The sequence below is a fragment of the Oryza glaberrima genome, chromosome 4 (assembly GCF_000147395.1).
Source record: "Oryza glaberrima chromosome 4, OglaRS2, whole genome shotgun sequence".
Lineage (NCBI taxonomy): Eukaryota > Viridiplantae > Streptophyta > Magnoliopsida > Poales > Poaceae > Oryza > Oryza glaberrima.
Window position 1 is genome coordinate 15133524 of NC_068329.1, and position 62301 is coordinate 15195824.

The 62301-nt window shown below is 42.2% G+C and overlaps 3 protein-coding genes, 1 long non-coding RNA gene and 1 pseudogene across 8 annotated transcripts; 1 reads left to right on the forward strand and 4 right to left on the reverse strand.

Annotated features, from left to right (window-relative positions):
- Window positions 1-21685: 21685 nt before the first annotated feature.
- LOC127771967 (wall-associated receptor kinase 5-like) lies at window positions 21686-23018 on the reverse strand. Its single transcript, XM_052297930.1, has one exon. The coding sequence runs from the start codon at window positions 23009-23011 to the stop codon at window positions 21794-21796; it is 1218 nt and encodes a 405-aa protein (XP_052153890.1). The 5' UTR covers window positions 23012-23018; the 3' UTR covers window positions 21686-21793.
- An 879-nt stretch (window positions 23019-23897) lies between these two features.
- On the reverse strand, window positions 23898-30742 carry LOC127770804 (wall-associated receptor kinase 2-like; annotated as a pseudogene).
- A 4962-nt stretch (window positions 30743-35704) lies between these two features.
- LOC127771968 (uncharacterized) lies at window positions 35705-39721 on the forward strand. Of its 5 annotated transcripts, XR_008017248.1 has the most exons (8): window positions 35707-36211; window positions 36293-36342; window positions 36472-36547; window positions 36651-36730; window positions 37427-37507; window positions 37604-37743; window positions 38449-38550; window positions 39249-39721. XR_008017248.1 is itself a non-coding variant. In XM_052297931.1 (7 exons), exons 4-7 carry the CDS (start codon window positions 37491-37493, stop codon window positions 39323-39325), a joined length of 336 nt encoding a protein of 111 aa, XP_052153891.1. In that variant the 5' UTR covers window positions 36218-36342; window positions 36472-36547; window positions 36651-36730; window positions 37427-37490; the 3' UTR covers window positions 39326-39721. The 5 variants fall into 5 exon arrangements, 1 of the variants encoding a protein (XP_052153891.1); XR_008017246.1 differs by having other exon boundaries at window positions 35705-36211; window positions 36293-36547; XR_008017247.1 differs by lacking the exon at window positions 36293-36342 and having other exon boundaries at window positions 35709-36211.
- A 3697-nt stretch (window positions 39722-43418) lies between these two features.
- LOC127771970 (uncharacterized) lies at window positions 43419-44303 on the reverse strand. Its single transcript, XR_008017250.1, has 3 exons — window positions 44053-44303; window positions 43598-43755; window positions 43419-43514 (listed from the first exon to the last, which is right to left on the reverse strand). It is a non-coding gene; the product is annotated as an uncharacterized LOC127771970 (long non-coding RNA).
- A 6002-nt stretch (window positions 44304-50305) lies between these two features.
- On the reverse strand, window positions 50306-58720 carry LOC127771966 (wall-associated receptor kinase 2-like). The gene is made up of 3 exons (XM_052297929.1): window positions 57838-58720; window positions 51696-51830; window positions 50306-51519 (listed from the first exon to the last, which is right to left on the reverse strand). Exons 1-3 carry the CDS (start codon window positions 58718-58720, stop codon window positions 50306-50308), a joined length of 2232 nt encoding a protein of 743 aa, XP_052153889.1.
- Window positions 58721-62301: the final 3581 nt, after the last annotated feature.

Below are 62301 nucleotides of genomic sequence, written 5' to 3' on the forward strand. Positions count from 1 at the left end.
ACAAACGCAACCGACATGACGAAGATGACGATGTCGGTGATCCAGTCAATAGCAGTGTAGCAACCAATGATAATGACAAAGACGCTCATCAGCATTTGCATAGTAGGTCAACCGTGAAGGTGAAATAATTAGTCGACGAAAACATAATCATCCATTAGCAACAGCGGAGATGTCAGGGTCGATGAAGCAGAGGTGCTGGTGATGATGTCAGTGACAATAATCTATCAAATTAATGTTATAGCTATTGTAGATGCTTCACTTGTAGGAGAGTTGATGCTGTTGTCCAACTCGCTTAAACCGAAATATTTGAAGTTGTTGAAGTAGAATGTCTGCTCCGAAGCAAAGATGAAGATAATGACTCCTGGAGTTGACTCGTTGGCTGATTAATTGATTGCTTCAGCTTGTCGAATTTTGAGCCATGTATTTGTGTAGCCCCCGACTCTTTGATTAGTTAGGAAACAACTGAACATAGAGTCGAGAACTGTAGCTTCTTGTCGTCGAATAGTCATTGCTTGATTGAAGACATGTGTTGAAGATGTCCAAGTAGAAATCCTGAATATTGGAGAACCACTTGTTGTAGTAAAATAACACGGCATCGCATGCCGAGATGTCGAGGTTCACAAAGACGTCGTGGTTGGTGAAGTAGCAAAACTTGCGAAGTAGCAGCAATAGAGTTTGCCAGTGCCGAAGATAATAAAGATGAAGTCGCTCTACCATGATGACAAAGTTGCATTGCCGTGATGAAGTGAACATGAGTCGGCGGCAACAGAAGCAAACTGGTAGTGAAGACGCGCAGTTGTGAAGATAAAAGCACCAGTCGGCGACGGAAGACGATGATGTCCATCAGTATTGGTAGCTGTATAAACCAGACGTAGAGGCGAGGGCACTTGTCAGCAGCAGACGAGACGACCGTCGATGAAGACGATAAGGCCAATCAACACTGGCAGAATCATGCAGCCATGGAAGTGAATAAACTAGTCGGCAGCAGACGTAGAAAGCTTGCGTTGAAGATGATGACGTCCACTAGCGGTGACGGCGACGTAGCCAGCCGTAAAGAAGATAGCATCAGTTGGTGTCATAACAAGCCAGCCTTGCAGGCGGAAACACCAGCCGACGGTGGACAAGGCGGCCGGTCGGTGAAGACGTAGACGCCCAACAACGGCGGCATAATAGGCCAGCCGTGCAGGCAGAAACACCAGTCGGCGGCGGACGAGGCGGCCAGTCGGTGAAGACGTAGACGCCCAACAACGGCGGCATAATAGGCCAGCCATGCAGGCGGAGACACCAGTCGGTGGCGGCAAAGGCGAGCCGGTCGGTGAAGACGTAGATGCCCAACGACGGCGGCATAATAGGCCAGCCATGCAGGCGGAGACACCAGTCGGCGGTGGTAAAGGCGAGCCGGTCGGTGAAGACGTAGATGCCCAATAACGGCGGCATAATAGGCCAGCCGTGCAGGCAGAGACACCAGTCGGCGGCGGCGAAGGCAAGCCGGTGGTGATGTTCTGACTGATCCATTCCTATGGCGTAAGAGATAAGCTTATAGCCATGAATCCCTTTTATGCATATCTGGATCTGGATCCTGCAGAATAAACATATAGGATGAGTAGTATCTGATATAAATTCAATACTCAAGAAAAATTTAAGTATTTTAAAATATTTATAAATACTTATTTTTCCTTTTGTCAATTTTGATTTCCCCGAGCAGATGACTCCTTAAGTTTAAACACTCTGCCCGACTAGTCATAGCCCCCAAGCACCGGGAATCGGCCTAGGCACTTCCCAAACATGCATACGAGTGACATGAGTTCGTCATTAATGGAACAAAGTTTCACGGATCAGAGTTTACTACTCGGGTACTTTCGCAATTGTTAAGAGCAGAAAATAAATTATATTATCTCTATGCTTTTGATTTCTTCCGATTAATACTTAGCACCTTGCGTTATTCGGTCCATCGAACGAGCCCCCGGGTGCTAGGAATCGGCCCAAAGGCAACTATCCATTGGCAAACCAAACGGAAAGCATAGGAAGATGGAACTCCATAACTCGATAGGCACTTTTGTACTCAGATTATGTCGCGAGCAATAAAGATAAATATTATGAAAATTGTTGAAAAATATGATATAACATCTGTAGCCCCCGACTCACTAGTCAACGGTGAACCAGTTGATGTAGTGAGGCAGAGGAAAAGGAAAAATATCATATAAAGAAAATTAATGATGACTTAGCTTTGTGATATTCCCCTTGGTGATGGCAGAGGTGGTCAATGAGGGAACAAAGTCGTCCATCAGTAACAATAAAGACACCAGTCGGCGGCGACGAAGGCGGTCGACGGTGAAAGCGAAAATGCCCACCAACGGCGACATAATAGGTCAGCCGTGTAGGTAGAGACACCAGTCGACGGCGGCGAAGGCAAGCCGGTCGGTGAAGACGTGGATGCCCATGAACGGTGGTGTTACCAACCATGGAGGCGAAGACCAATCAACGGCAGATGAGGCGGCGTTAAGCTGGTGAGTTGCCCATTAATAGCGCCAGAGTCGGCCAGATCGATCTCGTGCAATGAATCCATCGTATATGCAAAAACAAAGCAAGCATATAGATCTATCTGTTAGTAAACAGGAAAATATATGTGCTTATCACATACAGGAAAACATATATTGCATGGCATATTAAATATTTAATCCATGCGTGTTGGTCGGACCAACACGTTGGGTACGTTTCCTGGGAACAAGAAAGACAACATCGATCTGTGATTAAAAATTAATCTAACAGAGATTAAATTAGACCGATGAACCGGATCGTGCGGCGTGGCTTGGGTCATCAGCGATGGCCGATGTCATACTGTGCACTACTAGAATTTACGTGCGCAGGTGTACAGCCAATAATCCGTCGGCATTTGGCAGGGGTGATTTCCAAAATTAACCACCATGCTAGCCAAATCCGTGATGATGCTTGCCCCGTGGTCACGACTCCGAAATCCCGAGTGCCATAATGTGACACGGTAGCTCCAGCGATACATGCATGCAAACAGATAGAGAATCTGGTTAGGATTAGGAAATTAATCCATTATAGATGCGGGATGCATGCATTGATTAGGTAAACCGTGCATGCTGATTAATTGAATCAACTAATGCATGTGTCTCCTGGTTGCCGGTAGTCCCGAGTGCAATCAACAGCTTAATCTGAACGCAGTCCGGAGGCCTGCACCGCTCCCGTGCCGAGCGTGAGTCGCGCCGGAGTGGGCATTTAGTTATCAGGGAGCATCAGGACGACGACCGTTCGCCTCGATCTCATCCGGCACATAGAAACAAGAAATTAACAGTAGATTAATCTACAATTAAAAATCAATCTAATAAAAGTTAGATTGGAACGACAAACCGGGTCAGAGATTTGAGTCATTGAAATTGATCTCAATGCTTCTCTTTGAAATTGATTCCATCGCACTTGTCGACGAGAAACTCGACGCACCCCTACCTGGCGCGCCAACTGTCGAAACATGAATTCGACAATAATAAAAGGGGTAGCGCACGAGACCTAAAAGTGGATGGATGCGGAGACAAAGGATTTAGACAGGTTCAGGCCCTCTCAATGAGAGGTAATACCCTACTCCTGTTCGGGGATTTGAATCCGCCGGGTGTAGTATAGATCTGACGATCTAGTTGTGTCATGCCCCCTAGAGGGCCTCCTGCCCACCATATATAGGATGGGGGGCAGGATTACAAGATAGAAACCTTAACCAATACGGTATCGGTTTCCTAAATCTAGTTTACAATATTATCAAATCAGAACTTTAGGCCGCTCCATAATATAAAAGGAAACGTAATACCCAAGTCATGATCTGTTACATATTTCATAGATATAAGTTATCCCCTATAACTAGTCGGATAATCATGCTGTGTGGGTATGGAGTACCCATAATCTCCGCACCGCTCACCATCGACAACGACGACCAGTACACGGTGCTGTTCAGCAGCAGCTTCGCCGATGGACTGAAGCAGCTGTGACGAACAGCTTGTCGCCTTTCATGCTTCTTACTGCTACGAATTGTTGCAGAGTTCAGAATATGTTCAGTTTAGGTGCTTCTGTAATGCTAGTGGTTGGATTGCAATCGTTGATCAATTACATAAGCGATTGCGAATTTGCAATTGCCAATCAATGAAATAATCAGATAAGCTGTAAACTTTTCTACAATTCTTTTCAGAGATGGGGCAGAATAAGGCCTGCTTCGATCAGCTTCTGCTATAAAAAGAACACTCAATATTCGGTTGTATACTGCATTTCCTCTTAGTAAATGCACTTTTCTGAAGAATCTTGCTCGCGCCTCTTGCAGAAGGCCGAAGGGGAGAGGGAGAAAGAAAGAGAGAAGGGAGATAGAGGGAGGAAGATGAAAGAGAGAGGATGATAAGTGGGTCTTACATTATTTTTTTTAATGACAAATGTGTCCCATATATATGCCTTTAACTTTAACACCACCTAATTGCCACGTCAACACTACAGACAAGTTAACACTGCCACGTAGACACAACGTCTGCGAAACCAGCCTCCAAATCCACTGATCGAGTCAAATTGCACTGATTTGGGTCGAGATATCCGATATTGCGGTTAAAGGATACGAATCAGATTCGGCCACTAGTTAAGAGAATCAAAGTGAACTTATTCCAAAGAATAGAGAGACCATAGGGCCAGGGCCCAACAGAGGCCCAGGACGTGAGTGTTTTATCGCTCTCCGCCGCCGGAGTCCGTGGAGAGAAGGAAAAGAACTCGCTGTCGCCAACAACGGGCGAGGTGACCGACGTCTCCTCGAGCGCGGCGCTCTCCTCCACCCCCGTGGCATCCATCTTTGTCCACGACCGCCTCCGCCGCGCCCTCCTCTTCTCCCCGGCGACGGCGCCGCTCTTCTTCCGGCTCATCCGCCACCCTCATCTTTAACCTCAATGGCCTGCTAGTTATAATTAATTAAGGGTTCTTTTTTGCTCGGAAATTAGCAATGTTTTCTGATACTAACAAAATGTCCGTGCTTCGCTATGGGTAAAATGAATGGTTGAATGCTACAAAGTACACAGTTAACGTTATGTAATAATGTTTCAAGATAAATAAATTATTCATTGGTTTAATAATAGTTAGGAAGGATAAAAAACTATTGCACATTGGTAGCATGATATAGTTTGCAAAATCGAACACGGACTCACTTGGAGACGGAACGTGTCACAACTCATGCGTCGATGACAGATGGTGCTCGGACATGAAAACATCGATTTTCGAGTTGTCCGTTGTTTTTCGTATATTGTCCACATTATAAACCGCACCTAATATCCATGCACCCACATAGTGGCAGCGGCGTTTATGGGCTGGAAGATGGGTCGATTACATTTGGATTTTTTATTGCTTCATGCTTTTTTAATGGTGTTATCGCTGATGACTGACGAACGGAGATTCGAAGAAATAATTCCAATCCAATCCATAGCACGTGACGGGAAAAAAAAATTTACGCCCACGTGTTGCCACAGGTAAAAAATAAATTAAATTGAAACAAATAAAAACTTTTTCGTAGTATTGTCCATGTAATCGAACAAGAACATAACCATCGATGACATGGACTCTGTGATGAGGTCTTTAACCATTTGCATTTTATTTTATCTTTTAAAATCTTTATAATATTGTGTTATAATTTATGATTTTTATCTTAGTAAATATTGAAGTTAAGAATAGATGGTTTTTTTATCTAAATATTTTAAGTCCACAGCCGTGCCTGACTAGCTCAATCCAAATGCAGCACGAATCTTGAACAGAGATAAACGGTCCAAAAAGTGACAGATTTAGCACCCTGTTTTCTGTGGACGTTAGCAATTCCGTTTAGTAAATTACCACCATCTAACTCAAGAGACAAGCCCATCTACAGCCCACATTCTCTCTTCTCCCTCTTCTCCCGTTTTCCTCCTCTACATCACGCTCTCGGCTCTCCCAGCGCCGCCGTTTCCCAGGCAGCGCCGTCGCTCTCTTGCGCCGGCCGCCATCACTGTTTCAGGCCGCCACTGCGAATCGATTCCGCAGTTTCCCTTCCCATGAGTTTTCTCCTGCTAACCCTAGCCGCCCAACTCCTCAACACCTGCCGTCGCCGGCCTCCTGCCCTTGTCACCCACCCCCTGGCTAATTTGGTCGCCGCGGATAGAGGGCCTGTTGGCAACTTTTTTGACAAGTCGACAAGCACGATCGCAACACCTACACGCCTTGCAGTGATATGGAGTCGCCAACCACCTCGATCTAGCCAAATGGTCAAATCAAGATGGGTTTTGCAAAAAGAAAAGCTAAACCGGCTAGCGGAGCCGATTTAGAGATCAAAATCAGCCTCTAGACCGATTTAGATCGATATGAGGATAACTACCCATCTCGTGGGCAAAACGGAAGGATTTCAGGACAAACCTACAAAGAGGTGTCGCACTCTCGCAGCGGCGGCGGACGGTTTACGGCGCAAACCTATAAAGATGGACTAAAACTAGGGTAAAATAGAAAACATAGTAAAAGAACGATTCAAGTAGATTGTATTCGGGGGTTTTACAATGAACCGGCCTTGTCCCTTAAATAGGGGTTGGTCTTGCCCTCTACAGGCCCTTCTCCACGTCCAACTCGGGATAGAAACCAAAGGAAACACGAAACATGCCTTCGCGAGCAAGGAAACCTGAGATCCGACGAAAACAGACTCGGACTCGGACCCTGACGGTCTGACCGCCCACATACCTGCGGTCAGACCGGCCCTACTAGCCGGTCAGACCGCCCATATACCTGCGGTCTGACCGGCCCTGTGAAGGAAACCCGGCACTTTCCAAACTTTGGCAATTTTCCTCTATTTTGTCCATAGGTGCCAAATTTGGGTGTAAACACATGCCCCCCTGCCTTTTTGATGAACACCGTGAATGTAAAAGCATGGAATATGTTGTCTTAGGCCGATAATCCAATTACCGGCCATAGGACTTCTTAAACATCTTGCCAAATGCTCGGGAAGTATTTCCCATTAATTGCTCTCTGAAAACACCGTCTTGAGGTGTCTTTATCTCCTTCAAAGTCTTCAAACGCTTGTCGTTGACGTCTTCAAAACTGATTCCCATCAAGGTCTTGTAATCTTCAACCGACAAGTCGTCTTCGTACAAGTAATATTGTCCAGCGGCACGGCTTTGGCCCACTTAGTGAAGTAATCCATTGCAACTAGCACGAACCAATGCCCTTTTGATAACGAAGGAATAAATCTGACCAATGAAATCCAAAGCCCTACCTCGGAACGGTCATGGTTTGATGATAGGATTCAACATAGCGACATGCGCCAAATGAACATTGCCGATCCAATGACAAGCTTCACTCCCTCTGTAGCACTTGAAATAATCATCAATTACTTTCGGCCAATAGAATTCCACTCTTCTAAGCAACCAATGCATCTTATGGGCCGATTAATGAATTCCACAAATCCCTTCATGCACATCTCCCCTAGCAACTTTAGATTGATCATTATCTAAACACATCAATAGCACTCCATCTATATTTCGGCGATATAATATTTGAACGCTTGCCGCCGAATCTTCCGATCAACCCCAAGACTAGGATCTTTCAAATATTCTATTCAAAAGGATTCTCCAATCTATTTCTGACTTATGGGCACAAATGTCCGAATTCACAATTAATCCGGTCTTTAAATCAATTGTAACGTGCCCCCCCAGCTCTCTGCCTGGGATCAGTCAGACCGGCTATGCAAAGCTGATCAGACCGCCCTGTCTGCACGGCCAAACCGGCCATGCAAAGCCGGTCAGACCGCAGGCTACCACCGGTCAGACCGGCCGTGCAATGCCGGTCAGACCGCCCCTGGTCTATGACTTTGCCAATTTCGTCCAAACTTTTGAAATCAAGCATCCGCTTTTAGTATATAAATTTTTCTTTACATAATAGCCAGGTGCTTGGTGTATCAAATTATTGAACCAAAACTCCTTCTCTCTAGACATATGAAAAATCATAATATCCAACTAATATGTCTAGATGAATACTAATTCAATTGGCTTTTGAAACGATAATCATCATGGCATCACAACACTTAGCCAATTGAAGTATGATCAATAATGAATCACCAAAGTCATATGTGTCACATGCATAGATTCCAATAAACTACAAATATAAGTAATCGGCTTGAGCATGTATGCAAAATATTAACAATGCCAACGTTCCTAAATAAAAATAACTCTAGAACAAATCATCACATTGACCATTGATATTAGCCGAATTACTAATAAGCAAAACTTTCATGGTGCAATAAATATGAAATCTATATCTTATATGGTGATCCATAAAAACACGTACGATTTGGCTTTAAATAAATATTAAAGACCCATGAGCCAAATCATATTTCAAACAAATTATATGCCAACCTACCAATTCTTCTACCTAGAACTGGCATTTGCAACATGTATGTATAATATGAATTTGATAAGCAAAAACACACATGTGCTAGATAGCAAGCAATGTTCTAACATGGCATAGGCATATAATATAATGATGAACACAATAAACCCATACCTTGCCTTAGCATCCAACAAACGGCGGCTCAAAGATGTGATGTTGTGTCCATCACCGTTCATCTTCTATTAGTTCCCTCATGAGCATATTAATGTCTTGCCCCCCAAGCAAAATTGGCTTTCTAGATTGCGCGATTTCGAAGGCAAGACGGATACCGCACTAACACCCATAGCATCATGTGAAGGAGACTTATCTCTAATGACCGATGACTCTTCTCTCATCAAATTGGATTCATCTCTACTACGGGAAATCACCGGTCTCTTAACCTTTACCACTTTGGTTCTCCGCACTTGCCTAGGTGCTGTTCGAGGCTCCAAATTATTGCATGTCTTGTTCTCCACATCTTCGGCCTCCTTTTCTTTTTGACCTATGGCCCGAAGACGCTGTAGCCTCCTCTTTTGAGAGCGAGATAAGCAAGAAGGTATCCACTTCGGCTGTGGTTGTTTTCCAGGAGCTAAGCAATGATTCTTCATATTTTTGGTCGAAGTGGAAGCTACTATGTTGCTCTCAATTTTCCCACTCTTCTCCAATGCCCCCCGGTCAGACCAGCCTCTAGGCCCGGTCAGACCGGCCACAAGCCGTCGGTCAGACCAGCTAGGAGGGTCGGTGTAACGTCCCGCCTTTCCCCAGGCCGGGCCCACTTACATCTGATAGCTTTCATAGGTCATAGACTGCCCTCACAGACCAACACATGTCTTTTCTGCACACTTTGTCCTCACTCGTGCGCACCCGGGAAGAATTTCCCGGTCGGTCACCCATCCCAAAATGCTCCAGGCCAAGCACGCTTAACCCTGGAGTTCTTTGGAAATCGGCTTCCGGAAAAGAAGTTGCAACTTGTTGATATGAGTATTCTATTAATCCTATTAAACCCTTGGCCGGGATGTCACAGTCGGTCAGACCGGCCGTAGTCTGGCGGTTAGACCGGCCAACTGGCTCGGTCAGACCACCGATGTTGACAGCAACGGCGTCGGCTTCAGTCTTCTCCGCTTGTATAGTTTTCGCCGCATCTCCAGTAGGTACATGAACATCTTGAGACTCCTCTTTGGCATCAACGACCTCCGGAGCTTTGGCTTCTTTCCTCACCCACACCTTCTTAAACTTTTTCACCTTTGATCCACCGGACCGATTCTTTCGTGGGAAACGGTCTTGTCTTAAATTAGATGAATGATTTGGCACTGTCCTAGGTGGTTCCTCCCATCCTTGATGAAACGGTGTAGAGAATTGAAGCATCCATGGCATGTAATACATAAAAGGATAACCATATAGTGACATTGGATATGGATACCATGGCATCACAACCGGAGGTTTATATGGAGTTGGTATGGTTGATAGCTCCAATTGCTTTGATGTTTGACCAAATCTCTTCCTACGAGATGATCTTGGTCCTTTCGAATCACTAGTTTGGTTATCAAATCGTTGACCCGCTAATCCTTTATCGTACTTAGCCATAAGCATCTCAAAAGTGAGCTTCGGCTTTTTGGTCCTTTGGAAACTAGATGACTCATCTTTTACAACTTTATGATCTTCGGCCTTTGCATTATTGATCCTAATTATCTCGGGCCGAGGATCCCCAATAATAACACTTTTCCCTTTCTTTTTGTTTACATCAATAGGACTAACAGGGAGAGGATCACTAACAATTCCGGTCTTAGGCATAGATGCAACCAAAATAGTTTCACAAGTGACCGATGAAGTATCAATCGGTCTTTACTCCATCAAGCTTGCATCTTTGAAATAACCATGAAACTCATGCTCCATTTGTGACCATGTAGAAATTGAATTAGGAACAAGTAAACTATACCATGTAGATGCAAAGTTTGACAAAGAAAGAGGAAACAACTTTAACTTAAACAAATCATTACTACCGACCGTACCACATTGTTCAATAAATTGGCCGATATGCTCCATTGTTGTTCTAGCATCCTCACCTGTGAATTTCGTGAAGTTGGGCACTTCAAATCCTTGCGGGTATGGGACCGAATCTACATGTTCAGGATACGGCCTTTGATATGTATGTATAGCTACTTTGGATTCTATTTCACCACTATCCCGCAAGACATTATCATTATCTTTTCCAACATCCACATGACCGATTTGTGATTCGGTCTTAGGTGATAATGCTATTTCACTTTCACTTGTGATGCAATCCGAACCGTCATCTAGTTCGGCTATATCTTCAATGATGCTATTCTCTAAGCTATCAACACAATCCGAACCACCACTTGGTTCGGCTATTCCATCATTATCTAAACTAGTAACACAATCCGAACCGTCACTTGGTTCGGCTATTCCATCATTGTCAAAACTAGTAACACAATCCGAACCAACACTTGGTTCGGCTATATTGGTTATTGCGTTATCATCCAAACTAGTAAGACAATCCGAATCAACATTTGGTTCGGCTATACTCGTTACGGCATCATTGCACAAATTATTACCACAATCCGAACCATTGCTTGGTTCGGCTATACATGATATTGCATTTTCATCTAAACTAGCTTGCAAGCTATTGTCATCCACTCGGCTTTCCTGAGCCAGAGCTTCATGCAACACATGATCAATATCAAGAAATATCTGGCCATTCAATTTCTCTTTAATAGAATCAAGCAATCCATCATATGCAATGTCGACCAAATCTTTGTCAGTTATTTTCAAATTGAAACATCGGTTTTTAACATCTCTAAACCTTTCAATATAATCAGCAACAGACTCATTGTATTTGTGCCTAACCGATGTTAAATCAGACAACCTAAGCTCAATTTTACAAGTGCAAAAATGATTAGAGGGAAGGAGGAAACAATTGTGACTTTGTGGGCTTGAAAGTAGTGGCGTAGCTTCCTTGATGTCATGATGACAGCGTAGAGCAGTTTTTGAATCTGTTGATATCTTGTCTTTGCGTCGTGGAGAGCTTCGCTGACGTAATAAACTGGTCGCTGTACTTTCTCTCGCTCGACGACAATGACAGTGCTAACGGAGTATGGCGTAGCGGTGATATAAAGAAATAATTCTTCATTATGTTGGGGAGCAACGAGTACAGGGGGGTTTGATAGGTAGCGCTTGAGTGCAATAAATGCCTCTTCGGCTTCTTGTGTCCATACAAATTTGTCTTGTTTCTTCAACAAGGCGAAGAAAGGCTGTCCTCGTTCTCCCATCCTAGCGACGAATCTGCTTAATGCCGCCATGCATCTGGTTAGCTTCTGTACCTCCTTGAGTCTTGTGGGCGACTTCATGTTCTCGATTGCTTTGATCTTCTCGGGATTTGCCTCTATTCCTCTGCTAGAAACAAGGAATCCGAGTAGCTTGCCCGACGGTACTCCGAATGTGCACTTCTCTGGATTGAGCATGAGACGATATCGTCGGAGGTTGTCGAACGTTTCCCGGAGGTCGTCAATCAATAAGTCACTTGTCTTGGTTTTGACAACGATGTCGTCGAACGTACGCCTCGACATTGTTGCCAAGCTGATTGCTAAGTGCGCCCTGGACCGTGCGTTGGAAAGTGTTGCCAGCTGTTATCAATCCGAAGGGCATCTTGACGTAGCAAAATACTCCGAACGGGGTGATGAACGCTGTCTTCTCCTCGTCCTCCTTCGCCATGCTGATTTGGTGGTAGCCAGAGTAAGCGTCAAGGAAGCTTAATAGTTCGCATCCGGCTGTTGAATCCACTAGTTGGTCTATTCGAGGGAGAGGGAAGTGATCCTTGGGGCACGCCTTGTTGAGGTCTGTGAAGTTGACGCACATTCTCCATTTACCATTGGCTTTCCGCACCATAACTGGATTGGCAAGCCACTCTGGATGGAGTACTTCCCCGATGAAGCCAGCTTTGAGAAGTTTGTCGAGCTCTTCTCGTATGGCTTGTTTTCGATCTGGTGCAAATCTCCGCAGTCTTTGCTTGACTGGCTTGGCATCGGGTCGCACCGTTAGTTTGTGCTCAATCACCTCCCTGGTGACCCTCGGCATGTCGGACGGTTGCCAAGCGAACACGTCGGCATTGTCGCGGAGGAAGACGATGAGCGCGAGTTCTTATTTCTCATCTAGTGTAGCCCCATTTTGACAGTCTTGTCGGGGTTAGTACTAGAGAGCGGAACTATCTTGATGGCGCCGTCCGGCTTCGGCGTCTTGTTTGGCTTGCTCACTTTTTTGGGTGGCTCAGACGTGGCGGGTGGAGTGGGCGTTTGCTCGACCATGTCGAGACTTCGCTTGTCGCACTGCACCGCCAGTTTTGCGTTCCCTTGAATGGTGATTGTTCCCTTCAGCCCCGGCATCTTGAGCACTTGATATGCATAGTGGGATGCGGCCATGAACTTCGCAAGTGCAGTTCTCCCGATGATGGCGTTGTAAGCCGTATCGAATTCAGCGACATCGAAGGTGATCTGCTCTGTTCTGAAGTTGTTGGCCTGGCCAAAGGTTATAGGCAACGTAATCTTGCCCAAAGGTCTGGATGATGATTGGGGAGTAATCGCATCTAAAGGTTGATCAGTTGGCGTCAACTCACTTTGTGGGATTTCCATTGCATCCAGAGTGCTGGCAAAAAGGAGGTTGATCGAGCTGCCCCCGTCAATGAGGACTCGTGCTACCTTGATGTTCCGAATAGTGGGTTCGACCACAATCGGATATCGTCCCGGGATAACTGCGGTCTTGGGATGGTCTGCTTCCGAGAACTCCATCTTCTGGTCAGACCACTTCATCCTGGGTGCAGCCCCCTGCCATGTCGAACAAACTTCACGTTCCACTTTCTTGTATTTTCGCTTGGAGGAGTACGTCATGGAACCGCCAAAGATGTGCGAAACGTGGAGGTCAGAGTCTGGGTACGCGGAGTCCGATTCGTGAGGAGGCGATTCCTCGTTCTTCTCGACAACGCGTACTCGCTTACCTTTTTCAAACGCCATGTGCTTCTCGAGCGACTTTTTGAAAAGAAGGCAATCCTCCAGAGAATGTCTATCTGTTTTGTGTATGGGGCACCATGATTTCTTTGTGTCGCTGCCTTGTGGGTCCGGGCGCTTGGGAGGGTTCGCGTATTCTGCTGCGAGGACCTCCGCTTGAGCTTTCCTTTTCCCATTTTTGCGGTTCTTCTTCTTGCTCGACTCAGATGTGTCTGCGGCTGACTTTTTCTCTCCCCCAGTCTTTGGCTTGTTGTTCTTGCGTCTTAGTGCGTCGTCGACATGGGCGCATCTTTCAACGATCTCGAATAACCTTCAAGTAGTTGTGATACGCCTCGTTGCCAACTCCTGGGTAGTTTAGCGATCTCTGACGCCAGACTTGAAGGCGCGAATTACAGAAGCGTCGGTGATCTCGGGGATGGTATTCCTGCACTCGTTAAAGCGCCGAACGTACTCCCTCAAAGATTCACCTGAGTTCTGTGTGAACGCGTGAAGATCGTCTTCGATCACGTGGCGCTTGTATGTTCCTTGGAAATTGGCGACAAACTGCTACCACAGGTCTGCCCACGAAGAAATTGAGTACGGGGAGAGATGCATTAGCCACGAACGTGCAGAACCCTTCAACGCGGTTGGTAAATAGTTTGCCAACGCGTTGTCATCTGCTCCAGCGGCATAAAGCACTGTCGAGTAGACTTGAAGGAATTCTTCTAGGTCGGTGCTCCCATCATACTTTTCAATAGCTCCGGGTCGGAATCTCTCAGGCCATCGGACATCATGTAGGGAACGACCGAAAGTCCTGCACACAGCGCTCGGAGCGGTGGGTTGCCGGTGGTCGCGTGACCTTCGTGGATGTCGTTCTGACGATGAAGAGGACGCGGATGATGATGATGATGATGACGATGGGTCGCTTGGTTCCGGCGTGCGATTACGAGGGTGACGACCTGGATCTCGGGAATCTTGTCTTCGTCTCTCGTTGTTGTCTCAACGCCGATCTCCTCCATCTTCGTCGTTACGGCGACGGCCGTGACTAGTGTTGTCTGGCCCTCGCCGATCACGATCATCGTGGTCTCGGTTCTCGTTTGGGCGACTTCCTCGATCATCGTCGTGAGGAGACATGATGCCGAGAGCGGTTCGCTTCATCCCGTGTGCGTCGTGCTTCTCGGCGCCCATTGATTTGATCTCGAAGGTCACTCGTGCCACGAGGGGGGGTAGCTCGATGAGGTGATTCTCTATGTTCTGGAATTTCACCGTTAGCATCGCCGATGGGTGATCGGTTTTGTTGCGCCGCGGTGGCGGCTTCTTCGAACGCGTTGCTGAGGTTAGCCACCGATGCCCGTAGTCGTTCCGTCCACCGCTCGAGGTCGTTGTTCAGAACAGGATCGTAAGGTGTTTCCCTCAATATGGCTTGGACAGCCCTGATATGTTGGGCTGGGGTGGTCGATTGATCCACCGTCTCCGCGTTTGCTTGTGCTGACGTGCCAACGTCATCGATAGCCAACACCTCCCGCGCCGCGTCTGATGTCGATGACCCATAGTCTTCGAGGAGATATAAAACAGATGGTTCGTGGGGATTGAGATTGATTACCCCAACGAATCGATCTGGGGCCGGAGTCGCTCCTTGTTCCCTGCCGTTATCCCGGACGGGGATGTATGACTTAGAAGCCGGAGTTTTCATGGCGCTGAGTAGGACCTTGCAATTTGAGAGGTCGTGATTCTTTGTCTTATGGATAGGACAATAGACGCTCCGAGTTGGAGAAGTGCGCTGGATTCCACGTTCTCTGCAGGCGCGGATTTCAGCACAAGCGTTAGCGAATGCCCAGCAATCTTGAAGAGTATGTTTCTTCTTTTTATGGATAGGGCACCAAGACTTGATAGTTTCGGAAGTCATCTTTGCTGGCCCGTGGTTTATGTCGGAGGGACGGGGCTTGGTCGCATCAGAATCCTTCACGAACTTGGATGTGGTCAATAATCCGTTCTTCGTTTCAACGGGTGGATTTTTCGACATGGAGGCGTCTTGGTTCGTAGCCACCGCGTTCTCGTGCCCAGCCATTGGGGGACCGGTTGAGATCGGCATTGTGGTGTAAATCAGGTAGACGATTTCGCCGACTTGAGCCCATGCCAGCATTGTTGAGGTATGAAGAACTTGATCGGAGCTGTTGCTGGCGTTGTTGTCGACGAAGCTTGATGGCATAGTAGTAGAACCTTGAATACCAAGTGCCCCTACCTGGCGCGCCACTGTCGACGGGAGATACCCGTAGACCGGATATAGAGGGTATTGGGGTACGCTAGTATAAGAATCTACGTAGTACGACATCGAGCAAACAAAAGACAAGAATTATACTAGTTCAGGCCCCTTGATAGGTAATAGCCCTAATCCAGTTGATTTGGGATTATATGATGCAAAACACAGTTTACACAGGGAAGGACGGAACTCGGGGGATTCGGCGAGATTGTAGTCGAGACGATTCGAGTAGCTCTCGTCGACTTGGCTTCTTGCAGGCTTCGACTTCGCAGGCTGTGTGGGTTGTGTTGGTTCTGAGATTCGATGATCTATGCCCTCCCCGGGGGTCCTTTTTATACCATAGGTTGGGCGTTATCCGAGTAGGACACGAATATACCAGACCTGGTACGATACGTAAGTAACCCAATTCTTGTCCGAGAAGGTCTCTCCTTGTCTGTTGTCTTTACGAAGAGTTTCCTTAGGTGCCAAAAGATTTATCCGTGTACACGTGGATATGCCTTGTCGATATGTGACGTATATCATGGGGTAGAGGGTATGCCTGACCCGTAACCCTGACAAAATTCTAATTGAGCCCAAGTATAAATAGAATTTGCCGGTAAAGAAGTAAACCATGTAAAAGCAGTACCGGACAAAGATAAAGAAAACAAGCGCAATTTAAAAGTATCACTATTAGCCTCACCACATTGTGCTAAAAATTGACCTACATGCTCCCGTGTGGTCCTACTATCCTCAGCACTAAATTTGGTAAATTCGGGAACTCTATAATTACGAGGAAACGGCACATTATCATAATAGTCAGGATACGACTTTTGGTAAATCTTAGCACGATTCCTAGTTTCAATACCGAATTTATCCCTAATAATCCCACTAATTATTTCCTCCATATTATCGGGCCTATGTTGATTTGGTGGTGAATTTGGTAGCCTAATAGGTTGTGTTTGGGGCGCAATATGGTTATATTGCCCTTGTCTAGTATCGGGAGGATATCCCCTATTAATATCATTGTAGGCATTAGGGATATATGGAATAGCATGACTAACAGTATTAACAGGTGATAAATAATAATTAAAATCGGTACTGCTAGTCGTGGTATGAAAACCTGGAGAAATTTCTAAGGAACCGGTCACACCGGCCACAGGAGGCGCGATCTGGCCAGGATAGAGCACGGTCTGACCGGCTATGGTGGGCACGGTCTGACCGGCGTAGTATACGGTCTGACCGGCCATGGTGGGTACGGTCTGACCGGCATAGGATGCGGTTAGACCAGTGCCATGACCAGTCATACCGTTATCTAGGTTTTGCCTATAGCCGATTTCTGTGTAATCGGCCGTATAATCACCTATTGACCCCACCGTAGCATTATAAACATATTGTATAGGAGTAAAACTAGAAGTAGCATATGCATCTACACAATGATTATTAATGTTTTGAATAGCAAAGGACGGGTTGGGCGAATCGAAGGTTACCTTTGGTGAAATTACAACTTGAGGTAGCGGGACGTTTCCTCTCATGACGCCTTGTTCGGTCCTAATGTATTGTGTAGCAACATTGTTGAACCCGTTCCCGCTCGTCATAGTTGATGAAGAAATTCCTTGATTAAATCCGGCTATATAGCTCATAGCCGAAATATTTCACCGAATAAATTAATATACGGTCTTCTCAGAAAGCAGCCGAAACAAATGAATGGGCTTTAATATTTCTTTTTCTTTTTCGGTCACCCTGTACAGCAAGAAGCTGAGACCGAAACTAGGTACTACCGCTTGTCTCTCGGTATGTAAATCGGCTTTGGTAGCCTGATTTTTTTTTTTTAGAACACGTATATTCAGCAAACCGAATTGAATCAAAATCCAAATTTCCTTGCCGTGCTGCACAGCAATACTTATACGACCAGCTGCTCCTGCTCGGCGGCTTGGATTCCGTGGCCTGCTGCTGCTCCTTTCCGTTGCCTGGTATTTTGATGGTAGATTAGATAGCTGCAACCGGACACAGCAACGACAATAGCACGAAACAGTAAACCGGCAGTAGATGTATTCCGATTTGATAACGAATAAATTGATTCGGCGTCTCGGCAAAAGAACTAGCAATGGCAGCGGTGTAGATTAATTTCGGTTGTTTGTCCGAAACAAACTGATTCGACGAGACAACTAGATTAAACGAAATTCGGCCGTGATGTGGCCGATTAGATCGTTCCCCAGCGGAGTCGCCAAAAAATCGTGTTGGCAACTTTTTTGACAAGTCGACAAGCACGATCGCAACACCTAAACGCCTTGCGGTGATATGGAGTCGCCAACCACCTCGATCTAGCCAAAGGGTTAAATCAAGATGGGTTTTGCAAAAAGAAAAGCTAAACCGGCTAGCGGAGCCGATTTAGAGATCAAAATCAGCCTCTAGGCCGATGAGGATAATTACCCGTCTCGTGGGCAAAACGGAAGGATTTCAGGACAAACCTACAAAGAGGTGTCACACTCTCGCAGCGGCGGCGGACGATTTACGGCGCAAACCGACAAAGATGGACTAAAACTAGGGTAAAATAGAAAACATAGTAAAAGAACGATTCAAGTAGATTGTATTCGGGGGTTTTACAATGAACCGGCCTTGTCCCTTAAATAGGGGTTGGTCTTGCCCTCTACAGGCCCTTCTCCACGTCCAACTCGGGATAGAAACCAAAGGAAACACGAAACATGCCTTCCCGAGCAAGGAAACCCGAGATCCGACGAAAACAGACTCGGACTCGGACCCTGACGGTCTGACCGCCCACATACCTGCGGTCAGACCGGCCCTACTAGCCGGTCAGACCGCCCATATACCTGCGGTCTGACCGGCCCTGTGAAGGAAACCCGGCACTTTCCAAACTTTGGCAATTTTTTTCTATTTCGTCCATAGGTGCTAAATTTGGGTGTAAACAGGGCCAGTGCTTGAACCGGCAACTCCAGCGACCACCATACTGATAGGTACAGGTTCCCCTCCATGCCCCTTTGTTCCTTGTTCTAGCTCCACTGCTGTGATGTGCTTTAGTGTTCTCTCTTGTGTGGTGAACTATTGGTACTAAGCTCTAATTCTTGTGATATTTGTGAACTATGGTCCTAATGGTCAACTTGATGGTGTGCTATACTCAGGGTTGTACTTACTGGGTCTAGGGTTCTAGAGAAATTGGCTTGTTAGGATGGATGATGCCTATATGCTCATGAATCATGATGAATAAATGCTGATAAGAATAAGCCTATGAATTGCATTACTAAAAATGAAAGCACACTAGCATGATTTTGTCCTTACATATGGTTGCATGTTGAAGTAACTGAATTTTAGAAATTTGGTGACACGGTACCAGGATTAGCTCCTGGAATAAGTTTTATTGGATGATGCAGACATTTACACGATTCTACACTTTGATAATCATGGTAAGATCTGTACTATAAATAATTAAATTACAACCTATGAAACCTGACATAGAATATAAAGAGATGTAACTGATTTCTAAATAATCGATAACAAGTTCTATGCGTCCTATTCATTTTTCTTAACTATACCCATACTGCTACATAATCCTCCCCCCCCCCCCCCCCCCCCCGGCGATGTTATGCCCTAACTTTTTTGCTTCAGATGATTTTCTATAAAGGTCTATGGTTTCTGCTCCCAGACAATAATTATTTGAAATTAATTTCTTCACTGAAACATGCGACTCATGAACTCCTATATGTTTTACTTGGGTATAGAGATCTGAATTAACTATGTCATTTGAGCTTTAATTTGATAGGTTCTTAAGGGTTAATTTATCGAAACTAGAACTAACTCTAACTATTTCTGAATTAGGATTCATCTTACAGGGTTTTTACTGAACTTGATATTATATAAGAAATGAATGTGCAGCGCACCCAAATGCACTTATATGCTGATTCTGGACAATCTAACATATTTCTTACTGTTTACTAATTGATAGATCATTTATCTAGAATTGAACTAACCTAATTGACATAATTGCTATAGTTCTTATGCTTCATGATAAATTAAATATGTGCTAGGGTTCAGGTACTAATTCCTAAATCCATGGCTAAATCAAAATTTTGATTTTAGCTATATGTCCAGAATGCCAATATTTGTATGGACAAGCATCTGAAATTACTAAATTTGATAAAGACATAAGACTGATAATATCTATCTCTCTCTCTCTCTCTCTCTCTCTATATATATATATATATATATATATATATATATATTCTACTGCCTCTTGATTTATCACCTGATCACTTGTTTATATATAGTAAAATTTTAGTTACACATGTGGATCTATACTATCCAGATTCTTATGATCAAAACTAGGTTCTTGCATCAATAATCCCATGCATGTACAGAACCCAGATTTGTTCTGTTAACTACATGATGACATAATAAATCTCAACCAGAATTAATTTTCTATTTCTCATTTAGATCCAACAATATTCTATTGGTTAGTTGGTTACAGAGGTTGTTCTGCAACATGAATTATTAATATGATTCTTTTTCTTAATCAGAGATGCTCTTGTTTATCTTCTAATGGATGAAATTTTTGACGCATTACTCCTACACATACTATATATGCATCAATCGATAATCATGCCATGATGTGGTTTCATCCTCATTTTAAATTTCTAAATTACCTTTCGAAGATAGCATTGTAGACAGTATCGAACTCTGCTATAGCAAAAGTGATCTGCTCAGTCCGGAAGTTGTCAGCTTTGCAAAAGGTCATAGGCAATGTATAATCTTCCCCAACGGTCTTGATGATGACTCTGGGTAATGCCATGGAAGGGTTGTTCCGAGGAGATGAACTCGCTTCTAGGAATCCCCATTGCGTCAAACGTGCTGGTGAGGAATAGATTTTGATTGAACTACCACCGTCAATGAGAACTCGTGCAACTTTAACGTTTCAAATAGTAGGTTCGACTACTATTGTTTGATTTATCTATTTGGTGATGACGTGAGTAGTTTGTCCATGGATTAGATCAAGTCAAATTTAAAATAGTAGATGGAGTTGAATATAGTCTTCGAGAAGTCTATGATATTATAGCTAGGAAAGACTTCAATTTCGCTTTGCTTGGCAAGACGATTGTGGTGATATGAAAGAAGAAGGATCACTGTTGGAACTGGAGTCAAGAGGAAGAAGTTGTGGTTTAGCAGAGTCTCTTGTTATGGTGAGCCCGGTGAAGGTTCGTCGGGCGGCTCGGCATGAGCGGCGGAAAGGATCAACTCAAGTCGGGTACATATAGGTCCGAGCAAGTAACGACTTCGGATTGGCGTGGCATATTCGTCAAGGTGGAGTTTGTTAGAGTTTGTGTCGTATATGTGTATAAAGTTGGTTACAGTTTAGGACTTAGAGTTGGACTAGGTATAGGAATAGAGTAAGAGTCAGACTCTATCCTTGGAATTCTCTTAAATAGAAGGACGAACCTATTGTAACCGCATATAGCGACTTAGCATAGCGAGAGGTAGCGGCTACCGGCGGCGTCCGACAAGTAGTTGTTGTAACTCTGATACGCTGTAATATGACAGATCGGGGAGGAGTGTCAATAATCAGTGCCCCGGGTACGCAGCTTTCGGCTGAACCTTGTTAACAAATATTGTGCCTTGGTATCGTTATGGTGATTGGATCTTCAATGGCGTTTGGTTACCGCTGATGATTTCGGGACCGGTTTTATAACACAATCGATATACCCCCTCCTCTATGTAACATTGTAAGTTGATTAAGCCCATCTGATAGAGTAAAAAAAAGTGGAAGTGATGCGGCATTGTTTGAGTGAGGCATCCCTAGGAGGACACCACCTGCTCTAGAACATTCAACTTTGGATTCAACTCCAATTTTGCAAGACAACACAACTAAAATTTTCAACTAGCTTGCACAGAAAAGTTAAAACTGAGCAAAACGACACAGCATAATCTAGTTCGATTATCCAACAAATCGCATAAAACTTGCGCATTATTAGAGCAAACAGGTGTACACATAGTATCCTCTTTGTGAGGATATATTTAGATGCACAAAACATGCATGAATATAGACAATATAATACCAAACCCTTATTACACTACTTGGTAAACATAATTCATGTGTTATACTAGATAGCAAAATAACACACTATCACTGCAAGTCATGTCAACTTGAAGAAGTTGCATGCATCAGCTTTGTTGGATGATCAATTGCCAAAGCATGATGTATAGGTACAGGTACTGTAGGAAGAAGAGGTTGTATCTCATCATTGCTTTCTAAAATAGTATTGAATGATCTAAGTCTTTGGTTTCTCAATAATTGTAACGTCATCTCCACTTGCTTCATGGATGGTCTTTCTTCACCTCGAAGCCTTAAGCACTCCTCAGCAAGAGAGGCAACAGTGTTAATCTCATCCTCTGTTGCTTCTTCAAGAACTTGACAGGAAATCATCTCTATGATGGGCATTTCCTTTAACCCCCATAGAAAGTAATTAGACAAGCTTGTTGTTGATCCGGAATCACTTGTAAAAATAGGCTCCTTTCTAAGAAGCAGCTCTATAAGAACAACACCAAAACTATAGACATCACTCTTCTCATTTAATTCCCCAGTATAGTAATATTCAGGATCTAAGTAACCAAACGTTCCTTGCACATTTGTAATGACACGTGTTTGGTCGATAGGAATCAATCTTGATGCACCAAAATCCGAAACTTTTGCAGTGTAGTTCCCGTCCAATAGTATATTAGATGATTTCACATCTCGGTGAAAGACTGATATTGTTGCTGCAGAATGGAGGTAATACAAAGCTCCTGCAGCTTCTGCAGCAATCCGCAAACAATCATCCCAGGATAATGAGAACTTATCATTACTCGGATTAGAATGAATAATACTGAATAGAGAACCATTGGGGACAAAGTCATACACAAGAAGAGGGACTTCAGTTTCAAGGCAACATCCATGGAGTTTGACGATATTGCGATGATTAATCTGACACAGTATTGCAACTTCATTGATGAACTGATTAATCTCTTCTTCCTGAATGATCTTTGGATTTTTTATAGCCACCACACGTTGGTCAGATAAGATTCCTTTATATACTGTACCATGCCCTCCAGTACCTAGTATACGCATAGGATCAAAGTTGTTTGTTGCCTTCTTCAGCTCATCCAATGAGAAAATCTTTGTGCTATCACTAGCATTTTCATCCGAAGACATTAGTTGTTCTAAAAGAAGGCCTTTGTTTTTCCGAAAATATTCCTTCCTTAGTTGCTTTTGGAGATCCCTTCGATGTTTACGGAGAAGGAACACCCCACACAAACTTAGAAGCAAAATTCCAAAGCCAACACCGAGACCAATAGCAATTCCTGCAAACAATGTTCCCATAAGTCCCCTTCTAATTTTCTTTCCTCAATCAGTTTACCGATAGATAATTTTGTTCCAACATTAGCTGAACCACGGGTACAAGATTAAAGTTTTGATGACTTGATGTTTGTTTATGCTGTCTAGTCTACCTCTAAGGCAACAAAATGCTCATACACCACTTTCTAAAGAAGTTTGTATTTTTGATTCCACTACTAAAAAGTCATTTTCGGAAACACTCCCCTTTATTTTTGGATGTGACAAAAAAAGACTGCCTGTAAAAATGCAGAGGCTCCTGGTCACAGACCAAATGTGAATCAATTTTAAGAGGTGGTCACTTAAGTCAACTTCGTCTGACCTCATTTTTACAGCTGGTCGACTTAAGCATCCACCAATGAAAATCCACTTTTATACGTGGGTATTTAAGCCATTGGGTAAGAAAATCAATCTTTTTACAAGTGGGCGCTTAAGCCGTCCACCGGTAAAAATCATTTTAAAAAAAAACACACACACACGCACACAGATAGATATAGATATAGAGACACACACACCTAACTTTCTCATATAAAGTGGAAGACAAAATTTGTACTAAAATTATAGAGACACACATACAGATACAGCAAAAACCAGAACAAAAAAAAATCACCCGATACAAAATTTATATTAAAATTATAACAAGACCTTGACAACCTTTCATCTATAGGCGCAAATATCCGTTACATAAAAATCTTGGCGTTTTCATTTAAAATCATTTACAGGACCAAATAGGGGCATTACAAATTTCGGAGAGGTGAAGTCAAGTGATTAGCATCGATCTTAAATCCAAACAGCAAGTACTTGGTGAAAAATGGTAAAGGTGATGGGTGTGGACAGGAGTCTCGAGTTTGAATCCTATACACCGCTAATGTGATTACCTGCCTGTGGAAATGGCTTATTTTCACAGTTCTTTAGTCACATGTGTTTGGCTTACCCGCCAATCAAAATCAATTTTAGCCACTTGTGAAAATTGCTTTTCATAGTGTTCATTGTTTGAACCTGATTCACTCTATCCGGAGTAAAGTTGTTAGAGCAACCAAAAGAGTGGCGAAAATACCTAACGACAGGAAAGATAATAAAATTTGAACCCAATTAGATCAATGAGGAAGTTCAATTCATGTTCAGATGAATCATTAAGGAATACTTCAAAAGTTTATCGATCTATGTTAGTATAATCATGCATCCATAATTTATTTATTGAAATGTATCTATATATTGATGATGAAAAGATTGAAAAATTTGTGTGTACCGGTGGCGAGCCCTATGTGGCATGGTCCATTGTAGGCATTGCCTCGTGTACCAAACTTGCAATTACAATCGTAGCCTCCACATTTATTTCTGCATTTCCCGTAACAAGGATACTTATTTGGTTCCTCACACTCGTCAATATCTGCAACAAAGTTCCGGTATTTAAAAAAAAATAGGATTCAGTCTGATACTTTGTTAAAAAAAGATTTACAATTTAGTGGATTGCGAGGATTAATTATGGTCTGATAAAATATTTTCAATGGAGAAATTTGGCGTATGACAAAACCGAATCATCTTATATTCTAAAACGGAGGGAGTATATTAATTTGATATTGACTGTTAACCAACATTAAATATAAAAAAAAATGCTACGTTGAGTAGGTATTGTGTGCTCTGACGTTATGGATGTTTTATACCACCTACGAAGATATTCAATCATGTCTAGAGCATGCATAAGCTTATGTTATGTGAGTAGTATTAATATTGTTTTTAATTCATCTCTCATTTACTAGTCATGACGTTATTTGTCATGTTTTTCTTTCTCATCAATTTTCTCAACAGTTAATGCCTAGAAGAATGGGATTGTATGCAACTTCACCTTGCCAGCTATCGGGATCCTCTGGCTTCAGGTAAGGATTTCCATAGAATCCTTTGGAGCAGTTGCAGATATAGCCTACTCCATTGAGCGAGTTGAAGCACTCGCTGTTCCTGCTGATGCACGTGTAATTTGACTTCTTTCGTGCTACATCACAGGTCTCATTTCCGATGGCCCAATCCACAAGCAGCGGCGCTCGCCCACGGTAATGATCATTGAACGCTGAAGAAGTAGAGTAGTTCTTGGAGAAGTTGAAGCTGGATGCCTCCACGAGTGCAGCATAGCTGCAACGGCTTATATTGTGGATCTCGGAGTGTTAAAGCCATTGGCAAACGTGACCCCATAGTACTGTAGCCCCTTGGGGATGGCTGTTTGGCAGCAACCTATCCCGGAGCACACACCATCTGGGAGCCTCAAGAGGTCGTCTGCCTTGCATGTGGCCACACACCCGGTCGTTAACACACCGTCTACTAAGAGATAAGCGAGCGTTCGACACCCGACGGCCGTGAACTTGTGCCGAAGTCGGATAATCTATATGGCGTGCCCGTTAAGTTCAGCGACCAACTCCTACCGTTCATCTCGCCAGAAGTACTATTGTAGCATTAGTTGGCTATGTCCATCCTCATTCGTACCTGACCTTCCGTCAGCGAGATGTTAAGCAGCTCCACGTCTTTGTAATACGGCTTGCCATCTCCTGTGGTGTTGCAGGTGAGCTTGAAGCCGGGCAGGGCGCAGGCAGAATCCAGGCCGAACGGGTAAGGGATCTCTACGTCGCCGCATCTTTTCTCACATGTGGCTACAGAGGCGGCCGAACAATATGCCGCGGTCCCTATGCAGAGCCATATTAGTGAAGGTAGCATGTGGAATGACATGGATGATTTGTGAATCTTGTATTCTTCTACGCTATTGTTCTGGGTTAGTTTCTTCAGAACCTAGCTAGCTAAATATATAGATTCAAGAATTCTAAATAATTCATAAGTCCAATTGGCTAGAGCTAGCTCTTTCATAAAGACATCGGAAACGACAGATCAAGTATACATCAATAGCCATATATGACTTCAAATTTAGTACAACCGTGTGATGCGTTGACTTTGGACCTGTTCTAGCTAGCTAAATACTCCCTCCGTTTCAAAATATTTGACGCCGTTGATTTTTTTAAACATGTTTGACCATTCGTCTTATTAAAAAAATAAGTAATTATTAATTCTTTTTCTATCATTTGATTTATTGTTAAATATACTTTTATGTATACATATAGTTTTACATATTTCACAAAAATTTTTAAATAAGACGAACGGTCAAACATATGCTAAAAAGTCAACGGTGTCTAACATTTAGAAACGGAGGGAGTATATATGAGCCGGGGATTCTAAATAATTCACAAGTCCAATTGCCTAGAGCTAGCTCGATCTTTCATAAAGACGTAGGAAACGACAGATCAAGCTACGTCCATCAATAGCCATATATGACTTTAAATTTAGTACAACCGTGTGCTGCGTTGAATTGGACATGTTCTAGCATGCCTTCACGTAATTCTACAGGTCTATGCATAGAGATCGAAGAGCCAAGTACGTAGGCAACCGCCGCTGAGTGGATGTTGACCTGTTCGGCCTGCTAGACACCGTCCAGACAACATATGACCTCGGGAACACAGATTCCCCCTGCTTTGACATGGTAAATTACTAGCTAATAACTGATCACTAATTCAATGTTTCTGACTTAATTGGCAATTTCCTATTAGCTAATAACTGATTACTAATTCAATGTTTCTGACTTGGCAATTTCTTATTAGCAATTTCAACGGTTGAGATATTGATTTGTTGTGGAGAAACTATAAAAATATTCCTAAGAAAATTCAAGTAAGTCCAAACTATCTAATTCAAACGTTGAGAGAGTGTTCAATCTATCAACAAGACAAATCTAAAACCTTAGAATATTCCCTCTTACGGATGTTAATCGGATCGATCGAGAAAATCAGTAAGATATACACCGTTCGATTGCGATTGGTTCAAAGCTCCATTTGCATATTTAATTTAGATACAAAGTAATGTCTTGTGGAATCAATCAAACTCCATCTGGAACCGGTAAATCAAAAGGACCCTCTCATGAAAAAGGTAAACAAAGAATGCTACATATTTATTTATTTTTAATTTAAACATGGGAGGAGTCGCTTCCTTGGCTGATCTCTGTTAGGCACCCGCTGCTCACCGTGGCAAAGTAATATACGTGACCTGTGACCAGGTCTAATCGTTTTCTAAATTCCTGTGTCACTCTATATAGTATATATGATTCTCAGTGACTAGAGGCACGACTACTATATTTCGTTTCTCTGCCAACCAAATATACATCGCCGTAACTCGAAAATGTTAAACAAGACGCGCGGACGCATGGTTTCTCCCTGCGAGCTGAGCCTGTATTCATCTAGAGTTTGTTGTTGTTGCTTGAAAATTCTTACAAAAATGGCCTTTTGAACATGGCTCATCATTGCCGCTTCTGAAAGAACTGTCAGTGTTTCTTTTTTCTTTTTTTTGGTTGCTACCGGATCATGAGAAAACCCGGAAGTACGTACAACCGGCCGAAGCATGTATCAGACCACCCAAGTTAACGCCAAATGGTATGTGTCCCTGTGCCCTCTAACTCGCAGTATCTCTCACCCTCCCTCGGGGGAAGTATCCGGTGTAATCACCTAATTCGGTGCAATAATGCAACTCTCATCCTACACCGTTGGATCGAGAAATAGACGTCCGAGATTCGTCCATGTCACCATGAGTTAAAATTTAACTCGCAAATTCACTCATGAGTTAAATTTTACTATGAATTAAATTTTAACTCATGGTGACGTGGACGAATCTCGAACGTCATTTCTCGATCCAACGGTGTAGAATGAGAGTTGAATAGTTGCACCGGATACTTCCCCCCATCCCTCGTTCTCACCTGTCAAATGCCGACTCTCCCTCAGCGATTGGCGGACCAGAACAAAGATTATTGAAAATTCTTGATATGCTTATAGTCTAATTTTTAATTAATAAGAAATAAAGCAACTTAAAAATAGATAAGTTACCTGGTGTCCGTAGACACCAAGGAGAAAAACAAGAAGAGAAATCAACAAATAAACGCGGACGTTATAGCATGGAGAATCGAGAGAAAAAGCCGAAAGAGGCTCGCTAGAGACCCTACAGATGGAGACGAACCATTCAGCGAGCAGCTGGACAGCCACGCCGGCTGCGAAGGACAGCGCCGAGGCAGCCGCAGGCCTGCAGCTTGGCGTGTCGGCCTATGCTAGCCCTAGCAGCAGGATTCAATGAAAATCGAGATGAATCGCCGTTCAGCCCCATCGCACGGACAGGCGGTTTGGGATCGATCTGGATCCAGGAGCTTGGACGAGAGAAGACGAAGGGAAGCGAGGGGCTTTCTGCAAATATACAAAGAGGTTGCGGGCAGCTTTCTGCAAAAACGCCACACCTGGGGTTTTAGCCTTTGGATTAGAATCGAATGGCCGACAATGGCCGAGTGCATGAGTACACCAATACAGGTGAGTGCATAGGATACGTTGCCTACATAGAAACGCCACTCCAATAGCTGTTCTGAATGTCCGCGGTGACGCCGGCGATGCCCGCTATTGAGTGACGCTATGTCCCTGGTATCAAATACTCCCTTTGATTTTTTTTTCTAGTTAAACTTAAGAAGTTTGATCAAATTTAATAAAAAATATAATATCATTTTTAACACAAAACATACATATTATGAAAATATATTCAATGTTAGATTTAATGTCAATAATTTCATATTTTAGATGTTATTAAATTTTTCTATAAATTTAATCAAATTTAACAAGATTTAACTAGAAAAATAGTCAAACATCTTTCTGTTTCCAAACGTAATACGAAATGGAACATGCGTACGCACTACCAGAGCAAAGGTTTCTGTTTCCAACCTGATCGAGGTGGTGCATTTTTCACCGGCTCTGGCTCAGTTTGGGCTTGCAAATTCCCTTTTTGGAGCGGAAAAAGTCCACTTAGACTCCCTTAATTGTTCACCGAATCTAATTCGTGACCCTTAACTAGAAAACCGGGTAAGACGACTCCCCGAATTATTAAAACCAGTGTAATTTGACTCCTCCGGCGGTATTGGAGGGTGGTTTTGCTGACGTGGCGCTGATGTGGCGGTGCTAACCCGGTTTTCATGCCATGTGGCGGTGCTAACCCGGTTTGGATTTTTTGATTTCATTTTTTTGGTTTTTTATTTTTGCGTGCGGGCGACATAAGCACCCGCACGCGAAAATCGGATTTTCGCGTGCGGGTGCGCCACCCGCACGCAAAAATAGCGGTTTTTCCAGACCCCCTAGGTGCATGCGAGGAGCCCTTCCGCACGCAAAAAACCCTTTTTTGGCAGCGCGGAAAAATCTATCTTGTAGTAGTGTAGCTACCTTCTCATAGCCAGCTTAACTACAAATAGTTTGTCATACATCATTGATATGACTAGTGTAAGCGTATTATTGGAAAAAAGAGATAGCATGCATATTTATAAAGTATAAGTTGGGAAAAGTACTTTAATGCCCAAACAAATTAATGCACTATCAATCAATTATCACTGCATTATACTCCCTCCATCCTAAATTGTCCTAAATTACAGGGCATTCTCTTTTTCCGGAAAATCAAACTTAAAAACTTTTGACTAATAATCATTATGATCATATCTATACTGTATGTTATACCATTAGTTTTGTATTTTAAAAAACTTTCATATGATGCTAATTTTATATTTGTTGAAAACAAAACATGAAATAAATTAATAGTCAAAGTACATCATTGAAGACATTATAAAAAAATATAGACCTTATAATTTGGGACGGACGGAGTACTAGGTTTCAAGAAATACTGAGGGTAATTGTAATTTTAAAATTGTAGCTATGATGGGATTACAGGGAATTTTACCTTGGCAGCCGTTCTGACGATAAGGATTGCCTTGGTACCCTTTTGTGCAATTGCATATATAGCCAGGTCCATTGGAGGAATTGATGCACTCGTTGTTGTCACTTTTACACGCGTATGATGTGAGATTTTTCTGTGCTTCCTCACAGTTGTTCGCAGTTCGGATAGCCCAATCTAGTACCATTGGCGCCCAGCCACCGTAGGTGTTGTAAAACTCCAACGAAGTCAAGTAGCTAGTTGAGAAGGTGAAGTTGGACGAGTCCATGAGCGCAGCGTAGCTGCACGGGGTGGCACTGTAGATCGGCTCTTACGTGTTCAGGCCTTCGTCGAAGATGACATAGTAGTCTTGGAGATCCTTGGGGATGGCTGTCTGGCAGCAGCCTATCCCGGAGCAGGAGCCATTGGTGGCGCTCATCACGTCACCTTGCCAGCAGGCGGACAAGCACCCGCTCATGTAGTTGCTGCTCAGATCAGTGATGATGTACGCCAGCGTTCGGCACCCGATGACGGTGAACTTGTTGCCGGTGTCGGAATACCTGAACGGAGTGCTCAGGGTCCCGTGCACCCTGAAGCGTTCCATCGCGTCAGATGTGGTGTTGTAGCAGGAAGAAGATATCCAGCTCAGCAGCCGGAGCTGGCTGAGCTGAAGGGAGATGTTCAGGACCTCGTAACTTCCGCTGAACGGCCTAGAGTCGTCTTTGCAGTCTAGCTGGAAGTCATCAGTCATGGCGCAGCCGTCTTGGATGCTGAATGGATAAGGGATGTCCACGACGCCGCACTTGGTGTCCGGGCCGCATTCCGGCGACTTTGCCCCGCCTGCGGAAAGCTCCGAGGCAAACGCTACGGCGAGCCATAGCAATATTATTGCTCGACGACCTCTACTACTATGGCAAAGCATGGTTTCGATATGGTGGTAGTGTACTTTTCTTTTTGGGAGGTGATCGTGTAGAGTGTGTAGTCGTGCAGCTCTTGCGGTTAGACGAGTGTTCGTATATGAAGATGAGCGGAGCCGCTAGCATCCATGCACTCCCTCCATATTTTGATGTATGACACCGTTGACTTTTTGACTAACGTTTTACCCTTCGTTTTATTTAAATTTTTTGTGCAAATATGAAAATATCTATGTCATACTTAAAAGAACATTTGATGATGAATCAAGTCAAAAAATAATAAATGATATTTTTATAAATTTTTTGAATAAGACGAATGGTCAAACGTTAGATAAAAAGTTAATAGCGTCGTACATTAAAATATGGAGGTAGTATATAACCAGAGGACTTGGTACGTTAATAACCACAAAAAATAAATAAACTACAATAAAAGTTAAAGATCCAATGACTTGTACCAAGTCTTCGCATGTACTGTACATCTCCGCAATATCACCATAATACCCGACATCTTTTTGAATTTAATGCCTCTTTTTTTTCTGAAAGCAATTGAATTCCTCTTTGCTCGTGTTGTCCATGGAAATATCTACACTCTGGCTATGCTTAGTTCCACGCTAAAATTAGAAGTTTGAAAAAACTGGAACGATGTGACGGAAAAGTTGAAAATTTATGTGTGTAAGAAAGTTTGATGTGACGGAAAAGTTAAAAGTTTAAAGGAAAAAACTGGAATCTAAACAAAACAAAGGGCCTCTTATAGAAAACACCAATGACGATGGTGTTGGTTCTGTCACCATCACCTATCCGCTGTTTTACGGGACCTATGTGTGGTGACTAGCCTTTTTTTCTTTTTTTACATTTAAAGCGAATGGCCTTAAAGTAAAAATACGAAACAAAGAGAATTTAGTTTGGACTAGCTTATAATCATGTGCAGCAATCAGTCACTTCAATTTGTACATGACGTGAGCTAACCACTAAAATTTTGATTGATGCAAGTATATGGTCTTGTGATTAGACAATGGGGTATACCCTCTCCGTTACTAAATATAAAGGATTTTGGTGGGATGAGAGGCACATACTATAACAATGAATCTAGATAGGCTTGTGTCCAAATTAGTTCTCTTGTGATGTGTCACATCCCACCAAAATTCCTTATATTTAGGGACGGATAGAATATGATTATAGAAAGATGAGGTTCTTTTTAAAAACTCCGTTGCAACCCATGGGCAATTAATTAGCTAGTTTTCCATAATGTTTAGAAATCGGCCGGGCCTGCCTAAATCGCTATGTAGAGCCATAGTAGAGCAGCTGGTAGTATGAGGAATAACAGCGTCATGGAATATGATTCTGCTAGGCGAGTTTTTGCTTGACGTAATGAACCAGGAATCACAGGCACTCTCTCCATGCCAAAAATAAACCACCTTGGTTAATTAGGATGGAACATAGTATAACAAATCTAGATAGGTTATATCTTATTTCAACCTAGGTTAATTTAATTTTAGTAAGGAAGAAGTAATAGACAATTATAGTAGACTAGGTAGCCAGTGCTTCCATAGACTTGGGAAACAATCCAGTCCACCGGCTAGCCAAGATTCTAATTCTATAGATATGATCCTGGCTTGACCTGGACTTGTTCCTAGTCTAGCCAAGATTCTAATTCTATAGATATGATCCTGGCTTGACCTGGACTTGTTCCTAGTCTATATATATGTCTTCTAGTAGACACATCTCTTATCACTCACGAGGAGATTCCATTTTTCTTACTTGTGGTCTAGAAATGAGACGATAATATTGTACAACTAGTATATATATTTTTAATAATAAAATTTGTATCGATCTTTCCTTTGAAGAAATTACTACCAATTATTACATAGTTTACAGGTGAAAAACCACGACTTACAACATCATAACTTAATTAAAAAAAACTATTTAGAACACCAACCTAAAGATAGAACAACTTCTATCTATGATTAGCGAGGAATTACATAACCGTTGTTTCGCAACGGCTTGTAAATTAGTCTTTGTCTTCCTCAAAAGAGAAAATGGCATCTCCGAAACCCCTTTTATATTCGTATATGTCATTGAACAGTGTGATTTTTTCAATTTTATAAATCTCGTTGCAATATAACTGTACCAATATCCTTAAAAAAATATAATTATATACATAAACCCTTTAAATACTTATATTATTTGCAAATCTAAACATTTTCGGTCAAGCTATTCTCTTATTCTTATTGACGTGGTAGGGCAACATTTGCCACGCCGTTTAAACAGCATTTTGCCACAAGTAGGTGACAATCACAGTTACCATGCCATGAATTAGTGGTGGTGCCACAGTATCTTATCATACCAAGACTACACTAAATTCAGGTCGAAATTGATACGCTTTTATTTTGATGTTTGCTGTTACACTTGTCCAACTATTATTTTGATGTTTACGTAGATTTCTAGAGAGTATCAATGAGGTTGACTGTCTTAAAATGGACTTCCGGATTCCGATCCTCCTCATATATATATATATAAGAAAAAAGAAATGGACGAGACGTGTTCTCTGGCAGTCTGGCTGATATCAACTTGGATTCTTTCGACTTGTCACCAAGAACACAGGGAACATATATGCCATTGCTTTGTACTATTGTTTCACACAGAAGTTGCAAACAACTCTTTCGTAATCACGACTACTTATTACTGACTTATCATCGCCGGAATGGTGACGCTCAGCTCGGCATAACCAATACAGGTCCATTAGAATTCAGTCTGCGTCCAGTGGGTGTTAGATTGATCTCTGGCCACCGAGCCAGAAAGGAGAGCGTTGGGCTCAGCCCACCAAAGCCCACGCGATCCCTAACGTTGAGGAGCGAGTCTCACGCATTCTCTCGCACGTCTCTCTCTCTAGCGCTATGATTGGAAGCGCCGTTTTCCTCGAGAAGGAATCGCTCCCGATCCCCTCAATACGCATATAAAAGGGAACCTTGACCCAGATACGAGTGACGACTCACGTACACTAAGCCATTCCCAAAATCCCTCAGACTACCAATCTTAAGGCGTATTGACGGGGAGCGAAGGGCGAATTCCCATCGCCGCCACCGCACGGTGATTTCCATCATCGGCTCCTCACGACGACTACACCAACGCATCTAACCCCATAGTACTATAGCCCCTTAGGGATGGCTGTTTGGCAGCAACCTATCCCGGAGCACACACCGTCTGGGAGCCTCAAGAGGTCGTCTGCCTTGCATGTGGCCACACACCCGGTCGTTAACACACCGTCTACTAAGAGATAAGCGAGCGTTCGACACCCGACGGCCGTGAACTTGTTGCCAAAGTCAGATAATCTATATGGTGTGCCCATTAAGTTCAGCAACCAGCCCGTACCGTTCATCCTGGCAGAAGTACTATTGTAGCAATAGTTGGCTATGTGCATCCTCATTCGTACCTGACCTTCTGTCAGCGAGATGTTAAGCAGCTCCACGTCTTTGTAATACGGCTTGCCATCTCCTGTGGTGTTGCATGTGAGCTTGAAGCCGGGTAGGGCTCAGGCAAAATCCAGGCCGAACGGGTAAGGGATCTCTACCCCGCCGCAGCTTCTCTCGCAGATGGCTGCAGAGGCGGCCGAACAATATGCCGCGATCCCTATGCAGAGCTATAGTAGTGAAGGTAGCATGTGGAATGGCATGGATGATTTGTGAATCTTCTATTCTTCCACGCTGTTGTTCTGGGTAAGTTTCTTCGGAACCTATAGCTAGCTAAATATATATGAGTCGGGGATTCTAAATAATTCATAAGTCCAATTAGCTAGAGCTAGCTCGATCTTTCATAAAGACGTAGGAAACGAGAGATCAAGCTACGTACAACCGTGTGATGCTTTGACTTGGACCTGTTCTACTTCTAGTCTTCTAGGTAGGTCTATGCACGCTGAAAATTCTCTGCGGCAGTGCCGCACGACGCATCCTGTGCAACACCGCCTATACTGTCGACACGTGTCCGATCTCCTGCTGTAGCTCGAGCCTTTTCTATGGAGCCGAGCCGATGTGTTGAAAGCCTAAAACACCAACCAAAGCCACCATCTTCCCGTCGTGCGGCTGCCCACGTCGGTGAGTTCCACCACCGCCTCTCAGTCCTTGAGATCCATCACATCCTCCATGCGCCTAACTCCATCACCCCTCTCCGACTACCCCAAAATCGAATTCATCGCATCACCGGAGAGGCAGAGACCAATATCACTTCCTTCAAGGCTCCAACCGAAGAGAAGATATCAGGTTTCTTGAAGCGATATTGAATATTGATCCTGGCTTCTCTTTACAATGGGGTGCTCGTTGGAATTGGAATTAGTGTGCTCACAAGCCCTCCGCCGTTTGAGAAGGGGAATGCGGTGGATGATGCCGAGGAGGAAGCGACCGTCAAGGATATCACGAACGAGAAGCTGAAGTTGGCGACACGGAACATGCCACGGGTGACGGCGGCGGCAGCGGACGGGTGGGGGCGTGGGGCTCCTTGGCAGGGTGGAACCCGACGCCCCGACGGGTGAGGCGTAGTCGTAGAAGATCGCTGATGATGCGGCGGAACCGAGGAAGGAGGCACAGACCGTGCATGCGCGGCCGACGTCAGCGACGGACGGGAGGCATATCAGGACCTCCACGATGAGGTCGTAGGTGAGAACCAGCTCCTGGGCGTTGAGTCGACTATAGAGATTGGACATCGGCTCGGCTCGAAAGAACTCGGGCTACAGTAGAAACTTAGACACGCGTCGCTAGACTACGCGGTGTTGTACATGAAGCGTCATGCGGCACCACCGCAGAGAATTTTCTTCCGTCTACGCATGCCCTCGCGTAATCATAATAAACCTATTGTTTTTGCCGTCGCTACGTGGATGCTTTCTCCTTGCTACAGTGCAACAGTGATCCCTCCGTTCGTAGCCACACGATCTGACGTGTTTCTTCGATCTAGACCATCCATCGCCAAACCTTATCCACTGCACCACCGCAGCCTGGACTAGACCAACGCATCGTCGAGGTCGCCTCTTTCTCTTCACCGACCGCACGCACCGCCATCGCCCTCCGTCCCCATCGCTTTCGCATCGCATGCCCTCGCCGTCCGCATGGCCTACGCGCCCACCCCTCGCGCCCGCCTCCCCTCGTCTCCCCTTCCATCCTCGCCACCGGCACCGCCACGCGGCGGGACGACGAGCCGGCGCCGCGGCGAGTGGCGGCGTCTTCATCGGAGAAGGGTCCCGACACGAATACGACGACGCTTGTGCACGTGGTGTTCGGCATCGCCTCCTCCCGCCGCACGCTGCCGCTCCGCCTCCCGCTGCTCCGCCCGCCCGCGCGCGCGTCCCCCTTCCTCGACGGCCCAGCGCCGGCCGCCGCCGCCGCGGCGCCCCCTCCTCTGCCGCCCAACCTACGCCGACGCGCTGCCGGCCGCCTGCCCTACACGCCATCGTCGCCCTCCGCCTGCTCTACCTCCGCCTACCCTACAGGGCGCCGTCGCCTTCCATGGGACAGTGAGCTCAACCAGGAAAAGGCTATAGGTATGGTGCTGCTTCTCTTATCTCTCCCCATCATTTTCTCTATGAATCAGGCATACTTGATTTGGATTGGATGCATGCTAGCCCGTCCAGCCACCCTGTGGTGCTTCACATGCAGTTGTGCTGCAGAATAGGTAGCAGCTTCTAACATCGTGTGATTTATCGTCAGCTGCCTGAGCCAAATCTTTATATGCTAAATTTCATATGCTACATATTTCAAGTTATCCCTGGATTCTTATCTCATTTGTCTGCTTTGGAACAAGTACTGGGTTAATACGTTATCTTCATCACCTCTCCTGGGCAACTTGGGTTATGTTGCTGGCCAGATCTTTGATTTAGGTAACAAATTCCTTTTACGAGTATTTACCCAAAAAGAAGTACACGTCTATTTTTGTTTTACCATGAGACCAGATAAAGTTATAAACCAATTTGTGCTATGCAGCTGATAAACTAGAGCAAGCTGAGGGTCAACTGGTACACAGACGATATGGCATGCTTATACCATCACAACGAAAGAAAGAGGTCATATTCTTTACCATCTGCTGTTCTTTGTCATTTTCAATATTTATGGTGGTATTTGTATGCTTGCAACTTGCAACCTATGAGATAAATGCCAACTAGATTTGAAACATTGAACATAAAGACATTTAGTTATGTAAATAATGAATTAGTGACATCGTGCATGGTGACGTTTGTTATGTGCTAGGGCTTTGTCTCCCTGAGAAATTTGGGAGGATGTTATATATAGTTGTCATACTTCCATTAGGATCATTACTTCTGTCATATCTGAAGTACTGCAATTTTGTTGCTGTGTATTTGGGTTGATAGGATATTTCAAGCTGAGTTCACAGATTGACGATAATAAAGTAAAATGCAAGATATTAATATGAAAGCCATCTGAGTTGGGAAAGTATGATTCCGATTATGTTTTGTTCAGAGTTGCGACTTGCAACGAATGGGTTAAATCTATATCCAGGTATAATAGACTAAGATTGAATTAGTCAAACAATTCTCTTTCTTGCAAATATATAAGTCTATTTGTTCTTTGTCATTGTATAAATTTGTATTATGTGTCCTCAACATTGTGATGTTTGACCCATATGTCTATAACAAACATGTTTTTGGATTTCTTAAGAACCTCAACATTGTGATGTTTGACCCATATGTCTATAGCTAAATGAAGCTTTCTCTTTTTATTCCTTTATATGATTTATTTAGCAAGAGGAGTCTCCACTGCCTAAGGTAACACGGGATAGCTCGAAAATTACTGCCGAACAGGTCCATGGTCTCATGTCACAGGTAAGCCATAAGCTTATGCCTTCACTGTTGATGAGGTTTGATTCTCCTGGTATATTTGCTTGCATTATGATAACTTTTGCAACATGATGTTTCAAGGTCATTAAGGATATCCTCTTCAGCTCTGTGCACCCGTCAAACAAGACAAGCACAAGCGCACCAGATTTATCTGGGCCCGAGCTTATGGTTGAAGCATGAGTTCTACAAAATTCCTTCATTTGTTCTACAAAATTCTATGGGTAAGTAATTACATTCAAGGCACATAAATAAAGCTAATCACCTTTAACATGTTATTCTTAAACAAATTTGTCGTGGTTCTTTTGGTATTAAATGTATTTACCTGTTTGTTATTGAGTGATAACAAAAATATACATGTATGGAGTATCTTTAAAATATGCATATCTGTGATTCCAGATTTCTTTAAAAAAAAGCATGCTCTGCAGAATTGGAGGCAGTTGTGCATGTATGTGATCTGTCCATTTAGTTGTATACATGTATGGAGTATCCTTAGAATGTTATGCATATATGTGGTTCCAGATTTCTTTTAAGAGGTGTGCTCTGCAGATTTGGAGGTGGTTGTACATATGTGTATATGTGTGATTCCGTATTGTTGTGATCTATCTAATTTCCTATAAATATTGCCCAAGCTACATGGCATGTATGAAACTATAACGTAACCTTCCTTTATATTTTACTTATATTGCTCTTTGCTGAACTAAAATGTTAATATATTATTATGATTCTGTGATATCCTTATGAGGATAAACAATGCCCCTCTAGATTAAATCTACCTCAATGTCTTGGTTATCCTCTTTTCATATACACTTATGTTGGAGCTGATTGAAATTTTTTATGTGCACGTAACGTTGTGGCTGTGAACATGCTCTGAAGCAATCAACAGTCCTGCATTGATCTGAATAATTGCTTGATCGTTTTATTATCAGGCAATGGAGAGCTGGTGTTGGATAGTGAAAACCCTATGGTGAGCCTATGGTTGAAGCATGAGTTCTACAGTATTCTTTCATTTGTTCTACAGAATTCTATGGGTAGGTAATTACATTCAAGGCACATAAATAAAGCTAATCACCTTTAACACCTTATTCTTAAACAAATTTGTCGTGGTTCTTTTGGTATTAAATGTATTTACCCTGTTTGCTATTGAGTGATAAAAAAAACATACATGCATGGAGTATCCTTAAAATATGCATATCTGTGATTCTAGATTTCTTTACAAAAAAATGTGCTCTGCAGAATTGGAGGCAGTTGTGCATGTATGTGATCTGTCCACTTAGTTGTATACATGTATGGAGTATCCTTAGAATGTTATGCATATATGTGGTTCCAGATTTCTTTTAAGAGGTGTGCTCTGCAGATTTGGAGGTGGTTGTACATATGTGTGATTCAGTATTGTTGTGATCTATCTAATTTCCTATAAATATTGCCCAAGCTACATGGCATGTATGAAACTATAACCTAACCTTCCTTTATATTTTACTTATATTGCTCTTTGCTGAACTAAAATGTTAATATGTTATTATGATTCGGTGATATCCTTATGAGGATAAACAATGCCCCTCTAGATTAAATCTACCTCAATGTCTTGGTTATCCTCTTTCCATATACACTTATGTTGGAGCTGATTGAAATTTTTTATGTATACATAACGTTGTGGCTGTGAACATGCTCTGAAGTAATCAACAGTCCTGTATTGATCTGAATAATTGCTTGATTGTTTTATTATCAGGCAATGGTGAGCTGGTGTTGGATAGTGAAAACCCTACATCACCCAGGGGCATGCAGTATGCATTTGTTGTGGGCTAGATGGTCCTGATCATGCTACAAGGAGCATAATAAAGAATTTTTTGCTCTTCAAAGAAACAAGTGTTTACAGTGGATGACCATTTGTTTCTTTTAGAAGTTTGATTGTTATAATAATCTTTAAGGCACCTAGAGCTTTTCCTGTTAGCATGTTTGATTGCTTAAGTAATTCCTACTTGTGTTCTTGCTATGATTAGGGCAGACAAGTATCACATTATATATGGTTTCATTAGGTGATGTAATTCTAAATCCCCGCAAAGATTAAAAGTTACTTTCCCCTTATCTATCGTTCCTGCCAAACTATAGTGTTTATCATATGGGGACCATGGTTTCAGGTTGTATATATGAAATTTGTCATCAGGGAATCTATACATAAATAGTTGTCATGTTGAATGCAAATGATTATAGATGTAGCCTTTTGTTGTCATCCTTCAAAGCTTTGATTTATTAGTAGACAGATATTATTTTTTTTTGCTCTGTTTTGTTAAGCTGGTGGTGCATCTGTTCTATTTGCTGACAGCTAATGTCAGTTTTTGATCCACTTAGCTCTCTTGCCCGCGGCAACGCGCGGGCAGCCAACTAGTTCTACAGGTCTATGCAGAGAAGTAGATCTTACTAGATAACTGATTACTAATTCAAAGTTTCTAACTTGGCAATTTCCTATTAATTTGCTAGTGGAGTACTCAACAAATAATTTTTCAAGGGCACGTGTCAATAATTTTCATGATAAATATGCATTGTCTATCATTTTGCAAGGATTTCTGATTTCTTCCATATATAAATACTACTCCCTCCGTTTCAAAATGTTTGACGCCGTTGACTTTTTAAAATATGTTTGACCGTTCGTCTTATTCAAAAAATTTAAGTAATTATTAATTATTTTCCTACCATTTGATTTATTATTAATATATTTTTATGTAGGCATATAATTTTACATATTTCACAACAGTTTTTGATAAGACGAACGGTCAAACATGTGTTAAAAAGTCAACGGTGTCAAACATTTCGAAACGGAGGGAGTATGTAATAACATGTCTCACATCAAACAATTATTCATTGTGCATTTTACAAATGTGCTAAAGCAATGTAAAAAAAGAGATATTTGTATTGTTCGATCTCGATGGCTCCAGACAAAGAACGGTTGAGATTTATTTGTTGTGGAGAAACTATATAAAAATATTCATAAGAAAATTCAAATAAGTCCAGACTATCTAATTTCAAACCTTGAGAGAGTGTCCAATCTATCAACAAGACAAATCTAAAACCTCAGAATATTCAATCTTATGGATGTTAATCGGATCGAGAAAATAAGTAAGGTATATACACCGTTCGATATATATATTGCGATTGGTTCAAAGCTCCATTTGCATATATATTTAATTAGATTCAAAGTAATGTCTTGTGGAATCAATCAAACTCCATGTGGAACCGGTAAATCAAAAGGACCCTCTCATCAAAAAGATAAACAAAGAATGCTACATTTTTATTTATTTTTATTTTAAACATGGAAGGAGTCGCTTCCTGTTGGCTGATCTCTGTTAGGCACCCGGCCGCTGCTCACCGTGGCAAAGTAATATACGTGATCAGGTCTACTCGTTTTCTAAATTCCTCTCTCTATATACTACTAGTCACATGCACGTGCTAACGCTACGTCAATATTTAGTAATACAAATGAAACAATAAAAAATGATGTATGTTTTCACAATTAAACATATAATAAGATATATATATATGATTTAAAAAAAGTTGGGTACACAGATCTTTGGTTGAATAATCTTTAGTTGGATCACATAAAGCAATCCATGTGACCTTTTGTAGAAATTGAAAGCAAGCATGCAAGCTTAAACTCTTTTGTAGCAATTCTAATTCTAATGTTGTATGTTCACTCTCTAATCCATGCGCATAATATAGTCGTAGATAAATAATAGCCGAGGGAAAAAAAAACAAAGATAGTACACCACGTCACATAAAACAGAATAAGTAGTTAAGCCTTCTAAATTAAAATCTTAGATGCAGGTTGCTGATATTTATGAGAATAATTATTCAACTATTAGAAACAAAATCTAATATAATGTAAGATTCCCCTTCTATCTATGAAGGTTTCCCTGAAATTAGAGAACTCACACTACTAGGAAACGCATTTTTGTAAGCGGCCAAAACCAATTTTCGTAGGCGGAGGGGAGGACCGCCTGTAGACGAACGACGGTGAAAATCATCCATTTTCGCAAGCGGGCAAATGGCCCGCCTGCGAAAATCCAATAAAAAAGCAAAAAAAAATCGCCTCGCCGCCACCGCCGCGTCCGCGTGCGCCGCCGCCGCCCTCCCCCGGCCTCCCTCCGGCCGGATCTGGGAGGGGAGGCCGGGGAGCCGTCGCCGCGTCCGCGCACGCCGCTGCTGCCGCCGCCGCCGCTGCCGCCGCGCGCTCCGCCGCCGGTGGAGGGAGGGGAGGGGATGGGGGAGCTGAGAAGCCGGTGGTGGAGGGAGAGAGAGAGTTGAGAAGATAGAAATGAGTGGTAGGGAGGGGTTGGAGCACTAGATAAGGATTGAAGTTTTTTTTTTTGGGTAGATACGATTTTTGCAGGCGGACCACATAATGTGCGCCTGCGAAAATCTATTTTCGCAGGCGCGGCTTAGGTGGTCCGCCTGCGAAAATGATTTTCACAAGCGCCGCTTAAGTAGTCTGCCTGCGAAAATAGACCTCGATTTATATTTTTGTAGGCGGTCATTTGACTCCCAAGCTCATGTCCGCCTGCGAAAATAACACCCCTACGTTGGGAAAAATGCTTTTTCTAGTAGTGTCAGATGTTTTACACTTTTTTTTCCAAAACCATGCAAATGTACTGCATGTCGTTTACATAAAGAAGGAAGATATATATGCAAATATACAGCAACAAATACTAAAACATCGGAATGAAAAAGAATATTCTATTGAAATGCTCACATTTTCCGAAAAGGAAAAGCTAATTGATTGAAAATAAATCAACGATATATAAATCCTAGAACAATTGTGCCCATGCCAATTCTCGATACGTCAACCAGTATAGCGACTTGATGAGGTGAAACCTAGCCAAACAAAAAAAATCAGTAATATTCACAGGGGCATGGTAACAGTATTTTTGGGACCTCAACTCGTTACAACAATGGGCCAAACCATAAAATTTAAACAGTGATAAAATATACTCGCCTTGCTTTCTTAATCTCTTTCACAAAAATATTTTCATATTCACCAATCGTGATTAGAGTTAAACCATAACAAATTGCTTCCATATGCAGTCCAGAGTGCAGTTAACGGACAGACTTTCAATAGCTAGTCAGCTAGAAGCTATATATGCTGCATCACTCCAAGAGAAAATGGCGTTTATATATCCACAAAATTTTGTAATTGAGTGATTTCAAAATTAGACTATTCATCATAGCTCCCGTCCATACCAACTCACATCAATCCAAATTGAGCATGCAAAAGCACAAACTAAAATACACTACAGCATATATATAAAAACAGATCATTGAAGGGATTAAATCAACATCTCTTTGCCTCTATTTCCATGGAACAACAACATATTTAGCATTTTCATGAAGTAACAAGAATCAAATTTTCTGACCAAAAGTGATGATCAGTTGAAATTGCTTTGCTCTGTCTGTCGAAACTTAATAATTGATCGAGAATAGACAAGTCTCCCAATCTGCCATACAACTTGGAACTGCACATATATCAAGTTGGGATCCAAATTACAGCTAGTGAAGCAACAATAATAATGTGATAAGAAAGTGATCTAGCTAGCTGCATACAACTTCCAACCTCTAGCAAGGACTGAATAAATATGTAGCCCTCTTTTCAGTTTTGTCAAGATACTTCCCTTCAAAAAAAAAAAATTCCCTTCAAAAAAGGTTTGTCAAGATACATGAAGAGATTGAATGTTACATGGTACAAGATGATTTAGGCTTTTGTAAAAAGTGTATTATTTTCTTGTGTTAGTGCATGATATATATCTTGTCAGGTTTCTGAATTTCAATTCGTCAGTAATTCAGTTCATGCGTGTCTGAAGTTAATGAATTATTCATCTTTAGCTTGATCTCACCTATGGTCTTTAGGTAGCACCGTAGGCTGCTGCTCCTCTGTGCCCTCCCAACAGTGGAACCATGACGAAATGTTCGGGTCACCTTTTGGTTTTAGTGGGAGTTGCATGTTGTTCTGGAACAGAATTTGGCAAGTGCACTATTTTGGTCAGATATATGAACCTGAAACTTTTTTCTAATTTGGTCAGATATATGAACCTCAAAAATGCACATCTGAAAAATATGATTGAATGGTGGTGAGCAGTGGAGGACTTCTGAGACACAGCATTATAAGGCATGAAGCAAATGGACGCATGGCTGCAGTTGGCAGATTCCTCACTTCTCTGAGCGCATCACTGGCTAAGAAGCAAGATCACCTGAAATGACAAACACTAAATCAAACTATACTCAGAGAAAGAAATCATTTAGTGCACCAACTACATGTTATGCACTTTTGCCTCTTTTGATTCCAACCAGAAATAAATCATTATGCAATTGCCATAACAGAGTGCTCTTAATGGGCCAGTGATGTAAGAGAAATATTTGCTACTCGGGATTTATTCCTTCAAACCTAATGTCCATAGTACCACTAAACACAACAAATCTGCATCTTTCATGATCAATATAATGGGCTACATGGCCGGAGAAGCCACGATTAGGAAACTCCAATTGACCTTGATGACGGCAAGTTCACATTGAATTCAATGGTGGTGGTCTCCGGATGGTGTAGAGGTTTGATTGGGGCGGATAGGTTCTCAACGACAGCTCCTAGGGCCTAGACCATGGATCGTCGGGGGAGGGTATGGGTGATGGCAATCTCGACGACGGTGACAGGGACATGGGCGCGGCGAGGCGGACGGATGTGATGAGGGCGTGGGGAAGGAAGAAGGACACGGAAGGGGGATCGATGGCGACGATGGAGCTTGTGGTGGGCGTGGTGGAAATTAGGGCTGGGCAGGGAGAGGGAGGAAGCGCGTGTCCGCGTGGTTTGGGTTGGGGGCGATCTGCGTGGGGAGGTGGGGGCAAATATGGGGCGTTGGATCTTAGGGAGACAATCTGAACCGTTCCATGAGGAATGAAAGAATGAGTGACGAGTGATGAGTGAAACCATTTGTTCAATTATAGGGTAGAATATATGATTCTCAGTGACAAGAGACACGATACTATTTCGTTTCTCTGCCAACCAAATATACATCGCCGTAACTCGAAAATGTTAAACAAGACGCGCTGAGCTTGCTTTGGATTTTGGATACACCACCCTTGGCCTTAATTTTCATCGATCTGTGCATGCGCATGGTTAATTCCCTGCGAGCTGAGCCTGTATTCATCTAGAGTTTGTTGCTGTTGGTTCAAAATAATTACAAAAATGGCCTTTTTGAACTTGTCTCATCATTGCTGTTTCTAAAAGAACTGTCCGGGTTTTTTTGGTTGCTACCGGATCATGAGAAAAACCGGAAGTACAGCCGGCCGAGGCATGTACCAGACCACCCAATTTAACGCGAAATTAATGGCTGTGTCCCTGTGTCCTCAAACTCGCACTATCTCTCACGCTCCCTCGTCTCCTCCTCACCTGTCAAACGCCGACTCTCCCTCAGCGATTGACGAACCAGAACAAAAATTACTCAAAATCCTCTAATTTTTAATTAATAAGAACTAAAACAACTTAAAAATAGATAAGTTACCAGGTATCCGTAGACACCGGGAAGGTACACATAGGAATGCCACTCCGATAGCTGTTCCGAACATCTGCCGTGTGACGCCGGTGATGCCCCCTATCGAGCGACGCCATGTCGTCCTGGTATCAAATACCGGCTCCGTTTCATATTATAAATCGTTTAACTTTTTTCAGGTAAAATTTCTTTAAGTTTGATCAAATTTATAGAAAAATATAATAGCATTTTTAATACAAAACAAAACGTATCTCTACTAGTATAAAACTTGAAGCTGTTTCTGCAGTCCGTCATCTGTGTTTGATTCGGTTAGAAAAATTGAAGATGTTTCTGCGGTTCATCATTTGTCTTTGAGTTGGTTTTAATTTTATGTTTTGGTTTTAATCTATATCTCTTCTTTATTTCTACTATTATAAAAATTGAAGATATTTTTGCCGGTGTTTTGGTACACCACTGTGTATGAGTCGGTTTTTAAATTCGTTCACTTTTGGAAATATATATCCGTATTTGAGTTGCTTATTAAGTTCGTTTGCTTTTCGAAATACATATCTGGATTTGATTTGTTTAGTAAGTTCACTTGCTTTTGTAAATACATAAGAGTTGTACAGGAAATCTCTTTAAAAAAACTCGCATGCTAACTTGACGATCGGACTCTAATTACAGCTCGTGATTTTAAGCGAACTCCCACAATAAAATTCACCTTAATTAAACCGTATAACAATAATAATACTAAAATAGCCTTCACCCATCGCAACGCACGAATATTTTTTCTAGTCTCTACTATTGTAAAAATTAAAGATGTTTTTGCCAGTATTTCGGTACATCATCCGTGTATGAGTCAGTTTTTAAGTTCGTTTGCTTTTGGAAATACATATTCGTATTCGAGTCGTTTTTCAGATCGTTCACTTTCGGTAATACAGAAGGAATCATATAAAAATATGTTTAAAAAAACTCGCATGCCAACTTGAGACGATCGGATTCCTAACTGCTGCTCATGATTTTCTAAAAATATATATCCAAACGAACTCTTACAGTAAATTTTATCTTAACTAAACCATATAACAATAATAAGATTAAAATTGACTTCACCCGTTGCAACGCACGGGCATTTTTTCTAGTATTATAAAATTTAAAGATGTTTTTGCCGGTATTTTGGTACGTCATCTGTGCATGAGTCGGTTTTTTTTTTGAGAAACATAGTACAAACGCAGGCGCTCACAACGTGCGCACACTCACCCCTATGAACGCACACACGCACACCCTACCCCTATGAGCACCTCCGGAAGACTGGGCTGGCATATCTTGAGATTGACGAAGTCACCACAGGCGCCTCGCTGTCGACGGGTACGTCGCCTACCACTGAAAGAATAATTAGCCGTAAATGCGAGCACCCGAGTCGGTTTTTAAGTTCGATTGCTTTTAGAAATACATATTCATATTTGAGTCGGTTTTTAAGATCATTCACTTTTGGTAATATAGAAGGAATCATATAGGTTTAAAAACACTCGCATGCTAACTTCAGACGATCAGACTCCTAACTGCAACTCATGATTTTCTAAAAATATATATATCCAAGCGAACTCCCACAGTGAATTTCATTTTAACTTAACCATATAACAATAATAAGATTAAAATAGACTTCACCCGTTGCAATGCACAGGCATTTTTTCTAGTTATGAAAATATATTAGGTTAGATTCAGTGGCGGATCTAGGAATACTTTTGAGCCTGGGCAAGTCTAACAAAAAAAAACAAGTATACATAAATCAATACAAATATGTATACCTTTTATCATATACGTATGTAAAATTGACGGTCATCGAGTTCTAGTTTAGTTTAGGAAATCTAGTGTATGAGAATATATCAAAGAGATGATGGTTATATAGGTTAGACTATGGAGTTTGTACTATCTTATTGAAAAGAAAAAAGACTGATACCAGAAAGTTATATAATTTTGCCTTTAGATCTCAGTTGTGATGGTGTGAAATTGAATTGATTATCTTGAAAGTAATATGCATTTAGTTAAGCATGGTAATCAACCACTTTATACCTATTATTGTATGCAGATTAGCTGGTGACTAAACAACGTAACTAAGTGCTGATAAACTGCTGCATAGTGGCGGAGCCCGGGCACTTGCCCGAGCTGACCGGGCCCTAGCTCCGCCACTGGTTAGATTTAATGATATTAATTTCATATTTTAGATGTTGTTCAGTTTTACTATAAATTTGATCAAATTTAATAAGATTCGACTATGAAAAAATTCAAACGTCTTACAATATCAATATGAAACGGAACAAGCGTACACACTACCAGAGGTCGTTCCTGCAACCTGATTGAGGTGGTGCATTTTTTTCACCGGCTCTGGCTCGGTTTGGGCTTGCAAATTCCCTTCTTGGAGCTAATCGCTATCCGATGCATCGTCAGGCCCAACAAGGCCATTCAACGTTGAGTGCAAAGTGGGCCTCAATCACGCCTGTTCACCGTCCTAATAAGTTTCAATCTAAGTGGGTAGTGGGGTAACTGACACTTTCAATATGAGAAAAGGCATTGTGAGTGTAAGATGTTAGACAAAACTAACCGTGTAAACAGATGTGTGACATTGCGTGATTAACACTAAGACTACTACAGAACATCACATAGGTATCACATAGGTGCCGGTTCATAGTTATCGATTCATTTAAAACCGACACTTGTTAAACGTTTCCCACTTTGACAAATAAAAAGAAACCGGTACCTTTGAGGGAATATAGGTGCTAGAGTATTATATGTGTCAATTCTTTAAAAACTGGCACCTATAAAACAAACTGAGCCGATTGAGCTAAGCCCATCCTTTTAACACCTTCACGAGTCACAGTCCACAGCCGGCCTTATCCTATCTCGTTGCACTCGCTCACATCGCCATCTCCCACGCCTTCTTCTCCCACATCAACTCCGCCCTCAACTCGGCCGCCCCGAGCACCTCTGCCACCCCGAGCACAGCCTCGCCCTTCTCCTCTTCTCCATCCTCTCCACCATCGCCATTGTCGTCTTTGTTGCTGCCCCCATCCCCTCCTGCTCGCCCCAACTACTCCCAGATGGCGGTACGGATGAAACCATAGTGTTTTCACTCCAACTAACTACTCTCAGCTAGCGGTGTTCCACAGTTGCGGCGGTGGCATCCCCACCCCGGTAGCTATGACGATCCCACCCGAGCGGCGGTAGCGCGGTGTGGATCAAGGTGCTCGATGGCATCCCCACCCAGGCTGTGGTGGCATGGCACGGATTGAGGCACTTAGCAGCAGCATGGTGCGGATTGAGGCACACGGTGGTGGCGCCTGGCGGATGCTTGGTGTGGAGGGACATCTCTACGATGGTGGGTGCATATTACTCCACGGCGTGCAAATGGACTCCATTTTGTTTATGATATATTTATCTTGTTCTTTCCCTTTGATGCATGCAAATAATATGTGTAATGGATTTTAATTGCAGTGATGTAAAATTCTTCATTTGTACCAAAATTTGCGATATTGAATTTTAATTGTAGTGATGGATGGATGGTGATATGTGGATATGGGATGGGAAGTTACTCGATGCATTCGAAACTCCTAAATGGCGATCGCTCGCTAGGGGCGATCGGGTCGCCCTCCTCTCCTCCACCTGGTTTCCTTTTTGGCACCGTATTACTTTCCTATTTTAGTAAATTTATATACCTAAAGTTTGTACACCTCAAGTTTACACATCTAAAGTTTAGAGACCCAAAGTTTATAAATCAAAAGTTTATATATCCGATTCAAATTTGAATTTGAATTTAAATATTTTTATATATAGTATTTCTATACATCTAAAGTTTATACACCTAATGTTTATAGACCCAAAGTTTATAAGTCAAAAGTTTAGATACCCGATTCAAATTTGAATTTGAATTATATTCGATTCAAATTTGAATTTGAATTCAAATATTTTTTATATAGTATTTCTATACACCTAAAGTTTATAGACCCAAAGTTTATAAGCCACAAGTTTACATACCTGATTCAAATTTGAATTTGAATTATATCCGATTCAAATTTGAATTTGAATTCAAATATTTTTTATATATAGTATTTCTACACATCTAAAGTTTATACACCTAAAGTTTATAGACCCAAAATTTATAAGTCAAAAGATTACATACTCGATTCAAATTTGAATTTGAATTCAAATATTAATTTATAGACCCAAAGTTTATAAATCAAAAGTTTACATAACCGTTTCAAATTTAAATTTGAATTTAAATATTTTTTATATATATAGTATTTCTATACATTAATTTTTCTAACTTTATTTTTTATTTTTTTTAAATTTATGGTGTAATAGGAAGAGAAGAAGGAGAGGAGGAAGGGGGAGAGGAGTGTATAGGGGGGCATGGGGATCAATCGCTCCAAGCGATCGATCGCCCATTAGCCACGCCCCGATGCATTGGCTTGATTCGAGCCAATGGATGCATCGAGCCTAAATCGGTACCTTTGATTCCTCCTCGTCAGTATCGCCTGTAGGGTGCTGGCTGGGAAATCCAACACACATGAAGATTTTCCAACCGGCAGCCATCTCTGTTTATGTATAGTGAGAACAAAATGTAAGTTCTATAGAAACGACACCTGTAGGTCGACACACGACACTCAATGGCACAACCGCTCCAAACATCGAAGTTGTCGACTTATTTAGAGGGGAAAAATGGTACTACCTCCATTAAATCCATATTTTAATGTATGACGCAGTTGACTTTTTATCCAACGTTTGACAATTCATCTTATTCAAAAAAATTTATGCAATTGTAATTTATTTTATTATGACTAGATTTATCATCAAATGTTTTTCAAGCATGATATAAATATTTTTATATTTACACGAAAATTTTGAATAAAACGAATGGTCAAACGTTAGTCGAAAAGTTAACGGCGTCATACATTAAAATACGGAGGGAGTAACATATTGTCGATGAGAAGTTCCTCTCATGTCTGATGCAATTCTCCAAGGCAGCAGATGGATGCGAATAGAGATTATTTGGATAAACGAGAGGATCAATGCGCCAGTCTTAAAGAAAACAAGATATATTTACGATTACTTCATATTAACTAGGCGCACCTTGTGATACACAAAGTTTTCAGAGGGACATACTACTACGTAACAAACATAATCTATAACTACTATATAAATGGAGATACAGTAAGACAAATGTTATTGGCATATAAATAGAAGCACTCGCAATGGAACAACAAAACATGTAGTAATTGTGCGGTCATCTAGCAAATTCTATGTTCATTGAGGCCACTCTCTCAAGGTCGTAATAATCTGTGGATCGTTCACCTGTCAAATACTCCGATGTGTTTGCACCGGAACTTGCTGTCAGTGCCAATGAAGAACTAATACCTGTAAGTACCCCTTGGTCTTGTTGTACTTGTCCCACCATTCGCCGGCGCAGTTCATCTGCAACCATGCTCATTGTTGGTCTGCTCTCGCTAGTCATTATTAAGCACCGGCTTGCTAGAGTTGCTAGATCACTTATCAATCCCAAGTTATCTTCGTGCAATATTTCTACGTCTATGAGCTCAAGGAAGTGGCCTTCTCTCATGGCCTCTTGAAATATTAACGCGAGGCTGACCTTATCCACGGATAATGGCATTCGCCGGGTTAAGAGCTCAAGAAGAACTACACCAAAGCTGTAAACATCACTCTTATCGGTGAGCTGGAAGTTCCGAAGATACTCAGGATCTAGATATCCCATTGTCCCCTTCACCACATCATAGTTCTCATCCGCGGTCCTAATTTTAGAGCACCCAAAATCGGAAACCTTTGCGATAAAATTTTTGTTGAGTAGTATGTTGGTGGACTTGACATCCCCATGTAAGATGATAGGGTGGTCGACTGATGAGTGTAGATATGCAAGTGCTTCGGCAGACTCAGCAGCAACTTTTAGGCGGATCTCCAGTGTTCTGATGGATGGATCATTTTGGATGTGGATTAGATTGTACAAAGTCTTATTTTGGACAAATTCGTAGACAAGAATTGGAACATCAAACTGAAGACAGCAACCAAGAAGCTTGACGATGTTTTCATGGTTGACTCGAGAAAGTATAAGCAGCTCATCAGTAAATTCTGCCCAACTATCCTCATCAAATCCCTTGCACTTCTTGATTGCAACAGGGTTGTCTGGATTAATACATCCCCTATAAACAGTCCCCTGACCTCCTTGACCGATTACTAACATGTTGTCGAACCCATTTGTCGCCGACTCAATTTGATCTCGGTCATACAACATAAATGGAATGTTGTTATCTCTGCTCATCATATTTCTTAACAATTGGCCTCCATGTTGATGAAAATACTCTTCCCTCTGTCTCATGAGTTCTTCCCTCTGTCTCATGAGGTCTTTTCTTATGATTCGTTGTTTATATCTGAACCATTCTATCCCAAGTAAAATAGTTAGAGTAACCAAAAGGGAGGCACAAATTCCTGTCAAGATAGATAAACATTATAAACGCAAATAAATCGATGAGGAATTAAGCGATAAGTAGTGACAACAAAACAAAAATATATGGACACATGTTAGTATAAAGGTAGGAACTTCATAAGTTACTCAAACACATATATATATCTAAACAATGCGAGATTGGAAAGTTTTTGTGTACCGATAGCTAGCCCTCTGTCGCATGGCCCGGTGTGTGCATTGCCTCGTGTACCAAAGGGGCAAGTACAGTCGAAGCCTCCATTTTTATTTCTGCATTTTCCATAGCACTTATTTGGTTCCTTGCACTCATCAATATCTGCAAAATGTACGGTTTATGTTATGAAATGGAATTCAGTGATGCTAATTTCTGTCGAAACCCTTGCAATTTAATGTACTGCACAGACTAGTTTCACACCATCCGTTTAGAATATTTGCATTCCCTTTGTTATTGGACATGGATGTAAGTATGTAACCGTCAGATTATAATAGTAGAAAAAATTGACTACAAGTACTATCCCACACGCATGCCATATTTTGAGTGGTAGAAGTTTCAATCAATTTTCAGAATCTGCATGAAGTAAATTATAGCTGCATGTAAAACAATTATATAAAGGGGATTGAAAGTATCATATTAATAGTATATTTAAGCATTTCATCAAGCTATGTGCCAAATGGCTAGGTGGTTATGGAGTTAAGAACTCACCTCACCGTAAAGGTTAAGTACTAGATTTGATGTTTGCGTCCACCAACTATAATACACTCATGTATATATGTTTGTGTGCATGGCGTGGGTTCATGTGTAAATGTGGTAGTTGGAGCAGGGGTTGAGTTAATGCCAGCTTCACTATGGCTCCCATCGGATGGCCTATTAAGCCAAAGAAAAAGCTAAATTTTAAATTTTTAAACTTAATTTTGAGATTGATTTTAAGATATTTTCAACGTAGTTTTTTTTTTCAGCATTGGCTTTTATGTCACCGAGAACATATATATAAAAGTTTTACCTACAAATTCATTTTTTTCTCTAACAAGCCGTTTTGGCTTATTAAGAACAAAGACAAACTATGGGGCCCTATGTACTTTGTTGCCTATTTTTGGTTGGCATGGGATGTGATCTGGGTGGTCTTTTATGTTCGCTGAACTTTGCTATAAGCTGGTATTCCCGGTCATACTCTTGCAAGATTTCTGTAAAGGCAATGTACATCCTTCATGTCCTTTCATGTAAAAAATATAGTATGGTCCTCATCATAACGCATGGTGTTTTCAACATAACACAAAAAAAAAACACTATATCTATCTATCTATTTACATGGGCGGATCTTATTAAGGTGGTTCAGGAAACCTAAAAATGAGCCGCATAAATATATTGTGAGAAAGGAGGAATAGAAATGAAGTCAAACCGAAGACGATAGTTCGGATTCCGCGCCTCTCCGCAACTCTACCTCCTGCCGCCGATCTCACGCAGTCGCAACTCGTAACATTGTTATTCGTCTTACTGCACTAGCGATCACCAGCGGGCATTCATGCTTCCCCTCTGATGGAGAAATTATTGGCCCACTTTTTCATTGGATTTACTATGTTAGGTATATTTAGTTTTGACCTTAATTGTTTCTCTACATATATTTTTATGTGAATCATCAAAGTCAGATGTTGAGTAGCAAAAAATGTTGTGGTGCAAGTAGATCTCTGCATGCATATATGGAAAAAGAAAAGGAAAACCATCGCAACAAATGAATGAAATTTTGTGTACTATAATTGTGGCGCCTGTCTACATGCACGGAAAAAGAAAATGAAAACCAGCACAACAAATGAATGAAATTTTGTGTACTGTAATGGAATTCGTGACTGTTTATTTTTCATGATTATATAATGCACAATTGTGTTTGTGCCCCATAATACATGTTTAAAGGGACCAAGAATACCTGTAAATGTCTGACCTCACTGAAATTCTATTATATTAAAAGTGCACCCAGTGCATGGGCGCGTAATATTTATGGCCAACGGGATTGAAACTTTAAAGTTGGTGACTTGCTTATTATTTATTTATTTACTATTTGTTATCATGGTTAAATATGTGTTTACAAATCAATGGCATCATCTATTAAAAAAAACAAAGGGAGCTTTTTTTTACATTACTTGGAATTAAGTTGATTTATCACAAAAAACGAAGAAAAGAACGCACATATGAACAATGTATTTCTATTTTAAATGACATAGATATGTCTTTTATATTATAGTCCATGGGTTTAGGTGGATCGATCTTATTATTATCGACTAGATCAGGTTTGAGAATTTGTTTTGAAATAAACATACCATTGAAAAATCCGTAATCTATTATTAATTCCTATGTTCAGTTCTCAAACAAAAACTATACTAGAATGAAAGTAGAACACTAGACAGTGATTGATTCTTAATTTCCGAATTATTAAATAAAGAAAAACTGTTGATAGATACTAATTACTAATTTTTGAATAATTAAATTATTAAAAAGGTACACCATCCATCCCATTCGCTAAGAAGCACATGTATTTTCATCAAACAATATTTAATTTATAGTAAAAATATATCTTTACTCCCTCCATCGCAATCGCTAATTACCAGCATAGGTACGGACTTTGATATGAGCACAGATCAGTACTTATTCATTCTGAATTTCAATACCATTAGTTAATAAAATACAATTTATTAACATAATTATTAGGATGGATTCTATATTTATAATTAAATTTTGTTGCAGTATATGTTTATAATTGTGAAACAAAGTCCACATTTAAAATTAACGAAATTTAATAACAACCGTGTTCAATGTATAATTAAATTATAATATTTACAAAATCGACAATAATAATCCGTGTAACACACGGGTTGATGACTGGTAGTAATAATTCAACTTTTCATCGAACCAAGAGAACTGTATTCATGAATGCGTTCCAGCTCAATGCACACGTTACAATAATCTGGAGCCTGATTCAATCTGGTTGAGTCCAAACTTGTGAAGGTTGTCTTTTTTTAAAAAAAAGTCCCATGGATATTTGCCGGCGTTATATTAAAGACACGAAAGGTGGAAGAGAATAAGGCCAAACAACACAATTCGCGGTTAATTAGGGGGCAAATCAGAATGAGACCACCCCACACAAAAAAAAATAACAGACTGAGCCGTGCCGTAAGGGGGGCATTCTCCACACGAGTTCATCCCGAATCCATTCCATTTTTGTTAAACAAGTCCTTCATACCATCGTGCTAACAAGCCATTCTCCTCCGAAAGTCCCAGGTTTTCTTTTATGATATATCGGGGGTTTTGTGTGCAGAGGCCGCCAAGTTGAAGTTGGATGTTGCTTCTGTAGTTCCCAGTGAAGGATGATACTGGGTCTATGATGCATTTTATTTGGATTTTGGCTGGAGATCATTCAAGTAAGGGAAGGATGACACGCGCACACGCATCCGCGTGTGCGCTCGTGCTAGCTTTCATCTCATCTTTCCTTTCAAACTGATTAATAAAGTAAGAAACCTATTCATCTATCCTATCCCTCGGCAAAGCAAAGCAGACAAGGAGACCTACTAGTAGAGAGAGGGACCGAATAGTTACCTCCTTTTCTTTCTCTGGCGCATATTAGCTTAGCAGCGCTCAAAAGGCCCTAGTTGGTTCTTTTTTTTTTCTCCTTTCGAAGGAAAGGCCTTCGCATTCTTAATCTGGTAGGGCCGGACGGCTTTGTTTGCCCTAGCTTGGCGAATCCGCGCCCCTGAACGTTCTCGCGAAGTCTTTGCAGCCTTCAGCCGAGGGCTTCAAAGCTGTTAGATAATGCGCTCTTAACACTGGCTAGTTCAGGACTCCATTTGCAAGCTGCTCGGATAATTTCATTACCTTCACGAGCAAGCCAATTCTCTTTCTTAGTTTAGCAGCTCCTCCCAAACTAGTCTTTCTCTGGCAAGCGAGGATTATATATTACTTTCATTGTGTTTTTTGCTTTATTTGCTGGATTTTACTATTGGGTGGGTAAAATCTTTGGTCGGACATATTCTGAAACTTTAGGCCAAATCCATTTTTGGATTACTTGGGGTAATCCTAATGGGCGGGTGATCGCTCCCTCCCCTCCCAAGCGGTCACCCGCCCCTCCCCCTTACTACTTTACCTCCCCTTCTTCTCTTACTACTACACCATACAAATTTGAATTAAAATTCAAATTTGAAATGGTTATGTAAACTTTTTACTTATAAACTTTGGGTCTATAAACTAATATTTGAATTCGAATTCAAATTCAAATTTGAAACGGGTATGTAAACTTTTGACATATAAACTTTGGGTCTATAAATTAATATTTGAATTTAAATTCAAATTTGAATCGGGTATGTAAACTTTTGACTTATAAACTTTGGGTCTATAAACTTTAGGTGTATAAACTTTAGATGTATAAAAATACTATATATAAAAAATATTTGAATTCAAATTCAAATTTGAACGGATATAATTCAAATTCAAATTTGAATCGGGTATGTAAACTTTTGACTTATAAACTTTGGGTCTAAAAACTTTAGGTGTATAAACTTTAGATGCATAAAAATACTATATATAGAAAATATTTGAATTCAAATTCAAATTTGAATCCCGATATAATTCAAATTCAAATTTGAATCGGGTATGTAAACTTTTGACTTATAAACTTTGGGTCTATAAACTTTAGGTCTATAAACTTTAGATGTATAGAAATACTATATATAAAAAAATATTTGAATTCAAATTCAAATTTGAATCGGATATATAAACTTTTGACTTATAAACTTTTGGTCTCTAAACTTTAGATGTGTAAACTTGAGGTGTATAAACTTTAGATGTGTAAACTCGAGGTGTATAAACTTTAGGTACATAAATTTACTAAAATAGGAAAGTAATGCGGTGCCAAAAAAGAAACCAGGTGGAGAGAGGGAGGGGGCAGGGGGGAGGGGGTTTGATCGCTACCCCTGTCCCCAGGCGATCGATCACCGATTAGCACTTCTGCAATCTATAAACTAACACCATAGAGACAGCCTAACACTACTAAAAAAGAAGTTTTTTTCTGGTGGCTAAAATCAATCTTTGCTGATGGCTACGGTAACCTCGTGCGACCAAAGGCGTAAGAAAATACTATCCTCATATGCGGGCTCCATCTGCTAGCCAAAATATATTTTCGCTGGCGGCAAGGTTAAGCGGATCGCCAGCGAAAATCGACTTCCACAGGTGGCAAGATTAAGCCAAGCGTCAATGAAAATGATTTTCCAGGAAAAATAAATCCGCAAAAATAACTCCACCGAATCCGCCACCCGTGGCCCGCGCTCGAGCTCCCATCACCGGAGGCCCGCGCTCGAGGTCCCACCACTGGAGGCCCACGCAACCCCGCCGCCGTGGCCTACGCTCAGAGATCAGTTGCCGGTGGCCCACATGACCCTGTTGCAGTTGGCGCCCATGCGACCCTGCCGCCAGTGGCTGCAGTGTGTTCGCCGTGCCACCGTGAGAGAGAAGAGATGATTTGAAGTCGCCGAGCCCCGCCTGGATCCTTCCACGCGCCGCTACCAAGATCCGTCGCCGAGCCCTACTTTAGATCCGCTGCCGAGTCCCGCCTAGATCCGCCCGAGCGCCATAATCCTGAGTTGGGAGAGGAGGGAGGAGGGATCAAGAGGGAATGAGAGAGGGAGTGAGAAAGGATAGGGATGAGAGGCTCAGGATATATAAGACTCAGACAATTGGGAGGAGGACCTTATCTTTTATCTTTTATCTTTTATAGTGCCTGAATTTTTTTTTTTTACGGCTGCTAGCTAAGTGAGCTGGTTACAAAAGTCTATTTTTACAAGCAGCGCTCTTAGCCAGCTGCCTGGAAAAATAGTGTTATTTTCACGAGCGGTTACTAACCAGGGATCTTCGATTGCATTTTCACAAGCGTTTCTTATTTTGTCCTCCAAGAAAAAAAAATAAGGTGACATCAGGAAAAACCATTTTTTTATAGTAGGAGAAACTGCAAAGACTTTGTTTACTGTATACCGTATTACCGTATAATAGTCTACCATATTGATTCCACGGTTCAGACCCACTTGATATTACCAAAATTGATCCTCGTAAATATAGGTATAGTATATACATTACTCGTAAGACTAGTGCAATGGTATTGTGGAAAAAAAAGATATTGCATATTTGTAAAGTATAAGATGGAAAAAGTACATTAAAGCTCAAACAATGTACTGTCGATCAATCATCACTGCATTATAAATCTACTCCTTAATAATTTTCAAGAAAGACTGAGAGTAATCGTAATTTTAAAATTCTAGCTACGATGAGATTTACAGGAAATTAATTTTACCTTGGCAGCCGTTCTGTCGATAAGGATTGCCTTGGTACCCTTCTGTGCAATTGCATATATAGCCTTGTCCATTGGAGGAATTGATACACTCGCTGTTGTCACTTTTACACGCGTATAACGTGAGATTTTTTTGCGCTTCGTCACAGTTGTGCGCAGTTCGGATAGCCCAATCCAGTAGCATTGGTGCCCGACCATCGTAGGTGGTGTTAAACTCCAACGAAGTCAAGTAGCTTGTTGAGAACTTGAAGTCGGACGAGTCCACGAGCACAGCGTAGCTGCACGGGGTGGCATGGTAGATCAAGTCCGATGTGTTGAGGCCTTTGCTAAAGAAGACCCGGTAACCATCGAGGCCCTTTGGGATGGTTGTCTGGCAGCAGCCTATCCCAGAGCAGGAGCCATTAGTGGCGCCCGTTACGCCCTCTCGTTGGCATGCGGACACGCACCCGCTCATGTACTTGAAGTCTCTATCAGTGATGTACGCCAGTGTTCGACACCCGATGACGGTGAACTTGTTGCCGGTGTCGGATAACCTGAACGAAGTGCTCAGGTTGTGCCTCCACTGATGATGTTCCATAACGTGAGATGTGTTGTAGCAGAAAGAAGATATCCTGTTCAGCACCCGCAGCTGACCGAGCTGAAGGGAGATGTTGAGGACCTCGAAAGGTCCGAGGAACGGCCTGGAGTTGTTGCAGTGTAGTTGCTCGAAGTGAGGCATGGCGGCGCAGCTGTCTTGCCCGAAGATGCTGAATGGGTAAGGGATGTCCATGCCGCCGCACCTGGTGTCTGGGCATTCCGCCTCTGCACCGCCGGTGATGAGGCCGAGCTCCAAAACAAACGCTATGGCGAGCCATAGCAATGTTCGCCCTCTAGGGCAAGCAAGCATGGTTAATTTCTTTCTGGTGGTGTACTTTTCTTTTTTTGCGAGGTGATTCCCTAGTTGTGTCCCTAGTTGTGTGCACCTCATACCGTTCGACGACTGCTCTTATATATATGAAGGCAAGCGTAGCCGCTAGCATCCATGAATCATCTTGGATGTGTCGTTCACCACAAAAGTACGATAAAACAAAAAGATCCAACGATTCGTACCAAGTCTTCGCATGAACTATATATTTCCGCAAAGGTCGCTATAATGGGTTGACCCGAAATCTTTATGAATGCCCCCTTGCTCTCTTTGCCCATGGAAATATTTCAATAATGTTCAGAAATTGGATAATTATAGGGTTGGACATGGACACATAGAACGACATTTCTGAACAATATGGCAATGTCTAAATGACATGACGTTTTAACAAAAATCCCACGTTTAGACCAAAGCATCTTATTAGAGAGCAAGAAAAACTACGGGAGGCTACTCAACAAGCATATGGATTAAAATTTAACAAGAGGATGGGTGTGACGTGAATTTTTTTATTTATTTCAACAGCTGTCACTACTACAGAAATGATTTTTCTAAACGAGACCCTCGTTAGGTTGCAGATGGATCATAATTGACCGCATCTGCAGAAATCGACCTCCATTTTCACATACAGACCTGTATGAAAAAAAAAATCAATTGTCATATATGGACGTCTTAACATGATTTTCCTAAACGAGACCCTCGTTAGGTTGCAGATGGATCATAATTGACCGCATCTGCAGAAATCGACCTCTATTTTCACATACAAACCTGTATGAAAAAAAAAATCAATTTTCACAAATGGACGTCTTAACAGGCCCGCACGCGAAAATAATATATTTTCGCAGGCAGGCCACTTAAGAGGCCCGAGCCTCTTAAAGACCCACCTGCAAGTCTAATCGTCGTCCTCTTTCCCTCTCAATCTGTTAAAAAAAAATCTCTTCTCCCATCTCTCTCTCTCTTATCTTCTCCTCACTTCCTCTCCTCCACTCATTCTAACCTCCTCTCATCCTCACTTCCCGATGACATTCCCGGTGACAGCGGGCGCAGCGACGGCGATGGCAACGATCACGCGCTCAGGGAGCAACGTCCAGGCGCGGCGGAGGGCTCAGGAGTGGCAGCGCGTGACAGTGACAGGCTTGGAGAGAAGCGGCGGCAAGCGGCCGGATCCGCCGCCTCCGGCCCCGCGACAGTCGGATCCGCCACCTCCGGGCCCTCGATAGCTAGATCCATGGCCACCGGCCCCTGCGACGGCCGGCGGCGGGCGCAGTGGCGAACGGCGAGCGGCTCGGCGAACGGCGGCGGGCGGATCCGCTTCCACTGGGTGCGTGATGGCCGGTTCCGCAGGCGCCAGCCCCGCAACTGCTCGATCCGCCGAGATTCTAGGGTTTTCTTATTTTTAATTTTTTTTGGAATTTTATTTTTACGTACAGACGACATAAGAACCACACATGAAAATTGGATTTTCGCGTGCGGGTGCATAGCCCGCACGAAAAAATGACATTTTTTCAGACCTTTTGTTACAAGCAGATCTCTGTTCACACAAGTATGTGTTTTCGACCATATGGAAAAATGATTTATGTAGTAGTGTGTTGGAGCGCATTTTATATGATTCCATTTGATGTAAAAAAGGAATAAGAAAATCTTATACAAGTGAATTAATTAGGGCAACGTAAATCCTCGTTAGAACGAGATATTGTTATTTTCATTCCTTTCTCGAGCGCACTCCTGACTGCAAAATTAAGTTATCCATCGATTAGCACACAGATAATTTAGACGCCGCTTTTTACTTAATAAATACTCCAAATCAATACGTCATCCACGAATAGATGCACAATTACTTTGATATTAAAGTCACCGGTGACCATTTCCAGCAAGATGATCCAACAAAATTCTTCGACGGTCGAAGTCGTCTTTGCATCGATCCCACTTTAGGCCCTGTCCAGTGGCACGCAAAAACTTTTCACCCTGTCACATCAAATGTTTGACACATGTTTGAAGTATTAAATATAGAAAAAAACTTATTACACAGATTGCGTGCAAATTGCGAGACGAATCTTTTAAGCCTAATTGCTCCATGATTTGATAATATGGTGCTACAGTAAACATTTGCTAATGACGGATTAATTAGGTTTAATAAATTCGTCTCGCAGTTTACAGGCGGAATCTGTAATTTGTTTTGTTATTAGTCTGCGTTTAATACTTCAAATGTTTGTCCATATATCCGATATCCGATATAACACGCTAAAACTTTTCATCTTGGATCTAAACACAGCCTGAGTCCAAATCCTCTCTTTATATAAATTTACAACCACTAAATCCTAAAACATTACATACAAATATATCACGTTGTCATCCACTAACAATATGCCGCATTCTCATCCAATAATAATTATTAAATTTAAACTTCGTATAATTAGGCTATATTATTTATAGGTTTATAATTTATGATATTTTAGAGAGCTTTTAAATAGCAAACACGTTAAATCATCATCTCACATAATTCATATAAGGTAAAAGTATGAATTACCCCATGAACTATCATGGACAATCGAATTACCCCCTAAACACAAATACCAGACATTTTACACCCTCAACTATTGAAACCAGACAAATATTCCCCGTCACAATTTGAAGTGGTTTTGGTCCTACGTGGCAATCTAGTTGGTAACTTTTTTATTAAAATCAATGGGGCCCACCTATCATAGTCTCTCTCCCCTCTAACTCATTCCCCTTACACCTCTATGTATCTCTCTCGCGTCGGAGGCCGAGAAGGAGCCCCGCGCACCAGCAGAGGCCGAGAATGAGCCGCGTGCCGGCGGCTGCAAGCCTCCGCAGCGGGGGCCGGCCTGTCAAGCTCACTGGTCGTGCCTCGTCCTCCCGTGCTCGTGGAAGCGGCAGCTGGCGCTGGACTGGCGTGAGGATGATGGAAAGCGGCGGCCCCAATCGGACTTGCACGGGAAGACGGCGATGTGTTCGGGGGAGCGGCGGGCGGCGCCAGACTTGCGCGAGAAAATGGCGAGCGGTGGCCGGTGTGGAACTTGTGCGGGAAGATGGCGATGGTCGGGTGAGCGGCGGCCGAGACGCCAGACTTGCGCGAGAAGATGGCTTGATCTTCTTTCATCTTGAGCGAGCTTCTTGCCGATTAGCGTCGACGCGAAGAGCAGAGCAGCTACTCGGATAGTGGCAGGACGAGGAGGAGGGGGGAGGGAGCGGTGCGGCCGCTCTGGGCCCCCAAATCCCAGGGGAAAATCGCAAGTCGCAACGCCTCCGCGGCTGGTTTCCGGGGGCCGGCCGCGATTTCTGCTGCAGTGCTGTGCTGCTGTTCTGGGAGGCAGCAAGTTCTGATTTCTAAAGACTGAAGTTCGCACGAGACATCATCAGATATTCAGACTACAGACTAGAAGACAAGGTCAAGGTGACAAGGTAATCAGACATCAATTCACTAACTCTGTATTTGTGTGAGACTCTGACTGTAATTCAATATCACTAAATCGCTAATCTAATCACTAGTTAATTATGTGCTCATGTGTGAATTGTGAATTGTGAATTGTGATGGCACGGTGCCA

Bases quoted from the DNA above. Each gene is read 5' to 3' on its own strand.
- LOC127771967 (XM_052297930.1), bottom strand. From the start codon at position 23,011: ATGGGAACATTGTTTGCAGGAATTGCTATTGGTCTCGGTGTTGGCTTT.
- LOC127771968 (XM_052297931.1), top strand. The intron at 37,744-38,448 runs GTAAGTAATTAC...TTTTATTATCAG, and splicing joins TGTTCTACAAAATTCTATGG to GCAATGGAGAGCTGGTGTTG. The intron at 38,551-39,248 runs GTAGGTAATTAC...TTTTATTATCAG, and splicing joins TGTTCTACAGAATTCTATGG to GCAATGGTGAGCTGGTGTTG.
- LOC127771966 (XM_052297929.1), bottom strand. From the start codon at position 58,720: ATGCTTGCTTGCCCTAGAGGGCGAACATTGCTATGGCTCGCCATAGCG. The intron at 51,831-57,837 runs GTAAAATTAATT...TACATTTTGCAG, and splicing joins TCGACAGAACGGCTGCCAAG to ATATTGATGAGTGCAAGGAA. The intron at 51,520-51,695 runs GTACACAAAAAC...CTATCTTGACAG, and splicing joins CGACAGAGGGCTAGCTATCG to GAATTTGTGCCTCCCTTTTG.